Genomic DNA, 72,089 nt, shown 5'->3' on the forward strand with positions numbered 1-72,089 from the left:
CTTACTTTTTCCCATATGCTTTTCTGGATCTGTTTTTGGTTGGTTTGACTGTTGTTTGCAAGCTCTGCTCTTGGCTTGTTGAACAAAAGCAGGGCAAAGCTGCTTGAAGTCATAATCATCTGCTCCAATGGAGTGATCAATGTCAAAAACTGTCAGCATCTCATCGACCGAGTAACACTATACACAAAACATTCAATATTAAACTTTAATATTCTTTGTAAACAAGTAATTGATCATTGTTCAGGAATACATGTATTGAATTAATCTAACAAAAGCTAAGGCTGAAAGCAAGTTAAAAAGGCTGTTATATATAGATATAATAGACAAAGCACAATCTCAAAATTTATCTAAAGGTCATACAAGTACAGTGTACTAGTTTCAATTTCTTTTCAAAGAACTGGGAACTATTGCTGGTTTTTAAAGTAATAAAGGTGGGTGTCGTTTAAAATAGCAATGTTAATGGTTAATTACTGTGAGAACTTAGTAAGTATTTTATTCAGTCAAGTATACAAATGCCTCAGTAAGCATGGAAGTTCCTTTAGTGTATAACACATTAAACTCAGAAAGTTGACCTGACTGATCTCAGATAACTGATCCTGATCCAGATCATACCAATGGAATGCACCCTAAGCGTAAATAAGCTAATACACTGTATAGGGGTAAGGACGGGGCTTGATGTTAGAGTAACACCTACACTGCTACTTCCACCATTAGTGTGTGCATGAGAATCAACTGTGCGGCGATGAAGGGTGTGAGATGCAGCTGATTCCTCCTGTGATGACACAGCAGCTGGAGGAGACCTTCGGCGTCTGTGATTATGCCCATCATGGCTTTCACTTGAAGATGAGGCCATTGACTGAGAGGATTTCTTTCCAATACCAAGACTTTCAGCAATGCTTTCTAAGTCTTCTTCAGAAAGGTACTTTTTGTCATCAAAAAGTTCTTCCATGAAAAATTCTTTTGATGGTAGATCAGGTTTGGTCTTGTCGTGTCCATGACCTTCCTTGATACAGTATCCTTTAACTAGGTGCAGGATAATGCTGGCACAGGCTTTCTCAAAATCATGTTGATCAAGAACCTTTTCTTCTTCATGGTTGTGTTCACCTTCCTTGTGATCATGGCCTTCCTCCTCTCTCTCTTCTATCTCTTTAAAAATGTCTTCCGCAGAAAAACACTGGTAAAGTAAAGAAGAATGTTAGATCTTTGAAAGCATTTAGACTTTGTGATTCAGTAGTTTGCTGATTGTGAAAAATTAGACTTGGTGATTTGGTAGGCACTAATATTTCATTCCTTGCTGCTGATAGCAATGTTAAAATTATAGTATTATAAAAAAATATATGTAAGGGTGTAGAGAATACCCCATTTGTTTTGTGGTTCCTACAATGAAACAGTTAGAGTGTGACTAATCAAACAAGGGCACTTAGAAGAAGATTCTCCAATCATAACGATATCTGAAAACAAAGGATTCTCAAGTTATTTTGCAAACAGGCCAATAAAATTCAAGATTCACCTAGTATGCAACCGCTGAAAACTTTAAAACCATTTAAACTTACCTGACATCTCAGGAAACAGCCCTAAAATTCATGAATGTTATTGGTTCGTTTGCAAAAAAACTTGGAAATCTTTTGTTTTCAAAAATCATAGTATTTCAGGACAATCTTCCTCTAAGTGCCCCAGTTCAAGTAGTCGCACTGTAAGCATTTCTTTTCCGTCTACTCTATTCGCCCCTAGAACTAATTAGCTCTCCTCTGTTGCTCTCAGCCAAGCCCGTCAATTCCAATTATTTTTGACAGTTTTACCTTCAAATTTCTGAAAAATTGCCAAGCTTCTTGATGTGATAAAAAAATACCATAAGCTCAAGATAAATAAGTTCATCTTTTCCTAGCAAAAACTCATCCTCTAGCAATGAATAGTCTGTACAATGAAAAAGGGCAATGACTGGTTCCTTTGGTCTGGAGGAAAAACATTCATACCGTTTGCTTCAAGGACAACATTATTTTACAGCGGGAAAATTTAAATCATTTAATAGTTTGTTTCACTCAGTGTTTATTCAATATGTTGAGAATATGCACTGTTGGGAATTGTGTTTCTTTGCTGCAAGGTTTTTGAGAACATAAAAGTGGGATCAAGTACCCTCCTACTAGAACTTTCTTTCTAACATGCTTTCTGCATACCTTGTACGAATCGTTCACAGGGCAAATATTCACGTTGCTTGGCCTGTCTATGTTTACTGGTATTGCATGCCGATTGCAACTTTGAATCAAAACAAGCAATCTCGAAAACTCTACTTCGGCAATGCCCAAATAATGAGCACTTGTTGAATTACATCTAGGTTTTCTTCAGTTTGTTTACAAACTTGTAGCTCCACTCTCCCTATCTTAAGGCCTACAGACAATCTTTGAAACTAGATATTCATTTTTCTTAAACTTAGACACATCTCTAATGAAGACACACTTGGCTCTGTCCCTTTGGTGTCCATAAGGTTGACTGAAAATGTAGCTCAGTATATTAGGTCTATTAATAGGGAGCTTAAGCAACGACGATGGTGACGGCAACGAGAATGGCATAAAAGCAATAAAGCGACAACTTTGCATGACCATCACCTTTATTGTACATTTCCTTCCCGTTGTTGCACAGCTACGACATGAAACTTCCCATTTTTATGTTTTAAGTAGCACTTAAACTTAAGAAAAAGATTTATTTTTTTTCTAAACTAATTAACTTAGATTTTCAAAACACTAAATGACCAGCAGTAGGAAAGAGGAAAGAGGAAGCTGAAAAATGCTCTGAGTGTCACAAAACATGGTTTCATTTTCTGAGTCCAGAATATACCAAATGCTAAACTTGAGATCTATAAATCGTTAAATCTTAACATTTAAGTGGCTTGTCAGTCGCATAGTTGGTTAAACGGCTTTTTAAATGTTAAAAGCAATGCCAGAAAGAAACCTTTGCTCACAGGATAATATAAGCTTAAGGTGGCCCGAACCTATTTATATGCATGTTGGTTACGTTTTTGATTTGCACTTTTCAGAATGAAAGATTCAACCGATTTCTATGATTTTTGGCATCCTTAAATCATAAACAATAACAGAACTTTAAGAAAATGTTATTTATTTTCTTGTAGGTATAAAAACCGTTGAGATATCGGCATACATTTAAAACCGCATTTTTACGAAAAATGTAAATAACTTCAAAATCCCACGATTCAGCAAATAAGCCTTGACTCAGAGCTCTCTAGTTTTACATCTGCAAGTTTGAAGGCAATCGTGACCGTAGAACTTGCTGCACAAAATGCTGGTCAAATTTAACCTTACAATGCTACGCTAACACGTTTGTGAAAGTTGACGGACAAACAGAGGAAGATTGCCAACAGACTATCTCCTATCTGAAAGGATATTCCTACCTTAAGCTTTATTGCAAGAAACAGAGTAATCAGAAACTTACGGCAAATACAGTTAGCAATTTAAGAAGAACAATTTTAAGCCGAGTGCACGGTGATATTAAAGAACTTCTATTCATCAAACTTACTTTGTATTTGTCCCTCTCTTTTGGAAACAAATCTTAACAATGAAAGCAAAATATCACTTCTACGAAAAACTGTCAAGCGGCGCAGGTTCCTGTTTGGAAGAGAAATAAGGCTACTAACTCCAGTACTTCTAACCATCCATTTTTCAGCTGCATTGAAACCCTTGCATTTGGTAATTTATTCGCGCTTTTAAGACTTACCATCACATTCGCACGGGCAGTTGGCTGTTGGCAATAATGCGAAGAATAAGATGATTGTCAAATTTGTCTTCATCTTTATTCCCAATTCAATTCAATTCAATTTAATTCTTTATTTCACACTATATAAGATATTTACATAAGTATACGTAGGTAGGAAAATAAAGAAGTTGACAAATAATAATTAACTAAAAGACATTAAGTTCATTTGTGTACAGTGTCCAAAGAAGCAAGAGCTTTCTTGGACACCGTCATGTTGACATAATTGGCAGAAGTAAAGAGAGGAATAAAATCTCAGATAATATCAGTGATAGAACATATAAGCAAGGTAAACTTCCCGTACGAATGTGATGGCAAGTGATGAAAAAGTAGAGAGCTCTAATGCTTATTTGCTGAAGTTAGGGAAAAATCTGTCGAGAGATTTCGAAGCTATTTACATTGTTAGTAAAAATGTGGTTTAAATATATGCCGATATCTCAAAGCTTTTTTTATACCTACAAGAAAACAAATAACATTTTCTTAAAGTTCCATCATTATTTACTTGGTATGCCAAAAATCATAGAAATCGGTTGAATCTTTCACTCTGAAAAAAACACACATATATAACCAACACGCATACAAAGAGGTTCGGGCCACCTTAATAAAAAGTTTATTTTGAAAGCGAATTGATTGAGAGGGAGCCAATGGACCTTTTTTTTAAAACCCCAAGACTGCTTTTATCCTTAAATTTCACCTACCTTCTTTTCACTTAAAAAGTCCCCGATCGTCTTGTTTATTTCCTCGAGAATTTCATCGAGAGCTTCGTGAGTGATCCCGTATTCGCCATGACTGAAATTCCTCGTAAACGAGTCGAAAAGTTCGCTGTGGTTCCTGGGAGAATCGCAACGTTGTTGACCAGAATTCTTTTCACGCCCTGGCAAAAGGCAGTACACTATCGAAGGACTGATCTCTACAAACTCCGAGGAATTTAATGCTTTTGACGGTGAGGATCCATGAATATCGTGCAATTCTATAGGGCTGAAACACTAAAAGAACAAAGCGTGAAAGTGAATGCAAATGATGAAAAACCGCGTGGTCGAAGACATTGAGAAAGGGTAGCTTCGAAGATCGATCGGTCTTACGGGCTAAAAGAATTCAGTAATCCCATAATCTCATCGTAATTTGAGCTTAGTTTTACGTTTTCATTTTTCTCTTTCTTATTAAAAATCGTCGTAATTAGTTTTCAGAGATATATATTTTTCTCTAGAAACTTTTACCGTACTAAGTTAACTTTAAGACTTTTAAGTTTTAGTGTAAAATTTTCATCTTTTTGGGCCATTTGTGCCAACAATACTTATCTTACCCTTCGGTAATCCGGACTCGGTTTGCTTGCAGTGCAGTTCAAGAAATGCAGCTTGTCAAATAGCCTCTGTAGATCATCTGACTTCAGGGAATCGCCATTAACAGCGTCCTGCAATTCTTTAAACGAGTAATGCTCGTGATTTCGGCTCTGGTGTGAAAAAACAAACTCGTAAAGCGACAATTTCAAGTACAAGAAAACGCCAATTTTTAGGAAGAACATTTTAGTTTGGCTGTTAAACAGTTTTCAGCTTCAAACACACGCCACACTTTTGCATCTAAGTTCCTTGTTCCGGAGAACAGGTGGGCCGGAGCCGGAAGGGGCGGGAGGGGTACGGGAGACGGGAGACGGGAGAAGAAGTGGCGGGAAACGGGATCTCTACGATAGCGGGAAGCGGGAGTGGAAATTCAAAAGGCAAGCTTTCGTTATTTTGTTACTGCTTACATCCAGTCAAAGAAACGAAACCAACAACGTCGATTTCCATGTAACGTCCTCCGAGACTTAAAGCAAAATTTTATACGCGAGAAAAGTCAAAAAACGAAAATTCGTACTTCCTATGAAATTGGAAACCTTCCCATAAGACGCACGTACACGTGTGTCGACTGTGTCAGTCATATCAGTGTCTCGTCTGTTTCGCTAGCTGTCGAAATTCTCCGTAAGAACGACAAAGCGAGTCAGGTCAAATGTCGTCAAAGACCAGCTTCCCGCCTTCCTTTGCGCAGACATTTTCATCGAAAGACAGACGTCTGGGTACGAGGCAGGTCAAAGACCATTCTGATAGGTCTCGGTATTTTTGGATGTGGTGGGGAAAAATCCGTCCATGGAAGACCTTCCTCGGAGCTCGCTCCGTACGACTGTAGTTCACAAAACACTGAAGATTTTGCCGCGTGGTGTAAACTTATATCGAAGGAATGCCGCTTCAATGATCGCGCTGGAGAGTGCGGAGTGGTTCGATTTACAACACAATTTTTTATTTTGTACAAGGCCAAAGCACTCCCTCCCTATTAGAATACGGAGTCAAACAGCGTGATTTACATGATAACGGGAGAAACACAATAAAGGGCGGGAGTCGGGAGACAAAGGGACAAAAAAGTACGGGAGGCGGGAGAACGGGGTACGGGAAGTGAGAGATAGTGACCCCCCCCCCCCTGTCCCCCCTCACTTCCTTCGGTATTCGGACAACTCGCCCCCCCCCCAGACAATTAGCCCCCCGACAACCCCCACATTATGGACAATTAGCCCCCAACCTTATCACGCGGGATGACGTAGTCAGCCAGCGAGCGTAGTCAAAAATTGCCTTGCTTTTTAACTTTCCCGTATCCCGAGCCCGTCCCGAAAAAATTGTGTGAATTTTATTGGCTGCAACTGCGAATCACGTGCAAGTCAGGTTGGATTACACAAGCAGAAAAAAGATATTGCGTCAGCAAAGGAGAAGTAAGATCTAACGGCGCAAGAGTTGGCCTCGGACGACTGAAAATATTGTCTAGGTGGCCCAGCCGGGCGACTTGCTGGTGTTGGTTTCTTGTTTCTGTTGATTTACAGTCAAACAGCTAAGAATGTCTAGGATTTATTACTTGCGAAATCGTAGCTCGCTCGGTGGCTTCACGGCTTATTTAAAAAGAACGCTCCGCTCGCTACGAAACTCTTGAGGTCGACTTGTAAGTGGTAATAAGTAGCATGTCTATCCTAGAAGCTTTAAGAAAATGTTGTTAAATCGGGCAGCGGGCACGCGTTGTATTGATGTTCAAAGGTCGTTTCACGTGAATTCACATGTAACATAATCCTTGACTATGAACGCGACAAGCTGCACAGTTTTCGATAGTAACAGCTTTTCATAACAAGAAGAAGCCCGAAGGCGTTTACGCGGGATGTGTTGGTGTAAGAAAGAATTACCGTTATGTTGAATGGCAATGGAAAGTTGAGTAGTTTATGCAACAGATGTGTAAAGGAGAGACGGAGATGTTCTGTTTAGGACTAATACACTAGAAGATGAGTTACACATAAGGGTTCCTTTGCTTCTCAAAACAAAACTTACATCAATTTTACCACCATTAAAATTCGCATTCCTTTACTAATGTCCTCAAAAAATGCACTTCCACATTCAACAATAACATGTAATGTATCATACTTCCAATAACTACAGGGCTGCAAGGCTGTGCTCTAGGGAAGATTTCAGAGAGCCCTTCGGGTTCCCCAAGTATTTTTAGCTGGGGTGCCCGGGCCTTCAAGTTGGTCGCCCAAATTAATAAATCAATGAGCTGTTAGTTAATTATTAAAAATTAAACTAATTATTTTCTTAACAAGTCAAGGAGAATTTTGTGAATATTTTTTTCATGAAAAATCACATCCCTTTGACCTCCTGAGCGTGCGAAAAAAGTAAGTAAGTTTTCTTGCCATGAGAAAACTGGGCAACACCGCCGAATATTTCATGTTTTTTAAACGGAAAAGTAAGATTCTGGTCTGTTTATGTATTTTTTATAAAAAAGAAAATTGGGGTAAAAAATAAGGGCACTATTCTTTTTACTAATCATTTTGATTTAGGTTGAAAAGAAAATTTGGTTATTAAGATTGACTGAGATCCCGTGGAGCCTTCCAGGAAAACTGTTATGATTTCAACGAAACCGCGGTGCCCCCCGGGGGGTTACGTGGGGTAATTTTTGCTGGGTATGTGCCGCTGGCCTCTCAGAGCCCCTAGACCCCGTATTAGTCACTCTTGGGCAAATATGTAATTTTTGCGATCCCAACTGACAGTTTCTATTTATTTATCTACCTTATCAATCCTTTAAATAGCTCATCAAAAAATGAATTGACCCATTTTTTTAATAAATTGAATGAAGAACACTTTACTTTTCACCTACAGTACAAATATCCCGGTACGTTTGCCAACCGTAAATATGAACAACTCTCTTACCCCAAAAATCCGGAAATGTGCGGCCCCATTCTAGTAACTGTTTTGAAAATGCAGCCCCATTATAGTCAATCCAGTCGTGAAAATGCGACCCCATCCAGCGGCATATCTCCCCGTTAGCCTCTTATAAGGAAGTGCCCCACCCCCGGCTGCCCCAAAACTATTATCTCTTTTGAACAGATCATCTTGTTGTAAAGTCGTCGGGGAAATGTTCGGGACAAATGTGGATTCGGTTAGCTTTCGCGTATTTATTTTTAGTACGTGATACGTAATGCCTTGTCACGACACGAAAGACAATGCGGGATTTTATAGATTTATACCCCCTTTATACTCGATTCTAGAACAATCACAATAATAGTCGTCTCTTTTCTTTTTTATACATCGTATTTTACGGGAATAACAATCTTAGTTATGTTTTAGCCTCGCAGACACAGCAGTAAAAAAAGGTTAAAATATTTAACTAACAGAAAAGACCGACTCAAAGTGTTACTTTTGCTCTGACAGGCGTAAAGTACGGTCGGCGACGCAAAACAATAGTTTTGTATTTTGAAAGATCGCTGAAGTCGGTCTTTTCTGTTAGTTACATATTTTTACCTTTTTTTTAAGCCTCGCAGACACAGCAGTAAAAAAAGGTAAAAATATGTAACTAACAGAAAAGACCGACTTCAGCGATCTTTCAAAATACAAAACTATTGTTTTGCGTCGCCGACCGTACTTTACGCCTGTCAGAGCAAAAGTAACACTTTGAGTCGGTCTTTTCTGTTAGTTAAATATTTTTACCTTTTTTTACTGCTGTGTCTGCGAGGCAAAAACATAACTAAGATTGTTATTCCCGTAAAATACGATGTATAAAAAAGAAAAGAGACGACTAATATTGTGATTGTTCTAGAATCGGGTATAAAGGGGGTATAAATCTATAAAATCCCGCATTGTCTTTCGTGTCGTGACAAGGCATTACGTATCACATACTAAAAATAAATACTCGAAAGCTAACCGAATCCACATTTGTCCTGAACATTTCACCGATACTATAGAAAGAAAATAATTCCGTTTATGCGCTTAAGCGACGACTTTACAACAAGATGATCTATTCAAAAGAGATAATAGTTTTGGGGCGGCCCGGAGGGGACACTTCCTTATAAGAGGCTGATGGGGAGATAAGCAGCTGGATGGGGTCGCATTTTCACGACTGGATTGACTATAATGGGGTTGCATTTTCAAAACAGTTACTAGAATGGGGCCGCACATTTTTGGATTTTTGGGGTAAGAGAGTTGTTCATATTTACGGTTAGCAAACGTACCAGGATATTTGTACTGTAGGTGAAAAGTAAAGTGTTCTTCATTTAATTTATTAAAAAAATGGGTCAATTCATTTCTTGATGACCTATTTAAAGGATTGATAAGGTAGATAAATAAATAGAAACTGTCAGTTGGGATCGCAAAAATTACATATTTGCCCAAGAGTGACTAATATGGGGTCTAGGGGCTCTGAGAGGCCAGCGGCACATACCCAGCAAAAATTACCCCACGTAACCCCCCGGGGGGCACCGCGGTTTCGTTGAAATCATACCAGTTTTCCTGGAAAGCTCCACGGGATCTCAGTCAATCTTAATGAGCAAATTTTCTTTTCAACCTAAATCAAAATGATTAGTAAAAAGAACAGTGCCCTTATTTTTGACCCCAATTTCCTTGTGTGTAACTCATCTTCTAGTGTATTAGTCCTTAACAGAACATCTCCGTCTCTCCTGCACACATTTGTTGCATACACTACTCAGCTTTCCATTGCCATTCAACATAACGGTAATTCTTTCTTACACCAACACATCCCGCGTAAACGCCTTCGGGTGTCTTGTTGTTGTGATATTATGTGGCAGAACGTACGTTCAGTAGAAAATCGGGGGTTCTGCGAGTCATATGTTTGACTTGATGGTGTTAGATTCACTAGTGATGGAGAATTGATCTGGAAATAGTCTTCCCTACTCTATACCAGGTCCTTCCCCAGGAAATTCGGACGTTAATCTCTTTGCGCAGGATCTGACATAACAAGGTAGCCTTATGCAACGCCCAGGCATGTTTCCCGCCCTTTGCTCTTGGTCGGCTGCTTACCGCGTCTTGCTGTTCTGGATGTTCACCCTAGAAAATACCGGTGGCGGTTACTTCATCGCAGCGCAAAGGAAGTCTTGAAGATGACCTCATAAAAGGTGATCGTTGCCATCGAGGCAGGGATTGGCATTCCACTCGGGGAATCCCGAGAAACCTCGGGGTTTTCAGTGAAATTTGGCATTCTTTCTTGCACTAATGGATTTCTTGTGTCGGACATATTAGCGCGTGGAGACATTTATAAGCGATCTTTGCTTGTTTAAAGATGTTGTAACCCTTTTAGGAGCTTCCTGTCAGATGGTAAAGCTGTTTCCTAGGGTGTACTATAACTCTAGGTCTTTCAGGGGTACAGCTATCTGAAATCATGAACCATGTTCGGTGGACCCGCCGACATACTGCTTTGCCAAACTACTCTGGAGCTTCGGCTAAAGCTGGCTTCTAGCAATGTGATGGACGTTAATAGGATCAACTAAAGAGTTTTCCGTTTATTTGTTTTTCCATCGGCCGTTCACGGAAGAGACCCCAATCGGACCCAATCGCACTAATTACTTACGTAATTGAGCTGAACATTTATTCATTTATAAGCTGGACATTTAATTTAGAATATGTTTTTTTTCGTAGTTTGGGGAAAGATTTGGGGAGAATTTTGTAATGATTGGGGTGATTTCCTACGGAAATAAGATTGTTATTAGATGTTTGTGGGGCTTATGGAAGTAAAAGATGAACAGTATGGCTTGGAGGCGCTGAGCAATATTATTCCCATATCTTGTTTAAACTGAGCGTGAATCTGAGTGTTGTGGAATAGATTACTATTCAGCCTGACCTGCAAAATTGAAGGTTCTACTAGTCATTCTACTTAAGTCGCGACATCGCATGATCTCCGAGCGACTGGTACAAACCGATGTGCCGAGCGGCCCAAGGTCGAAACGACAAGAAAACATGAAGTCTTCTTCTCGCTTTGGCGTCCACAGACAACTGCAAACTGAGGTTTTATAGCCTGGAACCAGGCTTCGTAGTAGGGGAAAAGTTCGGGTGAAACAGCATAAATCGGCTAGCGAAGCCAGCCGAGAAGTGGACAAAGTTAAATGAAGTTAAAGTGAGGATGACACATTGCTTTCTATATATTAAAAAATCAATTTTATTCTCACTCTGAAAATATCACTGTTTTTATCAAACACAATGCAAATTCAAAACGTGATTAAATACTACATAAAATTTTATTTTTACGCTTAAACATGATTAATAATTGTATTAGCAATATAAGCGAGCAATTTCACATGACGAGGCCATATTAGCGCCCCACAATGACGACTAATTTTACTGTTTTCGTTTCGTTTTGGCCACTCAATCATGGGTATTAATGAAATCACTCCGTGATATCAGTTACTTATAATTAGAAAATAACTAAGTTTCTTGAATAAAACATTCTTCATAACATCTCTTAATGAAACATCTCTTGTATAAATAATAGCCAGTTTACTAACTTCTTTTAAGAACAAAAATTTTCTCAGAACTAAACTATTAAAATTTTCAGTCTAATACAAATCGCAATATAGCCATCATCTGGTGATTGAAAGAAAAATAAAATCAGTCCCTAGTTTATACAGGGTATAACAATAAAAGAAGTTATTTTCAAAAAATCGACAAAAAAAAAAATTCCGGTGACTTTCCAGGAGAAAATCGGCTGATGTAAGTGAGAAAACTAAGCCCTTATTAAATAAAAATTTGTTTACGTAGTACATGTATATCAGTCTATATGCTGGTACACTGTTGGGAAAATCGTCTTTATCTTATACAAATTCATTCCAACAAGTACCTTGGTCCCAGAGGTTTTTGTTGGAAATTTTTCTCCGCGTGATAAAGAACGAGACGGGCGAAGAGGTGAAAACAAGTTGTAAAGTGGCAAGCAAGAGAAAAACCTCTGGTTACCTTGCACTTGAATCTCACTTTCATGCAAACTACAGGGTCAGAGTGTGCCGACCATCGGACGCTGATTGGTTGATAATTTTACAAACACCAAAATCAATTTGATTGGTTCGTATAATTTGGACTAACGATGGGACGATGAGGATATCTTTAGCCGTAGTTCGTTCTTAGGTAAATTTTGTCTGTCTCTATACCAGAGAAAGAATTTATTTTTCCAAAATATTACACGTGCTGTTGTTGCGTGTTGTTGAGAGTTGTTGCCCAAAGTTTGAAACCGGTCAAACGTTTCGCTGCCAACAATACTGGGAGTCGTTGCGTCCGTTTGCAAGTAGCTTTAGAGGAAAATTTTAACTTGGTACTCGCGACTAGTCTTTATCGCTTCGCGCAGCTCGTTCTCTATCACGTGGAGAAAACTTTCAAGAAAAACCTCTGGGACAAGGGTATCCAACAGGCTACTTCTAAAACACTAAAATTAAACCAACTTCTCTTCCCCAATTATTTCGCGATCTTGCTGCTAGTTCCCTTCCCTTTTCGTCTGAACGTGCCTCCACTCACTAACACTGCACTACATATTATGTAAGTAGTGCTAGAAATTAATTGCCATTAAGTCCTCTTCATAGAGCGCAATTATCAACATAATCCCGAATCCAAGGACCAAACCGAAGTTCTGTAACAAGAACGTAGCGACAGGTTCTGCTTGAAGAGTTTCGCTGTGCATCAGGTCAGGAAGCTGTGTTCAAGAAAAAATAACATCAATTAATGTCATCGCCGAAGATGAGCTGTGAACCTGCGAACCACTGACAAGTTGCGCCATCAAAACGAAGGGATTTCAATGGAAAACTACTTACTGGCTTAAGAACAGCTTCAGGGTATGTCACGAAAAGATCTTTTGGGTGATTTCCATGACAACCACGGACGATAACCTTATTCCGGATATCACTGAGACCTCATCCAACAACAAATTTGTTTAATAGCTGAGGAACCCCATAACGTAGACTACGAGACAGTCGTTTTTTTCTCATTTTCTCAAAATTGGTTTAGCGTGGCTCAAGAGCCTCATCTGTGAGGCGTGTGATGCGAGAGAAAAGAAAAACGTATTTTTAGCGTCTCTCCCCAGTCTCGCTCTCCGTTTTCAGCCTCTCTCGACTACTCGCACGTACTTGAATACGCGAAAATACGGACTGTTTGGCAGTCTACCCATAACGTTGTTTCATCCTAAATTGTCCATTGGGAAACGGACAGCAAGCAGAGACTTTCCATAAATTAAAGTGATCTCAGTATCGATACTTCTAAAACTCTTACCATGTCCACCAATGCGACATAAAGGAACATTCCACCAGCCACAGCAAATATCCAGAAACGCACATCAGCTTCTTGACCAACGTATATACCGATTGCTAAGCCAATATAACAAGACAAGGCAGAAAGCAAGTTGGCTAATAAAGCCATCTTGACTGTCATGCCAGCTGTCAGCAAAACTGCAAAGTCCCCTGTGACACACAAGGAAAAAGGAAAAAAAAATTGAATTAAGTTTTATTAATACCATTCTGTGATAATAACACTACTTCCAGACTGTAAAAATTTAAAACACTGGTACAGCACAAATGTACTTCCTTTATCAATTTATTTAATGTCATGATCAATACCAAACCGCATGAAACCAGTGGTGTTTTCTGCGGAGCTCCACGCGCGCGTGAGCAGAGCCCCATACCTAAGAAAATTTGGTAATCTATCCTTCTAAGAAATTTTGATCATCACGTGACCGTACGTCCGTCCGTCCGTCCGCACCACAGGAAAACCAATGTGAAATGCCTGTAACCTGTATTTAACTTGATAATAGACATCCATATTATGGTCAATTGACAGCTGTCAAAACAGGGTATTCGCTGACCAGAGTCACATGACCGTATCACGGGCTCAGGTGCCAACTCATTGAGGTCACGTACCTTTTAAAGTTTTCCGCTGACCAGTTGTTAGGTTTTTATTGATAGAAAACTAAAGTTGATGTTTTTCAGTTATATGGTTCTCCCCTAAAGGTAAGCATAGATTTGTGGATTTCTTTGCAATGGTCTAAAATTCCATTGACTGAAGTAAATTTAAAATGCATAAATGGGAGCTTCGCTTTCAGCTCTGGCTAAATCTATAATTATATTAATCCTATGCAACATTCAGGTGATGTATCAGGGTGAAGAGAAAGTCAGTTTACTTATAGCTAGCATGTAATAGCCCAAAAGTCATTTCAACTGGCCTGAAAATAAATTATGACAGGCAGGACTGATTACAGTTCTTCTGTAACAAATTGAATGAACCTAAAATCTTCTCTTGCCCATCAGGCAAGTTGAGAACAGAATTCACTAGCCTGATGGACAAGTGCACTAGCCCCAGGCTATCCAAACTACTCCCCTTCCACACTGGTATCTTTAACATAAATATTAAATAAATAATTTATAAATAAATTTAAATAATAATGTTACAGATTAGTAACAACAATTCACGTCTCCTAAATACATAATTTGTTTGCTGTGAGCTCAGATGTCAGTAGAGATGCAACACTGGCAGCCACTATCAGACCAGTTTTTTAAGAACACTTTGTGGTCCAGCCGCATTTTAAATCTGGGCCTGCTCCTCATTAAACTTCATCCAGCTAAGCTTATTTGGGGCATCATGCAAAATCTGCAACCAACAGAGAGATACTTACAATGCAAATTAAAAAATCATCAAGATAATTATTTACCAAGTTCATGAGGCAGCTCGTGACAAAACACAGCAATAGAAGTACTGATTCCACCAGAAACACCCGAGCTACCACCTTCTGCGAAAGCGGCACCAATGGCCAATCCATCACTGATGTTATGGAGAGTATCTCCAATGATTATCATCCATGCCACAGTGGAAATACTTTTGAATGATCCCTTGCTTCTTTCTAATTCATCACTGAAAACGGAGTGGTGTGATAAGCTGTGTTTAAGGCTTCTCTTGCGATTATCTGCTGTATTTTGATGACCTTGGGGAACTCTGTCTTTGGGATCTTCAAAACCATCTTTGATATCCTGCTCAAGATTAAGAAATTTGCTTTCTTAGAATATCACACACTCTCAGTTCAAAATTTAGAAATTTTAAATAAAAACAAAGAAAATAGAAAAATGGCTCTTTCAGTTCTGGTAACTTTTTTGTGATTTGCAGCTGTGAATAATGTTGCCTTCTCCAAAAAACTCTGAGCTCTTTCATTTATGGAGCTAGAGAAAAGAGGCTGGTTATTGTAACACAGATGCAAATAAAAGAGAAAGTATCAAAAACTTCAACATGTGCCTTGGTGCTCCAGGTCTGTCTGGTATATTAGTAGTGGGTTGCAAATTATGAAATGAAAAAGTTACTTTAACAAAACAATTTTTTATGAGAATCTGCTGTTCAAGTGACTTATCATTACGTAATTTGACATGATACACATATTTCAAAGTCATTTTAACAATGTCTATTTCCTGCACAGATACACTTTTTAATCATTCTCCGTTGGTGTATGTTTATGAATTTCAAATAATTATTGACAATTTGCTTGTTTGCTACCATTAAGTGTTACATCTAGTATTGTAGAAACTAAAGGAAATTAATGGCTTGCTGAAAATTATTCAATTGAATATCACAGATAGACTACATTGTAATCTTTCACACAGACATGGGAGAATTAATTGTTCAGAACTGATAAGCAACTGGCCAATAAAACATGAATGACTTGAAGAAAATTGATGTTTATAAGTTACTTCTGTTGATCTTTGATTATTTCATGATCAGTTAATTGATGCTTAAATGCCAGTTACACGTTTATGATACATTTTTAATAATGACATTTAAATTAATATCAGTATTATTGTTCTTAACATTAACCTCATATTCACCATCATCAGTATCTGTACCAGATACATGTTCATAAACACAATGGGAATGTAATGTACAAGAAGAACTTGTAGTGCTGCTGCTACTAAAATTCTTTATGGAACCATCCTTTTGTGACAGAAGACCAACATTATAACATACCGGTAAACTTAAAATACAAATTTTATGTCATTGTTTGGTATCACTGCATACAACTGTAACATTTAAAAAAAACACAGACAGAACTTTAGCTATAAATTTTTTTAAATGGTACATAAATTCTTCTAATATACATGTATATCAAGCTGGATATTACAGAAATTTTAAATTAAAAATTGCTTTTAAACATGTACTTTATTAAGTAACAAGATTCAGTCAATTTAGTGTGTCACATTCTTTATATGTCTCTGTATCAAACTTTTTATGTTTAATTCAAGATCATAATTTTAAGATTATGGACCAGATTATCGGCCAAAAAAAATTATAATAAAATTATTAATCCCTTGAGCTGGAAGACTAATATTTTTCTGACTGCCCTGTGGTACTGGAACTACAAAGTTTAAAACAAATTGGCAGTTTGACTGTTTTTAATGATCCTTAATTTTCACTAAAAGCACTGGAGTATGACACCACATATACATGTAAAAAAGATAATATATAAAATTATATATACTTTCAGAAACAGGATTTGAAAAACCAAACCAAAACCCCCTTATAAAAGCCACTGTTATTGCTGAAGTAGAGATGTACAACCTTTATGATTACTTTTATTATAAAGGGTTTTTACTTATTGTTTGTCTCACAATATTCACTTTAATATTGATTGTGATGTTTTGATCAGGTACTGCAGGGTTTCATAAGACAGTAGTGTTGATTTATTGAGTGGGACTATCATTTTCTTCAGCGTGGTTGTTAGTGATTGGTGTATCATGAACCTTGATCATGGTTGGTGGATCAAATAATGTATTATTAAATTTATTATTAATATATCCTCCAATTAAATAAATGTTTGATTTGTATCTACACTTTTACACTTTTTCTTTCCCACTTCTGTCACCATGTAAAGAATCGGCTCACGTTCTTAAACCTCAACTTATTTAAATATCAGAACATAGTGAGCTCATTAGCGGCCATGACATTAAACTGTAAGAAAAGTAAGCCTGAGTTTGCACATGTAAATGCTAAAATCTGGTTGGATGCTAAGACAATGCAATATCGTCACACTCACCATGTTTGTTAAAACAATGTCACCAATTTCCATGGGAAGCTTTTCATCACTTCTACCAAGAGGATTATCTCCTTCATGATGCTCCAGCCTGGAACATTTCCTTTTATTTTTAAAGCTCATGTGCCGACTTGAAGGTCCAGGAAGCTGTACAAAAAATGGAGCTTACATTAAGCTATAACAAGTGACACCAGAAATAAATATAAAGGAAAGCAGCACTTTCTTAATTACTTAGGCATTTTGTTGTGTGTTTGAAAATAATCAAACATCCAGGCCACCATGTTGGTCTGTGATCTGTATCACTAAATGGCCATTTGTCACTTTAGAAACAAGAGGGAGACTAGGCCAAGTTCTGGAATCGTTACTGGGGATGGGGAAAAATTGGCCAACAGCTAGCCTGCCAGCAAGGTCTCTGAGGGGCAGGAAAAGGAAAGAGAGCTTGCAACTCAGTCTCTGGAATTTGAATTCCACCTCCAATTCCCCTGTGGCTCCTTGTCGACTGAGCTGTCAGATTTCCACCAATCAGCGTGATGCGTAAGTGAGCGCGAATGTAAACAAACAATGAAAAACACGTGCCAAGGGTAATGATATCATTACTAATGTCATCTCCGCCACTCAACATTTCCCATCGACTTTGTCAATGCAGATATTCAAATTCCAGAGACATAGTTGCAAGCTCTCCTTTTTTTTCCCGCCCTGCCGCCAGAGCGCCCTTAAGAGCTTGTTCACAGTCTAGCCAATAGCTGAATAGTGTGATCCTAGAGGTCTTTGCAAAAGCTAATTTGGCCCATGCCAGTCTCCTCGTTTTTTAAGTGGCGAATGGCACAATAACACTGTACCTGCACATGTATAATTAGATTAAAATGCATGGCCTGTAATCTTGGTTTCCAAAGAATGCCCGTTAATGATGTAACGGAAACGATGTTGGACTTTTTTGCAAAAGCATTAATTTTTCAGTAGTTTTAATATCAACTTTAAAGTTAAATCCAAGTTCCAAAACAAAATTCAACAAATACTTCTTTGAACTTTAGAGCTTGATTCAGTGACTATATTGAAGTTTCTCACTTGCTCAATTACTTTAGCAATTTATCTTAGCCTTGGAAGGCACAATAATTATTTTTATTTCATTTATTCATTTATCTTTGATTTTTTGGATGTAAATTTTTTTTCCATTTAATTTCCTTATTTTACATTATTGTATTGTTATCTCAGTTTTCTGTGATCAGTTTTCTGTTATTTTATCACCTTAAGTTTTGTTTTCATCATCCCTCGCTCCCATTTAGCCTTAAATTATGCTATTAGCAGTGGGAAAGTTTTTTTCAGATTTCTTATACAGGTCTATTATCAACTGAGTGTGTAATTACTGTTGTATCTAAACTATGTGGAATAAAATTGTGGTTGATGTCTGAGGATGAAATAACTAAAGAGTAAGTGATAGTTCAAATAAAAGCTGAGCGCTGAGAAGCACTTTGCTGTGGTACCGTTTACTACACTAAGCATCATAAAAGGTGGTTTGGATTTTGAGTTTGACTGTGTAATCCAATGGCTAGCTGATTACAAAGATATATTAAAACTTAGGATCATGTTACTCATGTAATTTTAGAGTTCTCAGGTTTGAAACAGTAAATTGTACTATTATTAAGTCTGACCTCAACATCAATGTGGCTATGGCCACCATGATCTCCAAATTTGCTCTTCAAACACAGATGCATCAAAGTTTCAAACAAGAAAAATCCATAAATGGAAAGCAGCACCACCAATGCTATCCAAATGAATCCCTTCTCTTCTGAATGATCAGCATGGCTGTCACCTTCAGCAGTGTCGTCATGTTGGTGGAGACCAAACGCCTGATCACAAAATGACTTATTTAATTTATCATTACAAGAAACCACTTTCAGGGTTTAAGCAAAAAGCTAACTAGAAGGGAAAAACTTAAACGTTCAGAGGGTTTTCAGAGCAGCTTTTATAACAACAAAACCTTGTTTACACAGGTCTGGACAAATTTTTGAAGGAAAAAAACTTGAAAAGATCTGGCCTTTCATTCTACATGGGACCTACGGAACCACATAAGTTTTTTAATGGCTATAAGTGTGCAAGGTTTTGATCTGATCAGGAGTAGGAAAAAACTTTTGAACAGTACAGTTCTACATTTGCACAGACTCATGTTAACACAGTCACACCTGAAACATGCAAATTGTTCTGCACAGATTATGCACTTTAATGCTTGAAGCCAATTTCGGCCCCTTTGACAAGACGGACAGTGCCAACTAACATTGAAGGTAAAAGATATTTGACCAGACCAGTGTTTATAAACAGGAACGTCAAGGCTTACATGAGGTAACAGATGAAGTAAGCTGTCTCCAGCAAGGGTTCCGACACCAAGAGCTACCAACATTGCCATGATCTTCTTGTACATCTTCTTTCCCAGAAATGGAATAGTTGCCACGCCAGCTACAGATGAAAGGCTGATTATAGTCACAGCTGCAATGCCATAACCCCAGACTGGAGATAAGAAACAAAACCAAAAAGATCATCAGTTTACCTATTGATTTGTGTTGGATTTTTAAGATACTATTAAACAGAGAACAAAATCCCAATATTAGAAGATAAGTCAGAACACCACATGTACAGTTGGTCAATGTAACATAATCTGGACAACAATACAGTTTCAAAATACTGGTGAAATACTACAATTTCCACAACCTGACTTGCGATGTCCAACTTGCAGTATCTCATTATTATTTTTTTCCTTTGTAATATTTCAACTATGAGTCAAAATAGCACTTATAATAATTAATGCGAAATCTGGGTTTCCAGCCAAAATTAAACACTTGCATCTAATTGCAACCATTCAATGCCCTTCATTGAAATCTCATCTTCCTGTGTACACGTGCACACTTACTTTTTCCCATATGCTTTTCTGGATCTGTTTTTGGTTGGTTTGACTGTTGTTTGCAAGCTCTGCTCTTGGCTTGTTGAACAAAAGCAGGGCAAAGCTGCTTGAAGTCATAATCATCTGCTCCAATGGAGTGATCAATGTCAAAAACTGTCAGCATCTCATCGACCGAGTAACACTATACACAAAACATTCAATATTAAACTTTAATATTCTTTGTAAACAAGTAATTGATCATTGTTCAGGAATACATGTATTGAATTAATCTAACAAAAGCTAAGGCTGAAAGCAAGTTAAAAAGGCTGTTATATATAGATATAATAGACAAAGCACAATCTCAAAAATTTTTATCTAAAGGTCAAACAAGTACAGTGTACTAGTTTCAATTTCTTTTCAAAGAACTGGGAACTATTGCTGGTTTTTAAAGTAATAAAGGTGGGTGTCGTTTAAAATAGCAATGTTAATGGTTAATTACTGTGAGAACTTGGTAAGTATTTTACTCGGTCAAGTATACAAATGCCTCAGTAAACATGGAAGTTCCTTTACTGTATAACACTTTGAACTCAGAAAGTTGACCTGACTGATCTCAGATAACTGATCCTGATCCAGATCATACCAATGGAATGCACCCTAAGCGTAAATAAGCTAATACACTGTATAGGGGTAAGAACGGGGCTTGATATTAGAGTAACACCTACACTGCTACTTCCACCATTAGTGTGTGCATGAGAATCAACTGTGCGGCGATGAAGGGTGTGAGATGCAGCTGATTCCTCCTGTGATGACACAGCAGCTGGAGGAGACCTTCGCCGTCTGTGATTATGCCCATCATGGCTTTCACTTGAAGATGAGGCCATTGACTGAGAGGATTTCTTTCCAATACCAAGACTTTCAGCAATGCTTTCTAAGTCTTCTTCAGAAAGGTACTTTTTGTCATCAAAAAGTTCTTCCATGAAAAATTCTTTTGATGGTAGATCAGGTTTGGTCTCGTTGTGTCCATGACCTTCCTTGATACAGTATCCTTTAACTAGGTGCAGGATAATGCTGGCACAGGCTTTCTCAAAATCATGTTGATCAAGAACCTTTTCTTCTTCATGGTTGTGTTCACCTTCCTTGTGATCATGGCCTTCCTCCTCTCCCTCTTCTATCTCTTTAAAAATGTCTTCCGCAGAAAAACACTGGTAAAGTAAAGAAGAATGTTAGATCTTTGACAGTATTTAGACTTTGTGATTCAGTAGTTTGCTGATTGTGAAAAATTAGACTTGGTGATTTGGTAGGCACTAATATTTCATTCCTTGCTGCTGATAGCAATGTTAAAATTATAGTATTTTAAAAAAATTCATGTAAGGGTGTAGAGAATACCCCATTTGATTTGTGGTTCCCACAATGAAACAGTTACAGTGTGACTAGTCAAACAAGGGCACTTAGAAGAAGATTCTCCAATCATAACGATACCTGAAAACAAAGGATTCTCAAGTTATTTTGCAAACAGGCCAATAAAATTTAAGATTCATCTAATATGCAACCGCTGAAAACATTAAAACCATTTGAACTTACCTAGACATCTCAGGAAACAGCCCTCAAATTTATGAATGTTATTGGTTCGTGTGCAAAAAAACTTGAGAATCTTTTGTTTTCAAAAATCATAGTGATTGGACAATCTTCTTCTAAGTGCCCCAGTAGTCACAATGTTAGCATCTTTTTTTTGTCTACTCTATTTGCCCCTAGAACTAATCAGCTCTCCTCTGTTGCTCTCAGCCAAGCCTGTCAATTTCAATTATTATTTTTGACAGATTTACCTTCGAATCTCCGAAAAATTGCCTGGCTTCTAGATGTGATAAAAAAATACCGTAAGCTCAAGATAAATAAGTTTATCTTTTCCGAGCAAAACATCGTCCTCTAAGAGGACATGTGCTTACTAACAATGAATAGTCTGTACAATGAAAAAGGGCAATGACTGGTTCCTATGGTCAGGAGTAAAAACATTCACACTGTTTACTTCACGGACAATTATTATTTTCCAGAGGGAAAATTTAAATTATTTAATGGTTTGTTTCACCCAGTGTTTTTTCAATTTGTTGGGAATATGCACTGTTGGGAATTGTGTTTCTTTGCTGCAAGGTTTTTGAAAACATAAGAGTGGGATCAAGTACCCTCCTACCAGAGCTTTCTTTCTAACATGCTGTCTGCATACCTTGTACGAATTCTTCGCATGGCAGATATTCACGTCACTTGGCTTGTCTATGTTCACTGGTATTGCGTGCTGATCACATCTTTGAATCAAAACAAGCAATCTCCAAAACTAATGAGTAGTTGTTGAATTAAATCTAAGTTTTCAGTTTTCTTCAGTTTGTTTACAAACTTGTAGCTCCACGCTCCCTATCTTAAGGCCTACATACAATCTTTGAAACAAGATATTCATTTTTCTTAAACTTAGACAGATCTGTAATGAAGACACACTTGGCTGTGTGCCTTTGGTGTCCATAAGGTTTGACCGGAAATGCAGATCAGTATAATTATTAGGTCTATTAATAGGGAGCTTAAGCAACGACGATGGCGACGGCAACGAGAATTGCATAGAAGCAATAGGTTTGGATCAGTAAAACAACAACTTTGCATGACCATCACCTTTAATTTATTGTACATTTCCTTCCCGTTATTGCACAGCTACGACATGAACACTTACCATGTTTTATGTAGAACATAAACTTAAGACAATGATTTTCATTTTTTTTTTTTTCTAAACTAATTAACTGAGATTTTCAAAACACTAAATGACCGGCAGTAGGAAAGAGGAAGCTGAAAAAAGTTCTGAGTGTCACAAAACATGGTTTCGTTTTCTGAGCCCAGCGTATACCAAATGCTAAACTTGAGATCTATAAATCTTTAAAATCTTATAACATTTACGAAGTCTTTCACGTAGCTTGTCAGTCACATAGTTGGTTAAACGGCTTCATAAATGTTAAAAGCCATGCCAGAAAGAAACCTTTGCTCACAGGATAATATAAGCTTAAGGTGGCCTGAACCTATTTATATGCATGTTGGTTACGTTTTTGATTTGCATTTTTCAGAATGAAAGATTCAACCGATTTCTATGATTTTTAGCATCCTTAAATCATGCATAAACATCAACGGATTTTTAAGAAAATGTTTTTCATTTTCTTGTAGGTATAAAAACCTTTAAGATATCGGCATACATTTAAAACCGCATTTTTACGAAAAATGTAGATAACTTCGAAATCCCACGACAGATTTTTCCCTAACTTCAGCAAATAAGCCTCAGAGCTCTCTAGTTTTACATCTGCAAGTTTGAAGGCAATCAAGACCGTAGAACTCGCTGCACAAAATGCTGGTCAAATTTAACCTTACAATGCTACGCTAACACATTTGTAAAAGTTGACGCACAAACAGAGGAACGAAGACTACCGACAGACTATCTCCTATCTGAAAGGATATTCCTACCTAAGCTTTATTGCAAGAAACAGAGTAATCAGAAACTTATGGCGAATACAGTTAGCACTTTAAGAAGAACAATTTTAAGCTGAGTGCACGGTGATATTAAAGAACTTCTATTCATCAAACTTACTTTGTATTTGTCCCTCTCTTTTGGAAACAAATCTTAATCATGAAAGCAAAATATTGCTTCTACGAAAAACTGTCAAGCATCGCAGGTTCCTGTTATGAAGAGAAATAAGGCTACCAACTCCAGTACTTCTAACCATCCATTTTTCAGCTGAAATGAAAACCCTTGCATTTTGTAATTTATTCGCCCTTTTAAGACTTATACCATCACATCATTCGCAAGGACAGTTGGCTGTTGGGGATAATGAGAGTCAAATTTCTCTTCATCTTTATTTCCAATTCAATTCAATTCTTTATTTCACACTATATTAGATATTTACATAAGTATACGTAGGTAGGAAAATAAAGAAGCTGACAAATAATAATTACTAAAAGACATTAAGTTCATTTGTGTACAAGTGTCCAAAGTAGCAAGAGCTTTCTTCTTGGACACCGTCATGTTGAAATATTTGGCAGCAGTAAAGAGAGGAATAAAATCTCAGATAATATCAGTGATAGAACATATAAGCAAGGTAAACTTCCCCGTGCAAATGTGATGGCAAGTGATGTAAAAGTAGAGAGCTCTAAGACTTATTTGCTGAAGTTAGGGAAAAATCTGTCGAGGGATTTCGAAGCTATTTACATTATTAGTAAAAATGTGGTTTCAATATATTCCCGATATCTCAAAGGTTCTTTTATACCTACAAGAAAACAAATAACATTTTCTTAAAGTTCCATCATCATTTATTTGGTATGCCAAAAATCATAGAAATCGGTTGAATCTTTCATTCTGAAAAACACGCATATATAACCAACACGCATACAAATAGGTTCCGGCCACCTTAAGTTTATTTTAAAAGCGAATTGATTGAAACAAAGTTTTCAAGAGGAAGCAAAGATTGTGCCGAAACGAACTTTGTTTAAAACTCCGAGACTGCTGTTATCCTTATATTTCACCTACCTTCTTTTCAGTTAAAAAGTTCCCGATCGTCTTGTTTATTTCCTTGAGAATTTCATCGAGAGCTTCGTGAGTGATCCCGTATTCGCCATGACTGAAATTCCTCGTAAACGAGTCGAAAAGTTCGCTGTGGTTCCTGGGAGAATCGCAACGTTGTTGACCAGAATTCTTTTCACGCCCTGGCAAAAGGCAGTACACAATCGAAGGGCTGACCTCTTCAAGGGAGAGTTGAAAAAACTGACCCCCACTCCGCGGACTACCCACTGACCCCACTCCGCGGACTACTCTACGGACTACTCCGCGGACTACTCTACGGACTAGTCCCCGGACTACCATGCGGACTACCCTAACTAATCAACCAAATTTACTTTCACGGAGAAAAGAGTTAGAAGAAGCGTACCTGCCTACAAGATCACACTTGATAAACAGCCGCCATCTTGATTTTCGCCATTTTACTCGACCCAGCCCTTCTTCTTCATTGCTACGTCCATTGCAGCTTCCGTTCTTGGATCGTCACGCAACGCTTCTCTCCAAACCTCGCGTGACGATCCAAATAACGACTGCGTGCCCTACGTAGGAGAATACGTCTCCAAGGGCCTTGTGGGCCAGGTGAATCCAAAAATATGGTGACTTCCAAGCACGGCTATAAGTAAGTTCTTAAAAACATTTTTAAGCTGAATATAACAAAAACTGTTACCAGCGCCAATAGTGGTCATCGATTGGCTGAACGGCGTGCTCTGACTTGTGGCCGATGAAGACTGGGGCGAGGCTAAAGGAGAGCTGGGTCGAGTAAAATGGCGAAAATCAAGATGGCGGCTGTTTATCAAGTGTGATCTTGTAGGCAGGTACGCTTCTTCTAACTCTTTTCTCCGTGAAAGTAAATTTGGTTGATTAGTTAGGGTAGTCCGCATGGTAGTCCGCGGACTAGTCCGTAGAGTAGTCCGCGGAGTAGTCCGTAGAGTAGTCCGCGGAGTGGGGTCAGTGGGTAGTCCGCGGAGTGGGGGTCAGTTTTTTCAACTCTCCCCCTCTTCAAACTCCGAGGAACTTAAGGCTTTTGACGGTGAGGATCCATGAATATCGTGCAATTCTATAGGGCTGAAACACTAAAAGAACAAAGCGTGAAAGTGAATGGAAATAATGAAAAACCGCGTGGTCGAAGACATTGAGAAAGGGCAGCTTCGAAGATCGATCGGTACGGGCTAAAAAATTCCAGTTATCTCCTCGTAATTTGAGCTTAGTTTTACTTTTTCATTTTTCTCTTTCTCATTAAAAATCGTCGTAATTAGTTTTCAGAGATATATATTTTTTCGCTAGAAACTTTTACCGTACTAAGTTAAGTTTAAGACTTCTAAGTTTTAGTGTGAAATTTTCATCTTTTTGGGCTATTTGGTCCTATTTGTGCCAACAATACTTATCTTACCTTTCGGTAATCCTGACTCGGTTTGTTTGCAGAGCAGTTCAAGAAATGCAGCTTGTCAAATAGCCTCTGTAGATCATCTGACTTCAAGGAATCGCCATTAACAGCGTCCTGCAATTCTTTGAACGAGTAATGCACGTGATTTCGGCTTTCGTGTGAAAAAACAAACTCGTAAAGAGACAATTTTAAGTATAAGAAAACGCTAATTTTTAGGAAGAACATTTTAGTTTGGCTGATAAACAGTTTTCCCCTCCAAACGTTAACACACGCTACACTTTTTCATCTAAGTTCCTTGTTCGGGGGAACAGGTGGCCGGAGCCCGGAGGGGGCGGGAAGGGTACGGGAGACGGGAGAAGAATGGGCGGGAAACGGGATCTCTACGATGGCGGGAAGCGGGAGAGAAATTCAAAAGGCAAGCTTTCGTTATTTTGTTACTGCTTACATCCAGTCAAAGAAACGAACCCAACAACGTTTGTTGACTTCTATTTAACGTCCTCCGAGGCTTAAAGAAAAATTTTATACACAAGTCAGAAAACGAAAATTCGTACTTCCTGTAACATTGGAAACCTTCCCAAGTCGCTTACATCATAAGACATGAATGAGATGGCATGACACACGTACACGTGTGTCGACTGTGTCAGTCGTGTCAGTGTCTCGTCTGTTTCGCTAGCTGTCGAAATTCTCCGTAAGAACGACAAAGCGAGTCAGGTCAAATGTCGTCAAAGACCACCTTCCCGCCTTCCTTTGCGCAGACATTTTCATCGCGAGAGACGTCTGGGTACGAGGCAGGTCAAAGACCATTCTGATCGGTCTCGGTATTTTTGGATGTGGTGGGGAAAAGTCCGTCCATGGAAGACCTTCCTCGGAGCTCGCTCCGTACGACTGTAGTTCACAAAACACTGAAGATTTTGCCGCGTGGTGTAAACTTATATCGAAGGAATGCCGCTTCAATGATCGCGCTGGAGAGTGCGGAGTGGTTCGATTTACAACACAATTTTTTATTTCGGACTGAAGGCCAAAGCATTCCCTCCCTATTAGAATACGGAGTCAAACAGCGTGATTTACATGATAACGGGAGAAACACAATAAAGGGCGGGAGTCGGGAGACAAAGGGACAAAAAAGTACGGGAGGCGGGAGAACGGGGTACGGGAAGTGGGAGATTGTGACCCCTCCCTGTCCCTCCCTCACTTCCCTCGGTATTCGGACAACTCGCCCCCCAGACAATTAGCCCCCCGACAACTAGCTCCCACATTATGGACAATTAGCCCCCAACCTTATTGATATATTATGTGGCAGAACGTACGTTCAGTAGGAGTTCGGGGGTTCTGCGAGTCATATGTTTGACTTGATGGTGTTAGATTCACTAGTGATGGAGAATTGATCTGGAAATAGTCTTCCCTACTCTATATCAGGTCGTTCCGCAGGAAATTCGGACGTCAATCTCTTTGCGCAGGATCTGACACAACACGGTAGCCTTATGCAACGCCCAGGCATATGTTTCCCGCCCTTTGCTCTTGGTCGGCTGCTTACCGCGTCTTTCTGTTCTGGATGTTCACCCTAGAAAATACCGGTGGCGGTTACTGCATCGCAGCGCCAAAGTAAGTCTTGAAGATGACCTCACAAAAGGTGATCGTTGCCATCGAGGCAGGGATTGGCTTTTCACTCGGGGAATCCCGGGAAACCTCGGGGTTTTCTGGGTTGAAATTTGGCATTCTTTCTTGCACTAATGGATTTCTTGTGTCGGACCTATTAGCGCGTGGAGACATTTATAGGCGATCTTTGCTTGTTAGAAAGATGTTGTAACCCTTTTAGGAGCTTCCTGTCAGGTGGTAAAACTGTTTCCTAGGGTGTACTATAGCTCTAAGTGTTTCAGGGGTACAACTGTCTGAAATCATGAACCATGTTCGGTAGACTCGCCGACATACTGCTTTGCCAAACTACTCTGGAGCTTCGGCTAAAGCTGGCTTCTAGCAATGTGATGGACGTTAATAGGATCAACTAAAGCGTTGCGTTTATTTGTTCTTCCATCAGCCGTTCATGGAAGAGACCCCCATCGAATTTTGCAAGGATTGGGGTGATTTCCTACGGAAATAAGATTGTTATAAGATGTTTGTGGGGCTTATGAAAGTAAAAGATGAACAGTATGGCTTGGGGGCGCTGAGCAATATTATTCCCATATCTTGTTTAAACTGAGCATGAATCTGAGTGTTGTGGAATAGATTACTATTCAGCCTGACCTGCAAAATTGAAGGTTCTACTAGTCATTCTACTTAAAATCCAACATTAAAGGAGTCGCGACATCGCATGATCTCCGAGCAACTGGTACAAACCGATGTGCCGGGCTGCCCAAGGTCAAAACGAAAAGAAAATGAAGTCTTCTTCTCGCTTTGGGGTTCACAGACAACTACAAACTGATGTTTTAAAGCCTGGAACCAGGCTTCGTGGTGGGGCAAAAGCTTGGGGTGAAACAGCATAAATCGGCTAGCGAAGCGAGCCGAGAAGTGGACCAAGTTAAATGAAGTTAAAGTGAGGATGACACATTGCTTTCTATATATTAAAAAATCAATTTTATTCTCACTGTGAAAATATCACTGTTTTTATCAAACACAATGCAAATTCAAAACGTGATTAAATACTACATAACATTTTATTTTTTTCCCTTAAACATGATTAATAATTATATTAGCAGTATAAGCGAGCAATTTCACATAACCAATGACGAGGCCATATTAGCGCCCCGCAATGACGACTAATTTTACTGTTTTCGTTTCGTTTTGGCCACTCAGTCATGGGCATTAATGGAATCACTCCGTGATATCAGTTACTTAATATAATTAGAAAATAACTAAGTTTCTTGAATAAAACATTCTTGATAATATCTTTCTAATGAAACATCTCTTGTATAAATAATAGCCAGTTTAGTAACTTCTTTTAAGAACAAAAATTTTCTCAGAACTAAACTATTAAAAATTTCAGTCTAATACAAATCGCAATATAGCCATCATCTGATGATTGAAACAAAAATAAAATTACACCTTAGTTTATACAGGGTATAAAAATAAAAGAAATTATTTTCAAAAAATCGACAACAAAAAAATTTTCCGGTGACTTTCCAGGAGTAGTAAGAAAACTAAGCCCTTATTAAAGAAATATGTTTACGTAGTACATGTATATTATCTATATGCTGGTAGACTGATGGGGAAATCGTCTTTATCTTATACATATTCTTTCAACAGGTACCTTGGTCCCAGAGGTTTTTGTTGGAAATTTTTCTCCGCGGGATAGAGAACGAGACACGCGAAGAGGTGAAAACAAGTTGTAAAGGGGCAAGCAAGGGAAAAAACCTCTGGTTACTTTGGACTTGCATCTCACTTTCATGCAAACTACAGGGTCAGAGTGTGCTGTGCCGACCTTAGGACGCTGATTGGTTGATAATTTTCCAAACACGAAAATCAATTTGATTGGTTCGCATAATTTGAACTAACGATGGGACGATGAGGATATCTTTAGCCGTAGTTCGTTCTTAGGTAAATTTTGTCTGTCTCTATACCAGAGAAATAATTTATTTTTCCAAAATATTACACGTGCTGTTGTTGCGTGTTGTTGGGAGTTGTTGCCCAAAGATTGAAACCAGTCAAACGTTTCGCTGCCCAACAATACTGGGAGTCGTTGCGTCCGTTTGCAAGTAGCTTTAGAGGAAAATTTTAACTTGCTACTCGCGACTAGTCTTTGTCGCTTCGCGCAGATCGTTCTCTTTCACGTGGAGAAAACCTTCAAGAAAAACCTGTGGGACCAGGGTATCCAACAGGCTACTTCTAAAACACTAAAATTAAACCAACTTATCTTCCCCAATTATTTCGCGATCTTGCTGCTAGTTCCCTTCTTTTTTCGTCTGAGCGTGCCTCCATTCACTCACACAACACTACATATTATGTAAGTTGTGCTAGAAATTAATTGCCATTAAGTCCTCTTCATAAAGCGCAATTATCAACATAATGGCGAATCCAAGGACCAAACCGAAGTTCTGTAACAAGAACGTAGCAACAGGTTCTGCTTGAAGAGTTTCGCTGTGCATCAGGTCAGGAAGCTGTGTTCAAGAAAAAAAAAACATAAAAATCATCAATTAATGTCATCGCCGAAGATGAGCTGTGAACCTGCGAACCACTGACAAGTTGCGCCCTCAAAACGAAGAGATTTCAATGTAAAACTACTTACTGGCTTAAGAACAGCTACAGGGTATGTCACGAAAAGATCTTTTGGGTGACTTCCATGACAACCACGGGCGATAACCTTATTCCGGATATCACTGAGACCTCATCCAACAACAAATTTGTTTAATAGCTGAGGAACCCCATAACGTAGACTGCAAAACAGTCTTTTTTTTTCTCACTTTCTCAAAATTGGTTTAGCGTGGCTCAAGAGCCTCACCTGTGAGGCGTGTGATGCGAGAGAAAAGAAAAACGTATTTTTAGCGTCTCTCCCCAGTCTCGCTCGCCGTTTTCAGCCTCTCTCGACTACTCGCACGTACTTGAATACGCGAAAATACGGACTGTTTGGCAGTCTACCCATAACGTTGTTTCATCCTAAATTGTCCATTGGGAAACGGACAGCAAGAAGAGACTTTCCATAAATTAAAGTGATCTCATTATCGACACTCCTAAAACTCTTACCATGTCCACCAATGCGACATAAAGGAACATTCCACCAGCCACAGCAAATATCCAGAAACGCACATCAGCTTCTTGACCAACGTATATACCAATTGCTAAGCCAATATAACAAGACAAGGCAGAAAGCAAGTTGGCTAATAAAGCCATCTTGACTGTCATGCCAGCTGTCAGCAAAACTGCAAAGTCCCCTGTGACACAAGGAAAAAGAAAAGAAAATTGACTTAAGTTTTATTAAAACCATTGTGTGATAATAACACTACTTCCAGGCTGTAAAAATTTAAAATACTGGTACAGCACAAATGTCTTCCCTTATCAATTTATTTAACGTCATGATTAATACAAAAACCAGTGGTCTTTTCTGCGGAGCTCCACGCGCGCGTGAGCAGAGCCCCATACGTAAGAAAATTTGGTAATCTATCCAGCTAAGAAATTTTGGTCATCACGTGACCGAACGTCCGTCCGTCCGCGCCACAGGAAAACCAATGTGAAATGCCTCTAACCGGTATTTAACTTGATAATAGACAGTCATCCATATTATGCTCAATTGACCGCTGTCAAAAGAAGGTATCCGCTGACCAGAGTCACATGACCGTATCACGGGCTCAGGTGCCAACTCATTGAGGCCACGTGCCTTTTTGAAGTTTCCGCTGACCAGTTGTTAGCTTTTAATTGATAGTAGACTAAAGTTTATGTTTTTCAGTCACATGGTTCTCCCCTAAAGCTAAGTATAGATTTGTGGATTTCTTTGCAATGGTCTAAAATTCCATTGCCTGAAGTAAATTTAAAATGCATAAATGGGAGCTTCGCCTTCAGCTCTGGCCAATTCTATAATAATCCTATGCAACATTCAGGTGATGTATCAGGGTGCAAAGAAAGTCAGTTTACTTATAGCTAGCATGCAATAACCCAAAAGTCATTTCAACTGGCCTGGACAGGAAGGATTGATTACAGTTCTTCTGTAACAACTTGAATTTTACAATAATCTTCTCTTGCCCATCAGGCAAGTTAACAACTGAATTTACTAGCCCAATGGAAAAATACACTAGCCCCACGCTATCCAAACTACTCCCTTTGCACACAGTGTATCTTTAACATAAATATTACATAAGTAAATAATAAATGTTACAGATTAGTAACCAACAATAGATGTCTGCTAAATACATCATTTGTTTGTAGTGATCTCAGATGTCAGTAGAGATGCAATACTGGCTGCCAATATCAGACCAGTTTTTAATTAAGAACCCTTTGTGGTCCTGAGCTTATTTGGGGCATCATGTAACATCTGTAACCAATACAGGGATACTTACAATGTAAATTTAAAAATCATCAAGATAATTATTTACCAAGTTCATGAGGCAGCTCATGACAAAACACAGCAATAGAAGTACTGATTCCACCGGAAACACCCGAGTTACCACCTTCTGCGAAAGCGGCACCAATGGCCAATCCATCACTGATGTTATGGAGAGTATCTCCAATGATTATCATCCATGCCACAGTGGAAATAGTTTTGAATGATGGCTTTTCTTTTTCTAATTCATCCCTGAAAACGGAGCGGCGTGATAAGCTGCGTTGAAGGCTTTTCTTGCGATTATTTGTTGTATTTTGATGACCTTGGGGAACTCTGTCTTTGGGTTGTTCAAAACCATCTTTGATATCCTGTTCAAGATTAAGAAATTTGCTTTCTTAGAATATTACAAACTCTCAGTTCAGATTTTAGAAATTTTCAATAAAAACAAAGAAAATAAAAAAAGGACTCTTTCAGTTCTGGTCACTTTTTTGTGATTTGCAGCTGTGAATAATGTTGCCTGCTCCAAAAACCTTTGAGCTCTTTCATATATGGAGCTAGAGATATGAGACTGGTTATTGTAACACAGACGCAAAAAGAACAAAAAGTATCAAAAACTTCAACATGTCCCTTGGTGCTCCAGGTCTGTCTGGTGTATTAGTAGTGGGTTGCAAATTATGGAATGAAAAAGTTACTTAAACAAAAAAAAATTATGAGAATCTGCTGTTCAAGTGGCTCATCGTTACATAAATTCACATGATACATATGTTTCAAAGTCATTAACAATGTCTGTTTCCTGCACAGATACACTCTTTAATCATTCTTTGTTGGTGTTTCTGAATTTCAAATAATTACTGACAATTTGCTTGTTTGCTACAATTTAGTGTTACATCTAGTATTGCAGAAACTAAAGGAAATTAATGGTTCACTGAAATTATTTATTTGAATATCACAGATAGACTACATTGTAATCTTTCACACAGACATGGGAGAATTAATTGTTCAGAACTGATAAGCAACTGGCCAATAAAACATGAATGACTTGAAGAAAATTGATGTTTATAAGTTACTTCTGTTGATCTTTGATTATTTCAGTTTATTGATGCTTAAATGCCAGTTACACGTTTATGCCACCTTTTTAATAATGACATTTAAATTAATATCAGTATTATTGTTCTTAACATTAATTACCTCATATTCACCATCATCAGTATCTGTACCAGATACATGTTCATAAACACAGTGGGAATGTAATGTACAAGAAGGACTTGTAGTGCTGCTGCTACTAAAATTCTTTACGGAACCATCCTTTTGTGACAGAAGACCAACGTTATAACATTAACTTAAATTACCAATTTTATGTCATTGATTGATATCATTGCATATAACTGTAACATTTAAAAAAACACGGACAGAACTTTAGCTATAAATTTTTTTTAATGGTAAATAAATTATTCTAATATCAAGCTGGATATTACAGAAACTTTAAATTAAAAATTGCTTTTAAACATGTACTTTATTAAGTCAAAACATTCAGTCAATTTAGAATGTCAGACTCCTTATGTCACTGCATCAGACTTCTTTATATTTAATTCAGGATCATAAATTTCAAGATTATGGACCAGATTATTGACCAAAAAAAATCATAACAATATTATTAATCCCTTCAGCTGAAAGATTAATATTTTTCTGATTGCCCTGTGGTACTGGAACCAAAGTTTAAAACAAATTGGCAATTTGACTTTTTTAATGATCCTTAATTTTCACCAGAAGCACTGGAGTATGACACCACATATACATGTAAAAAAGATAATATACAACACCTTATAAAAGTGTTATTTCTGAAGTACAGAGGTATATCCTTTACGATTACTTTTATTATAAAGGGTTTTTACTTATTGTTTGTCTTATAATAGTCACTTAGACATTGCTCGTGACATTTTGATCAAGTACAGGGTTTCATCAATCAATAGTGTTGATTTACTGAGTGGGACTATGATTTTGTTCATCGTGGTTGTTAGTGATTGGTGTACCATGAACCTTGATCATGGTTGGTGGATCAGTATATTATTAAATTTATTATTAATATATGACCTCCAATTAAATCAACATTTGATTTGTATTCTACACTTCTACACTTTTTGTATCCAACTTCTGATACCATGTAAAAAATTCGCTCACGTTCTTAAACATCAACTTGAATAAAAATAAGAACATAGTGAGCTCATGAGCGGCCATGACATTAAACTGTAACAAAAGTAAGCCTGAGTTTGCACGTGTAAATGCTAAAATCTAGATGGATGCTAAACAATGCAATATCGTCACACTCACCATGTTTGTTAGAACAATGTCACCATTTTCCATGGGAGGCTTTTCATCACTGTTACCAAGCGGATGATCTCCTTCATGATGCTCCAGCCTGGAACATCTCCTTTGCTTTTTAAAGCTCATGTGCCGACTTGAAGGTCCAGGAAGCTGTACAAAAAATGGAGCTTACATTAAGCCAAAAGGAAAGCATCACTCCTTAAATTCCTTATGCAAATATGGTCATGTGATGTTTGAAAATAATCAAACAACCAGGCCACCAAGTTATCTGTGATCAGTAAATGGCCATTTTCCAGTTTAGAAATGAGAGGCAAACCAGGCCCAGTTAACTACTGCAAAGACTTCTGGAACTGTTACTGGGGACAGGGAAACAACTTGGCCAATAGCTCAATAGTGTGTCCCCAGTAACGATATCCCAGAAGTCTTTAGGAAAGCTAAGCTCACCAAGTTTCCTTCTTGTTTCAGAAGTCGGGAAATGGCACAGTAAGACTGTTCATGCACATTGTATATAATTAGATCAGAATGCGTGGCCTACTCAACAAATCCACTCTTACAGCACTCGCTCCTCCTCTTCTGGAAATTATTACATTAGCCACTCTAGAGTAAATCAGAAAAATGATTCGTTTTCTATTATGGGAGCAAAAAATTTGGAATAGTATACCTGAAAATTTACGAAATTCTTCAAAATCTCTCTTTAAGGAAAAAGTTCATACAATTCTGTTGAAAATATTTGAAGTTCAGGATAGATATGCTGACCTAAACACGATAATCTCCGATTTTAAAAAATATTAGCCCCCGCTTATCTAAATAGCTGCCTCGATTTTCTTATCTCAATTTCTCTCGTGACTGACCTTTTTTATTATAAATATGGTACTTTTTCACTTCAACTATTTGTAATAAATCTTAAGCCGTCTACACACCACCTGCCTCGATTAGCCTTGCTATTTGCAGGTGGTGTGATATTTGTATATTTAATGTAAGAAATAAAGATGTTGTTGTTGTTGTAATCTTGGTTTCCAAAGAATGGCTAATGATATATAACAGAAACAATGTTGGGATCATTATACGTCTCTGCGAAACTGCTCACCTACCCCTCCCCTAAGCCAACATGAACACTTACTTCTCACTTTGGGCAAAATGTTGGCTTAGGGGAGGGGAAGGTGGGCAGTTTCCCAGAAACGTATAATAATCCCAATGTTGGACTCGTTTGCTGTTTGCAAAAGCATATTCAGTATTTTTAAAAATTGTTAACTTTAAAGCCTAAGGATGAAATAACTTAAGTGTCAGTGATGGTTCAAAATTAATGAAAGCCACTTTGCCGTGGTACTGTTTATTACACAAAGCATCATATACATTGTTAAGCTGGTTTGGATTTTGAGTTTGACTGTTTAATCCAATGGCATGATCATTCAAATGAAACCTCTTTGTTTGCAGCACTTACATGTACATGTACCTAAGGAAAAATAATATTCTTTTTGTTTACACTGATTAAAAAAGATATTTCAAAACTTACGATCATTTTACTTTAGGAGTTTTCAGGTCTAAAACAGTACAGTAAATATTGTATTATTACTGACCTCAACATCAATGTGGCTGTGGCCACCATGATCTCCAACTTTGCTCTTTAAACAAAGATGCATCAAAGTTTCAAACAAGAAAAATCCATAAATGGAAAGCAGCACCACCAGGGCTTTCCAAACGAATCCCTTCTCTTCTGAATGATCAGCATGGCTGTCACCTTCAGCTGTATCTTCATGTTGGTGGAGACCAAATGCCTGGTAGCAAAATGATTTATTTAAATAATAATTATTTTATAATTACAAGAAACCACTTTCAGGATTTTAGCAAAAAGAGGTTTTCAGAACAGCTGTGTTATAACAATAAGACCTTTTATAAAACAACTAAGATAGAACCCACATTCTGACTGGTTAAAAACCTATGGTTTATTGTGCCGGTAAACTCACAGAAAACTTTTAAGTTATTTCATAAACAAGGCTGTGCTCTAAGGAAAATTTCAAGGAGCCCTTCGGGCTCCCAAGCATTTTAGTTAAGGTGCCCAGACCTCAAAGTTGGTCGCCCGAATAAAAATTTTGGGGAGCCCTTCGGGCTCCCAAGCATTCCAGCTGGGGTGCCCAGGCCTCTCAAGTTGGTCGCCCGAGTACATCTGATGAGGAAGTTTTGTACGCACATGAATCTTACTGGCCTGCTGATCACCAAAGTCGGCAATTTTAGCTTTTGGGTTCGACAAAAACCCGCATGTTGTCTTATGAAACCCATCAAAGTTTTCGTGCCATTCAGATTTAAAACCAGAAACGTGAGCAATGCCGCCGAATTGTAAAAAAAATTCAGCAGGTGTACGTAAACTTCATTAAGATCTTTCGGTCAAACATAGGAAACTGTCCTTTTTACCAGTAATACTAAACTTGAAAATAAATTTTCAAAGGGTGAATCAATGCAGCATGAAACATACGCGGCAGATCGAACTCAAGTTCCCGTGAAACTTTCCGTGTGACCGCCGCGGCCCAAATCTATTGTTTTAATAAAAAATAAGTCATCTTTAATTTTCTTTTCTATATTATCAGTGAATCTTTTAGGGTAATTGAGCTTTTCGTGGATACGGTCGAAGCGTAAACCAGCTCTTCTTTCCGTGTTTTTATTTTTTTTTGGCCACTAAATTTAGCCTATATATGCATGCATTCGAATTTAGTTTTCGATACGAAAAATGCCAAGACAACCTGGAACTGCCCTGTTTCTAAAACAACAATAAAAACGATCAGAACGATCATATCTGTTCTTTTTATATTTCGTTATCTTATGTAAAGGGAAGAAAACAATCATAAGTTATGTTTTAGCCGAGCAGACAAAGCAGCCAAAAGCCGTAAAAACATTACATTTGCATACTGGTCAATACAGCAACTTCCGTTTTATACAAAAATAAATTATTCCGCGTCGCCAGCCGCGCTCTATGTCTGTCAGAAAAGTATTGACAGTTTCTCCAAAAAACTGTACATAATGAACCATTCTATCTGAAAGAAAAAATTTTAAAACTGTTTTAAGAAGCGGTAGAAATCGAAATCCGTGCCGCTTGTCACGTTCAAAGTGATGGATTATGTTACATGTGAAATCATGCAGAACGACCTTTAAACATTGACGCGTGCCCGTTTCTTTCGTACAACATTCGTAAAAACATTTTCTGTACGGTTTAGTAAACTCTAACTCAATAAGCCAACACTAGGATGTTAAATTTTTCTGCTCGCTTGACTGAACACTGCACCAGAAGCAAGAGTGCCCGGCCGGGCGACCGGGAACTTTTTTTCAGTCGCCCGAAGCTAAATGTTAGTTGCCTCAGGCGACCGGGCGCCGTTAGACCACAGCCTTGATAAAAGCAATAGACCACACTTTCTGTGGGTTTACCAGCGTGATAACCCACTTGGGATGTTGGCAGAATGCTCGAAAAGCTTGTAAATCACTGTCCTTTGCAGGGTGCGAAGAAAGTCAGTTTTACAGCTTGCCATTCGGGCAAGTTTTAGCTAACATGTACTGCCCGAAAGTCATTTCAACTAGCCCGAAAAAAATTTGATGAGCAGGATTGATTACAGTTCTTCTGTTATTCGAATTCCTAAAAAAATATCACTTGCCCGTCGGGCAAGTTAAAAACAGAATTTACTAGCCCGATAGCAGAATCCACTAGCCCCGGGCTATCGGACACTACTTTCTTTGCACGCTGCTTTGGCTCCTGATTTACAAGCTTTTCTTGTGTTCTCCCAACATCCCACGTGGGTTATCACGCCGGTAAACCCATAGAAAGTGCGGTCTACAGCTTAAGTTTACACAGGTCCGGACATTTTTTTGAAGGGCCAAAAACTTGCATAGATCAGCTGCCTTTCGTTTACCACGTAAGTTCTTGAATTGCAAAGTGTGCAAAGTTTTGATCTACTGGTATTTAGAAGTACATATAGGTAAAAAGGTTTTGACTAGTACGGTTCCACTTTTATATATGCTGACTCCTGTAACATGAAGGTGCAAATTTTTCCAAATTTTTTAGTGCTAAAAGCCTGGAGTCTAGTTGTGTGGCTTACATAAGTCTGACTCCTGTGAACAATTAAAGCAATCTGTAATGGAATGCGCACATTTCTGCATAAACAGGTTGCACAAACATAAATTTGTCTGGACCTGTTTAAACAGGGTCTATGGGCAACTTACATGAGGTAAGAGATGAAGTAAGCTGTCTCCAGCAAGAGTTCCCACAGCAAGAGCCACCAACATCGCCAAGATCTTCCTGTACATTTTCTTTCCCAGAAATGGAATAGTAGCCACGCCCATTAAAGATGTAAGGCTGATGATAGTCACAGCGGCAAAGCCATAACCCCAGACTGGAGATAAGAAACAAAACCAAAAAGATCAACAAGTTTAACATGTACAACGCTTGCTATCAGAACTCTCAAAATTAATGAAGGCATTCCTATTATATTTTAAACAAAATATCACAAAGAAAAAGGTTCCCTAGAAAAATTAATACAGATACAGTGGAACTTCGATTTAACAAACCTCTATATTATGAAGTCCTTGGTACTAAGAACAATTTTCTTCAGCCCGGCCAAAATTACAGTAAAATGTAATGTATAGAACAGAGCCTCGATTTAACAAACCTCAATAAACGAAATCCTCCCTATAGCAAACACAATCCAGAAGGCGCAATCGTAAAATATACCCCATAACATGACCTATAACATGCACACTTACTTTTTCCCATATGCTTTTCTGGATCTGTTTTTGTTTGGTTTGACTGGTTAGACTGGTTAGACTGTTGCTTGCAAGCTCCACTCTTTGCTTGTTGAATAAAAGCAGGGCAAAGCTGTTTGAAGTCATAATCATCTGCTCCAATGGAGTGATCAATGTCAAAAACTGTCAGCATCTCATCGACTGAGTAACACTAAAAAACATGAACATTCTTTGTAAACAAGTAATTGATCATTGTTCAGGAATACATATTATATTGCGTAAATCTAAGATACAGTTTAAGTTGAAAAGTCTGTTATATATACAGTACAATAGACACAATCTAAGAAGTTATAAGTTATATAAGGTCATACAAGTAAAGTGTACTAATTTCAACTTCTTTCCAAAGAACTGGGAATTCTTGCTGGTTTTTAAGGTTAAAGGGTTAATTACTGTGAGAACTTAGTAAGGTTTGCTCAGCCAAGTATACAAATGCCTCAAAAAAGACGGAAGTTCCTTTACTGTACAATACATGGAACCCAGAAAGATTTGAGTGACTCAAAGACAATAAGGGGGAGGGGGACTTTGTCTCAAGGATGACAATCAAGCTTTATTAAACTCAATTTATAAAGGTACCTTAAAAGTTTAAAAGGATTCATTAAGTTTAATAAGATTGTTTTGGAATGATCTGGATCAAGATCAAAAGAACCAATGAATCCTTTTCCAGGGTGGATTTGTGGGTTCCTTTGATGGGCAATGATCTGACTGACCTCAAATCACTGATCCTGGTCCGGATCATACCAATGGAAAGCACCCTAAATGTAGGATAGGTGAGTATAGGCAGGGCTTCTGATATTTCGTGCCATCGCAGAGCAGCGAAATTCAGGTAAATCCACAAAATCCAGCGAAATTCGGTAGAAATCTTACTAAATACATGTCTGTACAGCAATTTTGAAACTTGTCTCAGCTACTGGGGATATTTACATGCCGTAAACTTGCAAATTTATGCCAAAATTTTGTCACCAAAACGTGCAAACAATGTTCTGAAACTCCCAAGCATAGATTATGTTGCGAAAAACTGGGCACTAGCCATGATGTTAAAGGCTTTGCCATTCGTTCATTTGTGGAGCGTATTGTTGTTGAAAGAGCAAATGATGACCTCTGTTAGAAAAACATTAAAAATGCTGGTCTGATTGGTGCAAAACTGATCGATTTCTAGCAGAATTTGCCCTGAAAATAACCACAAAATCCGCCGTCTTTTTTACCGATTGCTTTCCCGCTAAGTTTGCCCCAAAAATTCCTGTGAAATCGGCCGTTTTTTCCGCGATTTTGTCCCTAAAAATCCCGCGAAATTTGACTTTTTTTCTGCGACCTACATGTATCAGAAGCCCTGTAAAGGGGTAAGGAGGAGGCTTGACGTTTGAGTAGCACCTACACTGCCACTTCCACCACTACTGTGAGTGTGAGAATCAACTGCACGGCGATGAAGGTTGTGAGATGCTGCAGATTCCTCTTGTGATGACACAGCAGATGCAGCAGACCTTCGGTGTCTGTGGTTATGGCCATCATGGCTGTCACTTGAAGATGAGGCTGTTGACTCAGAAGATATCTTTCCAATACCAAGACTTTCAGCGATGCTTTCTAAGTCTTCTTCAGAAAGGTGCTCTTTGCCATTAAAAAGTTCTTTAATGAAGAATTCTTTTAATGGTAGATTAGATTTGGTCTCGTTGTGTCCGTGACCTTCCTTGATACAGTATCCTTTAACCAGATGCAGGATAATGCTGGCACAGGCTTTCTCAAAATCATGTTGATCAAGAACCTTTTCTTCTTCATGACTGTGTTCATGTTCCCCGTGATGGTGGCCTTCCTCTTCTATCTCTTTAAAAATGTCTTCCCCTGAAAAACACTGGTAATATAAAGAAGAATATTAGATCTTTGATAGCATTTAGACTTGGTAATTCAGTAGTTTGCTTAGGGGGGTTTCAATGAGCACCGACAACCAGTGAAAAGTGTCGGCTACATGTTCATTGCTCAGAGAAGTTGGCTACTTTTTCCCCCCAAAGAAGCAGCAACTAGTTCAAATAATGTCATGGACAAAACTAGAATTTGTTCACGCAAAAATGTACGTAACTTAGTAAATTATCATTTGTCCAATCACAACGATATCTGAAAACAAAGGATTCTCAAGTTATTTTGCAAACAGGCCAATAAAAGTCAAGATTTAACTATGCAACCGCTGAAAATTTTCCAGTGCAACTACTCAAACTGGGGCACTTGGAAGCAGACTATCCCACCATGTTGTTCTTTGAAAACAAAGATTCTCAAGTTGTTTTACAAACGGACCAATAAAACTCAAGGTTCAACTACGCAACCATTGAAATACCGTTTGAACTTACCTGACCTCTCAGGTAAGAGCCCTCAGATTCATGAATGTTATTGGTTCGTTTGCAAAAAAACTAGGGAATCTTCTGTTTTCAGAAATCATAGTGATTGGACAATTTTCTTCTAAGTGCCATGCTTCCAGTAATCGCACTGTATAAGGCATGTTTTTCTTGTCTACTCTATTTCCCACTAGCACTAATCAGCTCTCCTCTGCAAGATGTGTGTATTTATACTAGGAAATTTTCCTCTGTTACTTTTAAATGCAAGCTGCCAATATTATTTTCAAAATTCTTTTAATGACAGATCTAAAAGAAATCACAAGATGCTGATCAATCACAGTCTCTTCACAATTCAATAAATTTCACTAAGAACTGACACACCCGAACAGGAATTATTTTGAAGATCACGTTTTTCAAATTCAAATCAACTGTATTAATCTACAAAAGAATCTTTTTGTAACTTAGAACAAAAAAGTTGCAGTCTACTGGTACTTCATACACTGTAATCAGCAGTAATACTGTGTGTTTTCTTTTACCTTGTCACTGCGCGACCATTTTGTTCAGCTGCATTGTACCAAAGGCAAATTTTTACTGGATGTTCATTTCCAAACATTTTAGTTATACGTGTTTTTAAAGGTTAACTAATGTTTAACAACGTCACTAATTCCTTGGTGGCACGGGCTGAAGTTGAATGTGGTATGCTTTTAAAAACTGTGAAAGATCAGTGACATAAGCTTTTACGTGGGTAGTTCCTGCCGTCGATACTTCCTGTGTTTATTTACCAAACTTTATTTGTCAGACCTGGCCCTGCAGTTAAGAAAAATGAGTACCTGTTGAAGTAATATCTAAGTTTTTAGTTTTCTTCCGTTTTTTTACGAACTTGTAGCTCCACTCTTGCTATATATCTTAAGGGCTACATGTACATATACAATCTTTGAAACAAGATATTCAGTTTTCTTAAACTTAGGCAAATCTGTAATGAAGACACACTTGGCTCTGTCACTTTGCTGTCCATGAGGTTTGACTAAAAATGTAGATCAGCATCTAGGTCTATTAATAAGTTCTTTAGGAATGTGGTTAATAGTTCATGGAATGAGACAATTAGTGTTGGGCAATTAATTTTAATTTGGGCAATTAGCAAAACAATTAAGTCCTGTGCCACATTAATTTTGTGAAAGAAAAATTATGAACAGTGAAATAGCAAAAAAGATCTGCTAAGAAAGTAAAGGAAAATTCATGCACACATCAGCCATAAAAATTCAAGCCACGAAATTTGTCCAGCCTCACTTCAAAAGTTACTGTTTGATCATAGGTCCAATATATTTAATCTTTTAGGTAAATATGTTGCACATACAGGTAAGATTGAATTTAGAAAAAAACATTGAATGCACACAGCAAAGTGTCCACACAAAAACAAACTGACTACCACTACCCTATCTTCTAAATTAATATCAACTAGCCGTAGCCGTTGGCTAGGAAATGAGGGTGAAGATGTGATTGATGAAAGCCGCTTTCATAATTGTGTACGCCCTTATTTCCAGTGTCAACAAAAGGATATCACCTGATCACGAAAACTAGCTTGGATTGAACAACACATTAAACACATATTTAATTCAAGATTTTATTCACATTTGCCTGGATACAATTAGCCTGCAAATGGTGAGGAGCGTGGAGATTTATCGGCAAAGATACACGTACATGTGCATAGAAATAGCAATGCATGACACTAGTAATGCATGTTTAAGGTCATGACTGCATGAAATCTTATTGAAATTCAATCAAATATTCAATCTGTGTCCAATGGCCATAGGCCGTTGATATGCCATACTATGAAACAGCTTAAATTACCACTTGAGTTTAAAGCTTAGAAGCTTTCGCTCAGGTGACAAGCGACATAACATGCTTGGAAACGTACAAAACTAATTATAAAAACCATGCACTGTAGCAAAACCTGAATAAACTTTGATTTCTAGACTTTGGTAACACTCGTATCTAACCAAAAACGTCTGCTGCACTAAGGTGAGATCAGGCTCTACTTTCAGTTTCCTGGGTAAATAAATACCACGCTGGCAAACAAGCTATGCAATACCCTTAGGCAAATTGATTAACATGCTTTGAATACTCAACATCATCAATCGTGAAAACAATGAGAGAAATGGAGAACAAGTGTTTAACTTTGAGGATTTATATAAGCTTAAACTGAAATCAATTGTGGCATGTATTAAGCTCAACTCACTCTCCCCGAACACTCACTTTTCTTCTTGCACGTCTTCTTTCTTGAACTTCTATGCATGCAGCGATACGCAGCATTAGTACAGTGAAAAACCCTGCCCTTGCAGCATTGTGAAAACAGCTGACCATTCACATACCAAGCCTAGCCATACAGTTAATAAAGTGCTGCTGACCAAGTCAAGATGAGGCTGTGGACTGATCTTCTTGCCGGCATTTACTTAGTAATTACCTCCCGAAAAATTAATATTAACAAAGCACTGGAGGTGTGCTGTGAAAATACAACTATCAAGATCAAGTAAAATATAAGCTTATGGCTGACAAGTCTTGCCAATGAAAGCTAACATGTTACAACAAATCATAAGAGAGATATTCTTGATTTTAAACAAAAGTTCTTCAGCCTCCACATTTCTTGACAAACTTAATAATCCGTTACTTCCATAACTTACTTCGTCATAGACGGACAGAATATGCGACGAATCGAAAATGTACAAGGCTATGCGAAAAACGTTTTAAGGCTGCACAGTACACTCAGCTACATTTTGTATGAATAAACTTTCCGCTAACATTTAACTTTATAATGAGCGTATAATTGATACCCCGCGATCAGAGGTTTCTAATTTCTGACACGGCTTTTAATATTTACGAAGACTTTCGTGTAGCTTGTCAGTCGCGGCTGCGTAAATGTTTACAGCCATGCCAGAAAGAATCCTTTGCTCGCAGGGTAATATAAGCTTTAGCTTTTTATAAGCTTCTTGAAACAAAGTTTTCAAGAGGGAGCAAAGATCGTGCCGAAACTACCCTTTTTTAAAACCACTTATACCGCTTTTTAACCTTAAATTTTACCCACCTTCTTTTCAGTTAAAAAGTCCCCGATCGTCTTGTTTATCGCCTCGAGAATTCCATCAAGAGCTTCGTGAGTGATCCCGTGTTCCCCATGACTAAAATTCCTCGTAAACGAATCGAAAAGTTCGCTGTGGTTCCTGGGAGAATCGCAACGTTGTTGACCAGAATTCTTTTCAAGCGCTGGCAAAAGGCAGTAAACAATCGAAGGGCTGAGCTCTTCAAACTCCGAGGAATTTAAGGGTTTTGACGGTGACGATCCAGAAATATTGAGCAATTCTATAGGGCTGGAACACTAAAAGAACAAAGCATGAAAGTGAATGCATGTAATGAAAAACCGCGTGGTCGAAGACGAAAGACACACAGCTTCGAAGATCGGTCGGTCTTAACCCAGTTATCTCATCGTAATTTGAGCTCAGTTTTACTTTTTCATTTCACTGTTTCTTATTAAAAATCGTTGTAATTAGTTTTCAGAGATACATATTTTTCGCTAGAAACTTTTACGTTACCAAGTTAAGTTTAAGACGTCCAAGTTTTTCATCTTTTGGGCTATTTCCGCCGACAACACTCATCTTACCCTTCGGTAATCCGGACTCGGTTTGTTTGCAGAGCAGTTCAAGAAATGCAGCTTGTCAAATAGCCTCTGTAGATCATCTGACTTCAGTGAATCACCATTAACAGCGTCCTGCAATTCTTTAAACGAGTAATGCTCGTGATTTCGGCTTTCGTGTGAAAAAACAAACTCGTAAAGCGACAGTTTCAAGTACAAGAAAACGACAATTTTTAGGAAGAACATTTTAGTTTGGGTGTAAAACAGTTTTCACTCCAAAACTACGCCACGCGTTTTCATCTAAAGGTCCCTCGAGCTTTGATAACCTGGCACATGGCCCTTATATAAAAGTAGTCGATATGCATTCGAGCATAACAATATAAGGCGACAGCTGATTGGTTGGTATTTACCGGCTTTGTTTGATCTATTTGACGTTCTCTAAAATTAACTAAATTAGGACAGTAAAAGTAAATGTTGAGCTTTTGTTTACTCAGATTAACCCTTCATTCCTTTGTTTCTTTGCTCTTCATTTTTTCTTCTGTGCTGACAAAAAAGGAAAGTGTGGAATGGACTTTGGATTCACTAGGGACTGATAAGCGACTACAAAAAACAAAGCAAACGATGACTTAATTAAAAGATTATGGTGTATCTGGAATGTGTATATACAAGCACAGCGTTGCAATGACACATATAAACTCTGGCATTGCGAAGTCTTTTTATTACCAATTTTTTTATTGTTTTGTACTTCGTTGAACAATGTCTTTTGTACTGAATGACGCTCGCGTTTGAAAAGATCAGAAGAATGATAAATATTTGACTTGGCGCAAGGGGGACTGTCTAGTCTACTGCACAACAACTTTCTCTAAGCCATTTTGTGCAGAGGTTCTATAGGCGCCATGGAAGCTTTTCGTCTGAAATAACAGAATGGCCTTTCAACATAACCATGCTATAGTGCTCATGCAATATTACTGCGCTGCAGATTTTTATGGCAGACATTGCTTAGTAACGAGTTGAATACTAGTTATGAATATATATTTACTTTTATATTCTTTTATTGATTTTCGTTCTCTTACTTGGAATTCCGATCAACGTTTCTGGGTTGACCCGATAAATTGGCCTCTCGCACCAAGAAGAATCTGACGTTAAGCTCATGAATACTTCGTGTGATGCAATTTGTACGCAAAGTGTTAGTTCTTGTCACTATAAAGGCCGATACACACGAGGGGTTTTGCTCCCGGAGCATGCTCCAGGGGCACGCTCCGGGAGCAAAGCTCCTCCGTGTGTACCAACGATTTCATGGGTATACTTCATCCTCGGGAGCAGAATTTCCACCCCGCAAAATGCTCCATGATATTTAACCGGTTAAATACTTGGGAGCAAGCTCCCGGGGCAAATAACGCTCCCTCGTGTGTACTGATACGTGCAAAATGATCCTGGAGCATGCTCCGGGAGCAAAACCCCTCGTGTGTATCGGCCTTTTTAAGTGCCTCTTTTTGTCAACTGTTCGAAATATCAGCTTTTGAAAATCTTTCCGTTAGCTAATCTACCTAACCTCGATTGTATATAAAGATTAAAAATTTATTGTTTAATTGATATTGAAAAGATGAATCGTCAGAAGCGATAAATAACGTTATCTCTGTTTTATTTGGGATTGTTTGATAAAAACAATACCCGGGCAAAAACAAAACTGCCCCAGCTAACCTAGTGGGGAGGCATTGTTCAGGGGCACCCAACGTCAATGTTCGGAAAATTTAGGGAGCTTAAGCAACGACTACGGGGACGTCAGCGAGAACGGCAAAACAGGAATAGGTTTAGATTGGCCAAACAACAGCTCTGCACGTCCATCACGCTTTTTTGTACATTTCTTTGCCGTCACTGCACGACTACGACGTGAAAATGCCTAATGTCACGTTTTGTGGAGGAATTGCCGGCATTTGACGAATTGAACAAGATGGAATTTGCGCGATGAAGTTTGAAGCAGCGCGTCAAAGCGCGACTTTACTTTGTAGGTGACGTTTTCGTAGCCGTTGCGGTCGTTGTTGCTGAAGCTCCAGGGAGCTTAAGAAGCAACAAAGTAAAGTCGCGCTGATTCAAACTTCATCGCGCTAATTCCATCTCGTTCAGAACGTCAAATGCTGGCAATTTTTTCTGGAGTTAAATTCTGAAAGAGGGTAACGAAGTTCAGGAAAAGAAAAACAAAGTCGTGGTTTGTGTTCACGTCCTCCACAAAACGTGAAATTAGGCATTTTCACGTCGTAGTCGTGCAGTGACGTCAAAGAAATGTACAAAAAAGCGTGATGCACGTGCAGAGCTATTTTTTTGCCAATCTAAACCTATTCCTGTTTTGCCTTTTCGCTGACGTCCCCGTAGTGCTCCCTAATATCTGTTCGAGCCCATGAGCTCCTGATTAATTTGTAAATATGTCCTTAGTTCCTCCTGCTTCGATTAGTTCATATAAAGCTATTTGCGGGTGGGAAAGTAATGTAAGTAGTTATACATTTAATTTCAATAAAATTTGTTGTTGTTGTTGTTGTTGGTTAGATGTACGTGCCTGCTCATACGTAGTACTTTGCGTGGGGGTAGGTGATTATTAGAGCATTGCATTTTTTAAGTCGAAACTCTTTTAGGATACGTAGCTCGAGTCATGTACTTTGTATCGCACAAAAATGTCTTGAAATAGAGAAGCAAAAAAATTACACAAAATTGAAAAAAGTAGTCTGGTAAAATAACAATGTAAAGAAACAACTAAAAAGTTTATCAGTTGTAATAAACTGATTGAGGTATAAAAATACTTTTAGAATGGGGAAGTTAACATGGATTACAAACACCAAACTTTAAAAATTTGGGCTCAAGTGTTCATTGATACAGAACCAGGGACTATAGTTTCCGCAGTCCTGATCAATAATAACGGCTAGTTTGCTTTATGTCCCAAGTGGAATGAGAACAAGAACCAACATTCATGACCGCCCTGTGGCATGTTCTTTCGATCGTTTGCTTTGAAACTTTTTGCTAACTGAAACATGGCTCTCGAAAAGGGTGCCTCTTTTGAACAAGAGGACGGAAACTATTTGCGAAAGGGGGCGAAATCGAAATTCGAAATTGCGATCATTGTGAAATTGCGATCATTGTGGGGGCGAAATCGCTAATCGAAAATGCGATCATTGTAAAAATTAGTTAGACTGTGACGTAAGACCTCACGTAACCGTGATGAACGATGAGTCATCAAAACTCGTCAAAAGTGATAGAATAATTGGAATAACCTGCATGAATAATTTTATCATTTTTGTACCTTACGTATTCGAAAAAAATTGCTTTTTATAATTTATACTACAAGGTCCATATATAATATATTACTATCGTTAGTAAACATAAGCGCCAATTACATTACAAATTACAAATAGCAATCTCATGATTTATATGATAAAATAACGCTGTTTTTATATCTCATGGCAACCGTATTTATATCACAAGTCAGGGTCTTCAAGAATTTGGATTTTGTTGTATACACATACAGATATGCTCATTGCAAACCACTCAAGGTTAATAACGTGAATAATTAAAAATTATAGGTTTCAAGCCTTGATATGTTCAAGTTCATTTGCATTAGAGCTTATGACAATTGATCTCTCTTTTCCACCTCGAGATCAAGAAATTCAAGAAAAACTATACTGAAAATGTCAGTTGAAGTTTATTGCGAAGTACCTTATAATGCAGGCAAGACAGCTGCAATTGGCAACTGCTGCCACCAAGGTAAGAAATAGGATTTCCATCATTCTCTTTCCAAAAGATCGTCAAAAATAAAGTTACAAAGAATGAGAGTATATTTTTTGCCTCAACGGTGGAGAACAACCACTGATATCGACAACTGGGTACTGATTTTATTTGCTTTTTTTCAAAGCTTAATTATCGTTAGGTAAAAGACCATAGAAGCTTATTTTTGAAAAGTGAGAATGTTGTAGTTGCCACTAAGTTGAATAAATAATGTCAGATAATATTGATTCAGTTTGGATCAACAAAAGGGATAACAGAAAAGTGAAATATTAAGAAATATTGCTCAATTACTTTCACAGACGACCTTATATCTGATATACGCAGTTAATGCAATAAGAGCGTTTTATTATTTTCATTTGTTTTCATTTTATATAAGTGCCTTGACATCCTACAAGACAAAAGAATATTTGCTAGGGGGCCACCCCACGCAATTCATTATTATAAAATTGCAAAATATATTTTAGTTGATATTTTGTAATCATCTGCCAATATTTCGACATGGAACAATTTCTTGGGATGGGAGGTTCGTCGCCGTGTATACATTCTGAGGACGGTTGATCTGCTGGCTAGCTGAAACAATGTGTACTCAATTTAATATGTACTCAGCTTTTTTTCAGCTTTTCTTGAAAGCTCGCCGGTCTTTCACATGTAATTTACATCCGAAGATGTTGTTAGAATCCTTAAGTGTGACTACTCAAAATATTAGCCTTCGAATTTCAAGAAATACCTACCAAGCTGCTCCTAAACAGTTCCTAACGTTTTGAGTCTGAGTTTTGAGTCGCCCGCTTTTTCCCAGACTTCGCGCGGACAACGGGATACGGGAGAGAACGCCTAAGGACTAGGCTGCTTATAAGCGCAAACCTTCAACGCCGCTGTTAGAGTGATATCGATATGGGCATTCCCATTCCCAAACCCCTAGTAAATGGACATTCCCTTCTCTTATTACCTTGGCGATTTGGGTTAGGGTTAGGGTTAGGGTTGAGGTTACTAGGGATGCCCATATCACTTGGGTTTTAAGAATGGGGATGCCCAAAACGCGGGGATGCCTGTATCACTGTGACACCGCCACTTTAGAAACGAGAAGGGGACTGGAGCCAAAATGCGTTCCGCAGTTGTTTCTGGGATAGTTCCTGGGGTTGCACAGGTCAGCTATTTTCTCCTGACCTTATTTTTAATCGCACGGAGGCTTAGTTTCCTCCTCCTTTTTAAAAAAGTGACGAATACAAGGTCCCTTTTTAATTTAGCCAGTGTGACCATTCAAACTTTGATACTTTCTTGTGAAGTAGCTTTTATATCGATTGATTTCTTTGGAAGGGTAGTGTATAGAGCTTTTCACAGATGAACGTAAAACAATTGGCTATTTCCGAGTTCCCCCGGGCCTCTGTTTCAAAGCGAGGGTAGGTGCTCAGCCTTTGATATGGAAATCATTTTTCATTCTCATGCAAATAAAACTCATTTTCACAAGAAAGGTTGTGCACTTGGCCTCATTTTGAAAGTGACGGTTTTTGGAACTCGGAAGTGGCCTATTGTTCCGAATTGTGGAAAAAAAAATGTAAATTCCTTTTTTACCCACGAAGCACTTAAGAGTTCATATGAACTCGTTTAAACGTGTCCGTGCGTTCCAGATCGAATTGGAATTTGAAAGTGTTTGTTTTTGAGGAGAGGGGAAAACCGGAGTACCCGGAGAAAAACCTCTTAAAGAAAGGGAGAGAACCAACAACAAACTCAACCCACATATGCCGAAATCAAGTTACGATGCGAATAGACCTTTCCACGGTTTGTTTTGACTTTTAAAATAGACAAGTTACGGAAAATCCGTCGACGCCACAAGAAAGAGCGAACTAATAAAACTGCCAAATTTGAAAGTGATACGTCTTTAGAGTGATCCCTTGTTCGCCATGACTGAAATTCCTCGCAAACGAGACGAAAAGATCGCTGTGGTTCCTGGGAGAATCGCAACGTTGTTGACCAGAATTCTTTTCAAGCGCTGGCAAAAGGCAGTAAACAATCGAAGGACTGATCTTTTCAAACTCCGAGGAATTTAATGGTTTTGACGGTGAGGATCCAGAAACATTGAGCAATTATATAGGGCTGAAACACTAAAAGAACAAAGCATGAAAGTGAATGCCTTTAATGAAAAACCGCGTGATCGAAGACGAAAGACACACAGCTTCGAAGATCGATCGGTCTTAACCCAGTTATCTCAAAGTAACTTGAGCTCAGTTTTACTTTTTCATTTTACTCTTTCTTATTAAAAATCGTTGTAATTAGTTTTTCGCTAGAAACTTTTACCTTACCAAGTTAAGTTTAAGACTTCTAAGTTTTAGTGTAAAATTTTCATCTTTTGGGCTATTTGCGCCAACAACACTCATCTTACCCTTCGGTAATCCGGACTTGATTTGTTTGCGGAGCAGTTCAAGAAATGCAGCTTGTCAAATAGCCTCTGTAGATCATCCGACTTCAGGGAATCGCCATTAACAGCGTCCTGTAATTCCTTGAACGAGTAATGCTGGTGATCTCGGCTTTCGTGTGAAAAACCAAACTCATAAAGCGACAGTTTCAAGTACAAGAAAACGACAATTTTTAGGAAGAACATTTTATTTTGGGTGTAAAATAGTTTTCAATCCAAAACTACGCCACGCGTTTGCATCTAAGGTCCCTCGAGCTTTGAGATTAACCGTGCATATGGTCCTTATATAAAAGTAGTCAGTGTGTATTCGGGCATGACAATATAAGGCGACAGCTGATTGGTTGGTATTTACTGGCTTTGTTTGATCTTTGACGTTCTCTAAAATTAACTAAATCGGAACAACAAAAATAAATGTTGAGCTTGGTTTTACTCAGAATAAAATGTCGAAGTTAACCCTTCATTCCTTTGTTTCTTTGCTCTTCTTCTTTTCTTCAGTGCTGACGAAAAGGGAAAGTGTGGAATGGACTTTGGATTCCCTTAGGAACCGATGAGCGACTACAAAAAACAAAGCAAACGATCACTTAATTAAAAAATTATGGTGGAATGTGTATATACAAGTACAGCATTGCAATGACACATATAAACTCTGGTAATGGGAAGTCTTTTTATTACTAAATTTTCTTGTTTTGTAGTACTTCGTTGAACAATTTCTTTAGTAACATTTAAGCTGAATGACATTTGAAAGAAGAGTGATAAATATTTGACTTGGCGCAAGTACTGTCTAGTCTACTGCACAACAACTTTCTCAAAGCCATTTTGTGCAGAGGTTCTATAGGCGCCATGGAAGCTTTTCGTCTGAAATAACAGAATAGTTGTTCATCATAAACATGCTATAGTGCTCATGCAATATTGCCGCACCGCAGATTGAGATTTTTACCGCAGACATTGCTTAGTAACGAGTTGAGTACTGGTTATGAATATCTATTTACTCTTATATTCTTCTATTGATTTTTGTTCTGTTACTTGGAATTCCGATCAACGTTTCTGGGTTGACCAGATAAATTGGCCCTCTAGCACCAAGAACTGAATCTGACATTAAGCTCATGAATACTTGGTGTGTTGCAATATCAGCTTTTGAATATCTTTCCGTTAGCTAATCTACCTAAACTCGATTGTATACAAAGATTAAAAATTTATTGTTTATAATTGATAAAGAAAAGATGAATCGTCGGAAGAGATAAATAACGTTATCTCTGTTTTATTTGGGATTGTTTGATGAAAACAGTACGCGGGCAAAAACAAAACTGCCCCAACTAACCTATTGGGGAGGCATTGTTGACTGATTTCACGGTTATTTTTTTTCCTGCATGATACCCGGCATGCTGTATTTTTAGTACCTCTGGGTCAATATGTCAAGAAAATATCTCACATGCTACTCAGAGATAGCGCTATAAAATAACGTGTGCCGGGGTCCGAAATCCATGGTCATGTTTTTGTTAATTAGACTATTTCGAGTACGAAAGACATGGTCTATATTGAATTCAGGCTCGGAAGGTTTCGTGAACTTATCCCTTTATCGAACGAGCAATTTACTTTGTAAATTCTTAATTACTATTGCGACGCCCAGAGGCGGTTTTCTTATCATAAGCACCTGGAACTGCGGGCGGTCTGTGACATATACCGTGGACAGTTCTACTCCTTCTTTGATGAAGAAGCATGCAATGCTTAAGTCTAAATCAAACGCGACGTTAGACCCTTAAGAGTGTGCACTTAACAGTCTTAAAGGACGATGGATGTTATCATTATCATCATCATCATCATCATCATCATCATCATCATCATTGTCATCGTAACAAAATAGCAATGAAAAGAAACAGCCAAAAACTGATTGTGATATAGAAATGCTTTTAGAATGGGGAAGTTAACATGGATTACAAACAACAAAATTTAAAAATTTGGGCTCAAGTGTTCATTGATACAGAACCAGGGACTATAGTTTCCGCAGTCCTGATCAATAATAACGGCTAGTTTGCTTTATGTCCCAAGTGGAATGAGAACAAGAACCAACATTCATGACCGCCCTGTGGCATGTTCTTTCGATCGTTTGCTTTGAAACTTTTTGCTAACTGAAACATGGCTCTCGAAAAAGGTGCCTCTTTTGAACCAGGTTCATAAAACTACACCGATAGCACGGACGGAAACCATTTGCGAACGGGGGCGAAATCGAAATTCGAAATTGCGATCATTGTAGGGGCGAAATCGCTAATCGAAAATGCGATCATTGTGAAATTAGTTAGAATGATGACGTAAGACCTCAGGTAACCGTGACGAACGATGAGTCATCAAAACTCGTCAAAAGTGATAGAATAATTGGAATAACCTGCATGAATAATTTTATCATTTTTGTACCTTAAGTATTCGAAAAAAATTGCTTTTTATAATTTATACTACAAGGTCCATATATAATATATTACTATCGTTAGTAAACATAAGCGCCAATTACATTACAATTATAAATAGCAATCACATGATTTATATGATAAAATACATGGCAACCGTATTTATCTCACAAGTCTTGAACCAGTTTATTATAATTGTCAATGCTCCTCTAAGAGTTGAGCACACCCTGAAATACATTCAAATCACGTTCAAGGTCTTCAAGAATTTGGACTTTGTTGTATACTCATACAGATATACTCATTGCAAACCACTCAAGGTTAATACCGTGAATAAATTACAGGTTTCAAGCCTTGATATGTTCAAGTACATTTGCATTAAAGCTTATGACAATTGATCTCGCTTTTCCACTACAAGATCAAGAAATTGAAGAAAAATTCTAGTTATGAAAATGTCAGTTGAAGTTTATTGCGAAGTACCTTATAATGCAGGCAAGACAGCTGCAATTGGCAACTGCTGCCACCAAGGTAAGAAATAGGATTTCGGTCATTCTTTTTCCAAAAGATCGACAAAAATAAAGTTACAAAGAATGAGAGTATATTTTTTGCCTCAACGGTGGAGAACAACCACTGATATCGACAACCGGGTACTGGTTTTATTTGCATTTTTTCAAAGCTTAATTATCGTTAGATAAAAGACCATAGAAGCTTATTTTGAAAAGTGAGAATGTTGTAGTTGGAACATTGTATAAATAATGTCAGATAATATTGATTCAGTTTGGATCAACAAAAGTGATAACCAAAAAGTGAAATATTAAGGAATATTGCTCAATTACTTTCACAGATGACCTTATATCTGACATACGCAGTTAATGCAATAAGAGCATTTTTATTGTTTTCATTTGTTTTCATTTTATATACGTGACTTTATAACATTCTAAATGGATGACAAAAGAATATTTGCAAGGAGGACGCCCTACGCAATTTATTATGATAAAATTGCAAAATATATTTTAGTTGATATGTTGTAACCATCTGCCAATATTTCGACAAAGAACAATTTCTTGGGATGGGAGGTTCGTCGACGTGTGTACATTCTGAGGACGCTTGATCTGCTGGCCAGCTGAAACAATGTGTACTCAATTTAATATGTACTCAGCTTTTTTTCAGCTTTTCTTGAAAGCTCGCCAGTCTTTCACATGTAATTTACATCCGAAGATGTTGCTAGAATCCTTAAGTGTGACTACTCAAAATATTAGCCTTCGAATTTCAAGAAATACCTACCAAGCTGCTCCTAAACAGTTCCTAACGTTTTGAGTCTGAGTTTTGAGTCGCCGGCTTTTTCCCAGACTTCGCACGGGCAACGGGATACCGGAGAGAACGCCTAGGGACTAGGCTGCTTCTAAGCGTCAACCTTCAACGCCGCTGTTACAGTGATATGGGGATCCCCATCCCCAAACCCCTAGTAAAATGGACATTCCCTTCTCTTATTACCTTGGCGATTTGGGTTAGGGTTAGGGTTAGGGTTAGGGTTACAGGGGATGCCTTTTAAGAATGGGGATGCCCAAAACTTCAGAAACGAGAACGGGAATGGAGCGGAAAAGCGTTCCGCAATTGTTTCTGGGATAGTTCCTGGGGACGCGCCGGTCAGCTTTTTTCCCCTGACGTTTTTTTTAATCGCAGAGGCTTAGTTTCCTCCTCCTTGTTAAAAAAGTGACGAATACAAGGTCCCTTTCTAATTTAGCCAGTGTGACTACTCAAACTTTGATACTTTCTTGTGAAGTAGCTTTTATATCGATTGATTTCTTTGGAAGGGCGGTGTATAGACCTTTCCATAGATGAACGTAAACCAATTGTTCCGAAATCAAGTTACTATCCGAATAGAACTCTTCACTGTTTTTTTCAACTTTTGACATGGACAAATTAGGAAAAATCCTTCGTCACCACTGGAAAGAACTCCCTAACATTAGTGAATAAAAAAACCCCAATTTGAAAGTGATTCGTCTTAAGCGAGCGAAGATTTAGCCTTCCGTAAAGTTGCGAAAATTTACAGACGTTTTTGTGGTGGGAGGCAAGTTTGAGCCCCCCCCCCATCATACAAACGGCTGTAAAATTTGGCGACTTTGAGAAGCTGTATCTTCATTAGTTTTCAACAAATCACTTTCAAACTAAGCTATTTTACTAATCATAAAATGCTTTTTTCAGTGGTGTCGACGGATTTTCCCTAACTTGTCCATGTCAAGAGTTGGCAAAAAAAAATCGTGAAAAGTTCTTTTCGTATAGTAACTTGAATTAAGCAACTCGTCTGAGAGTAAAGAAGCTTACTATACACATATGATAGTGTTAGGGTACATTTTTGCTCAGTCTGCTTTATTGTATGCGCTTCCCTTAGTAATAATTAATATTATTCAGCTACTCTATTTATTTCGGTGTTGGGCATTTAAACTTTATTCAGGGATATATATTATATCAATAAATTTGTTTTTAGGTCGTTTCGGAAATCAAAAGTTCCACCATATATCAAATATCAATCAAATATCTTTTGTTAAGGGACAAAGGATGGTGTTTACAAGCTTTCAGAACAGCTGGACACACTTTAGATTTTACTAGCAAACCTTTGCTGGTCAGTTAAGTTCTTTTCTAAAAGATTTTTGCACTGACCTCTTTGGTGTTGAGATGAACCAAAAATAGAAGTTGGACGCACGGTAATTGCAGGAAACATAATAAGTGTAGTTTCAGTCTTGTACAACTAAAGGTTTAAATGAGGTTAAGAAACACCTCTTCAAGCTTATTTAAGAAACACAGAAACAAGTTCAAAAGATAGAAATAGGTAGATGTATTCAGCTGCGGAATGGGAAAACAAGCGTTTCCTGTTAACGAAGTTCGTTTACTTAAACCTGGAGTTGGTTCTCACTTTCGCTTCCAAACTTGAATCATAATCAGATTTCCTTATCTCATTAAAATCTAACCTAAGGACACGCGTCCTAACACCTTTCGAGTTCTTTGTTCTCTGTTTAACCAGTTTTAGCCAAATTCCACTTACTTTTCTGACCTCAAACTAGAATTTCTTTAGACACAATCTTAGGACAATTTAGTTTCTTTCAAACTATCGTTTTGGTTCCGTGTAAAGGAATTTGGGTATAGAGATATTTCTAGTGTCGCAAATTTCGTCCACGCGTAGCGGGAATCAACTAAATTTCAGTTCCTTTTGTTTTCTAAACTCTGACACTTACTAACACCTTTTCCTTGCATATGAATACCATGTAAAACAGTAAAAAATCAATTAACTTAATTGTTCGATATCATGATAGAACCTCTTGTGAGTAGCTTCACAGTTACGCCTTGAGATCTGAGATAGCTAAGAGGAGTTTGTAACTTCAACGGAAAGATTAAAACCATCGTCAACTGCCAAACTCTGGTTGTGTCACCTCTCTTCACGTAATCCTAAAGTCTGTAGAAGTCCCCCACTACAGAAGTGTCAAGGCATGTTCAAAGGAAAACGCCTTGTGCAGGTCTGTTTTACGTTCATCGCCCAAAAGCACGATCAATCAGATCAATCAAAAACTTAATTTGACTTCGAATTTGTTGACAGCAAAATTGTTAATATCTCCGAAGAAAAATAAACCCACTAAATTATTAGAAACACATCAATACGTATATATAGGTAAATGGATACATTAAAAATCCAAGAAAATAAATATGAATACCGTGGAATAAAATAAAACATGCATGTATGTACATATAATTCCGAGACCCCCCAAAAGAAAAGGATTCATTATCCAGTTAAACAGTTTTCAGGTACTTCTTTGAAACACACACAAACGACAGATTATGCAAAGCTACCAGCCTGATAAGGCTTGATATTTGCTATATGGTTTCCGGTAACTGCAACTTATACATGATTGATAGAGGCTTAGCCTAGAAATATAAACACCGGGATGCCAATATTAGCTCGTAACTCGATCAAGTCGCTTTCAATTTACGCTCTGTCAGGGCTATATGGCCGGTAACCGGTCAAGGTTTTCAAAACACTCAATGACCGGCATTCCGGTATTTTCAATACATTTGACTTATCTAAGAATCGCAACATATCAAAACTATTATATGTCGATTAAGAAAAGTCAAGCGATCCTGAAAAGCTTTATATAGATCTCAAGTCAAGCGTTTGGTTTACGCTGAGCTCGGAAAATGAAACCATGTTTTGTGACACTTAGAACTTATTTCAGGTCGACCTCCGGTCAAGGTTTTTAAAACACTAAATGATCGGCAGTCCTATATTCTCAATAAATTTGACAAATCGAAAAAATCCATCTAATCTAAACTATCATATGCATGTCGGTTAAGAAAAGTCAAGCGATCCTCAAATAGATCTCAAGTTTGGCGTTTGGTTTACGCTGGGCTCAGAAAACGAAATTCAGCTTCCTCTTTCCTCTTTCCTCTTTCTGCTTTCCTCTTTCCTTTTTCCTCTTTCCGCTTTCCTCTTTCCTCTTTCCTCCTTCCTCTTTCCTCTTTCCCCTTTGCCAACTTATCTAGGAAAGATCGAGGCGACCGTGCTAGCAGGGTAGATTACCGATCATTTAGTGTTTTAAAAACCTTGACCAGCAGTCGACCTGAAATAAGTCCTAGTAAGTGTCACAAAACATGTTTTCGTTTTCTGAGCCCGGCGTAAACCAAACGCTAGACTTGAGATCTATAAAGCATTTCAGGATCGCTTGACTTTTCTTAATCGACATATGATAGTTTGGATTGGTTGGGATTCTTAGATAAGTCAGATTTATTGAAAATACCGGACTGCCGGTAATTTATTGTTTTGAAAACCCAGAAAACCTTGACCTGTTTCCGGCCATATAGCCACGGCAGCGTTCAATTTAGCTTCACCGAGAGCCCGACCGAGAGTTGGAATGGATGCGCCCACTCGATGCGCCATGGCCGCTGCTGTTAAGCTGTGTATCGATGTGTACATGTTAATTCATCCCAGTTTAGTAAACTGCGCAAAGCTGACCCGCTTTTCTCGATTTACTATATTGCTACAACTCAAGCAATTTAATCTCTGAATGAACCCTCTGTGTTTATCGATATATTATATCGTATTTTCAAATGCTACAGTGAACACTTAGTGAAGTTTACAAGGGAAGCTTAGGAATTTAACACCTCCTCATTGAAATGAAAGTGGCTAGTGATTAAGAATTATCTTTTTTGGTGGGAGAGAAATTCAAATTCGTGTACATTGTATGCTAGTGACCTCGACACTATAATGAAAAGTTCTTACTAACTTACTTACTTCCTACTTACTTACTTACTTACTTACATGCCTAGCTCGACGTTTGTTTCTAAAGCAACGTCAGTCTGTCTTGGTGGGTATATGTTCAGTGCAATTGCCCTCTTGCCAGACAAGGCAAAATGTATAATCTAAGATCTTTGCATCTTTCGTTTGAGAATCTAAAATGCGAGACTCAACTTTTTAAAACGAATGACTGTAAAAGTTCGTAACGTTTTCAGTCAAATGTTCACTTGTTTCAATAAATGCTTAATTATCTTAAACCATTTCGAAAAGATGATACTCGTCTTGCGAAAGCCAAGAGAGTATCACCATTCTCACTTATTTTATCATGACTTCTAAACTGCAAAGCTTCCAAGACGGAAAGCTTGAGAATTAACAGTTTCTGGATCTTGGGTGTCCTGTGGGAAGCGATCCAATATGGTGGGTGGGCAAAAAAGACGAAAATAGAGAATGAGAGGACGAAAAAACCGCGGTATTTTTTTCTTTATATTTCTCTCAGTTATTTCTATTGTCTTTAAAACATAGCTTACTTTATGGTTGCTGGTTGCAAAGAACAAGATGTACTAAGGCATTTAAAGGATTATTATTCATTCAAAATATTTCCGCAATTCTGATTGGCTAAAAGCACACGCATAATTCACCATAACCAGTTATTGATGACCAAATTTGGAAGAATTTTGTGTTTAACGAGGAAATGACGTCAAAAATGCAGCCCGCTACAGGTTAAGGCACCGTTACTGAGAAGACCTGAGGACGAGGTTGAGTTGTTTTGGTTGTTAAAAAAAATGGCGGACATTTCACTCGTTTCAAGAGTAAGAACTACAGCTGGAACTAGGCGAAATAATATCCCAAAACATGGCAAAAACAGCAAGAAGACAACTCGGAGGGCGACATCTGCTATCTGGAGAATATTTGCAGAGGTGGACAAACCTAAACGTACACTATCGAAGATGAACTTAACATCGATGCAGGAATTATTTTGAATGAATAATAAAGCAATTAATGAATTCGACTTTTGTAGATCTCGGAGAGTGTTTAGCCGAGGTGGATAACACCCTCCGAGATCTGCTTAATTCTTCATATCCTACTCAGCCTCATTCATTAATTGCTAAATAATTTTGTGCGGATTAAAAAAAGAGACAAAAAAATGAGATATAAAATTTAATCATTGTCGCTCTATAAAGGTTCCGTTTCTTGACTTATTTTGCCTATTATCCTGCAACTTTCTTTCATTTTTTTTTAAAAAGAAGTCTTTTTTTAAAATACGAGCCATAACAACTGAATGTTCTAGGCTTTGAAGTTTTCGCTTGATGTTTTGGTTTTATTCCATCCAACCTGTTGCAGTTTTTGAAATTTCACCAGTCAACGAAGCTTTCTTAGCTAAACTTATTTTGTGTAGTAAAAACATTTCCGAGGCGTAATAAACGAAATGCCTTCGCGATAAGCAAATCTACAACTACAAACTACTCAGAGTTAAACTGTCAAACTCTACTAAAATCTTGCGGGCAAAATGGATTTGAAATTGTGTTTTGCTTTGTTAATTCTTTGCTCCTCCCTTCTATACAGAGGACACGGTAGATCCTTCAAAGGTAAGGTAATTTCGCGTGATTTTTTTGTTCCTCCTAAAAAACTCGACATGTTTGTATGTGATCTAATCTAAAACAAGGCCGGGCTTGGTGACAGAACTGATTTGTAGAGAGCTTTTATGGATCCAGAAAGGTTCACAAAAACTCTTTTCAAATGTGTTAATTCGATGCCGTTTAATTTTTTATTATGAACACCTCTTTATTTCTTTACTAAGGAAAGTTTTGTAAAACAAAGTAAGCTTGAATGATATTTATTGTCAATGTTGATATAATTGATCACAGATATCACTGTAGTTTAAAAAGTAAGTTATCTAAGATGACATTCGCATCAAATTTAGGACAACCACTGCAAACTGGAAATCATAAATTGTTGAGTACTCAGGCAGGTCGCCATGATAGAGCCGCTTGTATGTTTTGTTGCCCGAACGTAATTCATGCATGTGACGACATTTAGAAGACTGGATCTTTTGCATTGTTGGAGATTAAGAGCTAAAGCACATGTGCGAGCGTAAATATGTCTAATTTTGAAAGAGAATAATCCCTTGACAGTAGTCATATGGATCTATACTGGTGCGAGAGGGAAAAAAATCAAAGTTTCCATGCTAATTAGGGAGCTTAAGCAACGACTACGGCGACGGCAACAAGAACGGCAAAAAAGTAATAGGTTTAGCCGAGCAAAACAACAACAACTTTCCTTTTCTTTTCCTGGACTTGTTTGATACAGTCTTTTAGCATTCAACTCCAGAAAAATTTTGGCAACATTTGACGAACTGAACGAGATGGATCCGGAGTAACTGCGATAAAGTTTTAAAAAGCCGCGCGAACTCACTTTTTAAGCGACGATTTCGAAACCGTCGCCTACGTTGTTGCTGTTATTGCCCTCCCGCTCTCTGACTCTATTGTGACGGAAACTTTCTCCCCGTGGTGCGGTGGAGAAAATGGCACTGTCAAACCCTGATCTTCCTCATGGCACTGAATCAAAAGGAGTACCTTCCCAGGGGAGTTTCGACCAATATTTGAGTATAGGAGAGCCGCTGAAGGTTTGAAAGCCTGACCCTGTTTAGGACAAAAAACTGATCCTAAAATACAAACCCTGTTTAGGACAACACCCTCAATTTTACTTCCCTGTTTAGGACAAAGGACAAATTGCACGCTGTCTCGTGTTAAAGCCGTTTATTGGCCATTGCAATAGAGCAAATTCAGGTTATAGTCATTGCTTTTGTATACTTCCAGTGCAAACAAAATTCATCTGGCAAATCTAATCAATCCAGCAGGCAATACCCTTTTCAAAGACTCATACGAAATTAAATACCCTGTTTAGGACAAAGAGGTCAAACTTACCCTGTCAGCAGCGGCACATCCCCGTATAGGCCATATAAGGGAGTACCCGGGAGTACTTTTTTCATGCTTCGGGTATATGAAAGGGTAGGGATTTCACCAGTTGAAGTAAATGAAAGAGGAGGGAAATCTGTCTTTTCGGTCTGTAAAAAGGCCCAGATGGCTAACAGATGAATTTTATTGTTGTGAAAAAGTCGACAATAAGTTCTGGTTTTGTGATTTAGTTATGTTTTAAAGACAATGCATTTACAGCAGTTTAAAGGGATGCGAAGTACCAAACTAGGTATGCGTGATAGGGGTACCGTTTGTCAGCAGGAGGTATACGAAAGGGGTACCTTTTCTGTCAAAAATGGTCTCGCCTCGTCTCGGGACGGGGCCTCCCAGTATGAAACTTTGCTGAGTATCCTCCCGGATCTCGTACTTCAGTTAAGTCCTCTGTTTTCGACTGAGTATAATTTATTGATTTATTGACATTGTTATATGCATGATTGCCAAACATGGTCACACGCACTGCATTTATAGGACGTCGGAAAACGAAAAGCCAGTGAGGGAACCACGTTACACGATCATGAACGTAGCTAGTAAGAAGCTAGATTTTTTACACCCTATCCCCAACTGGAAACTTTCAGTGAGAGAAAAAAAACATAGAAAAATGCCAGGTGAAAAGGACAAAAACAAAGCGTTTCAGAGCCTCTACATTTCAAACCTTTCTGGGAGGGCATTTCCTCAGCCCTCCGCCGGTATTCCAATAGGTTCTCGCCTTCGACAATCGTAGATTTTGTGTCGCTTAGGCCAGGAGTCTGGCTACTGCCCCAAAATTGAGTAGAATATGCATTGATCCTTTTAACTAACCAGAATAAATGATTTAATTTATTATGTTTTAAATTTACTTAAGTTTTTTGCCAATAATTATACAATTGAAGAAACTAATCGTGCAGAAAGTTTAAAGGATATGGTCTGCCAGGGTTTTGGGGTAGACAAAGCATAAATTGTTCCTATATTTTCTTACAGATAATAAACTTAAACCTAATGCCGTAGATCTAAAGACAAAGCTTCGCCAAAAGATTTTTCACCATCACCATCATCGTTACCATTATCGTCATCATCACAAACATTATCCGCACCATCATCGTCGCCATCATGACAACCAAAAAAAACCTCACTATCACCATCATCATCACCCTTATCATGACCATCATCGTGACCATCATCACCACCATCATCGTTACCATCATGGTCATCATCACCAACATTATCCGCACCATCATCGTCGCCACCATGACAAACTAAACAAATCTCATTGGCACCACCATCAACACCCTTATCATGACCATCATCATCACCACCATCATCACCAACATTACCACAACCCAATCAAACATTATATTCATCATTCACACCTCAACCTTCATAAGCATCATCATCATCCACGTTATCATCCTCACAAACATCACCTCCGGGTACACCACAAGAAAACCCTGCTACATAAGCCCATTCAGAGAAATCATCAGGACCAGCCAAGAAGCCACATAAGCCAACCTCCTGGAAACGCAGCTCCCAACTCGCTCAAGGTACATGTGAAGATAAACAATGATCAAGCAGTGAAACGACAATCTCTTCCTGAATTGCTCTCAAATCTCGGACAGAATTTAATGACGCTGGGAAAGAACATGACGATCAAAACACCGGCAGCCTCTGCATCGTCCAGTGGTAATAAAATAGTTTATAGGAACTGACCACCTACCTCTCCCCTAAGTCAACATTAACACGTTCTTCTCACTTACGGCAAAATTGTGACTTAGGGGAAGAGTAGGTGGTCAGATACTCAGAAACCTCAATTGATCGTAGTTTATTATGCTTAAAGGGGCTATCTCAGTGGGATATTTCGTTGTTTTATATTCAGCTTAAAAGACCTTTTCACGGCTTTTTTCAACTTTTGACATGGATAAGTTCGGGAAAATCCGTCACCACCACTGAAAAGAGTGCCTTAAGATTAATAAAATTGGCTACTCTGAAAGTGATTTGTTAAAAAACTAACGAACATATATCTCCTCAAATTCACAATATTTTCAGACAAGTGTATGGTGGGGGTACAAACTTGCCCCTCACCATATAAACGTCTGTAAATTTTCGCACCTTTGCAGAGCTATATCTTCGCTTGCTTTAGACAAATCGCTTTCAAATTTGGCACTTTTACTAATATTAAGGCGCTCTTTTTTTAATTTCTTTTTTATTTCGGACACACAAACAATTACAGTACATTACATTTACAATTCATTACAATTAATTCTAATTATCGTCGTAAATTTTACCTTTCATTGAAACAGGCAACTGTTATCGTTTACAGAAGGGAAAACGCACGCCAGCTCATACCGCGAAAATGTAGCCTCTGCTCGCAGGGTAGGAAAAAAATGAAATAAAAAGAAAAAGAAAGACAAAGTCCACAGAAATACTATAGTTTATATAACTTTTTATTAACAATCAAGCGAAGGCTGCCTGCCTTTTAGTCCTCGATCCCCCATCTGCCTGTTTGTCACTTGCACTTTTATTAACTATGTAGATCAAATTATTTTTTTTGAGGGGCATTGTTTGAAAGTAGGCCATTAATGCGCTCTTTCCAGTGGTGTCGAAGGATTTTTCCTGACTTGTCCATGTCAAAAGTTCCTATACTGTTATACCCTGGTTCCAGAGGTCCGCTCTCGAAATACGTAAGATGAAATAACCTTTGGAACCCAGGGTAATAGTAGAAGATATAAAACAAATTTATCATAGAGAGCACTAACCATAACATTTGGGTGATTTTTGCATGCATAGTATTAAAACCGTTGAAAACGTTTGCCCAAGCTTTCAAGTTTCAATCCGTGTTCAACCTTGCCATCTGTAGCAACATACATCAGGAAACAGTGTAATTATACTCTTGAATAAGCAAATTGTACCATCATTTTTGAAATTCAATAATTGTGAATTTTTTTTTTAGCTTTTTATAAAGATATGATCGTGACAGAGCCTCTTCAAGTTTCTTGTGAAGTAGCAGGAACAAGTCATGCCATATTTAGCATTCTACGGTGACTGCACCATCAGGAACTGGCCTCGTAACTGAGTGAAATATAAAAGTAACGAAATAAAACAGCGAGAAAGGGACATTTAAATGACACAGTATATGTGAGAAGGAGAAAAAAAACGTCCAGTAATGCTTAGCCCCCCATAAAAACTCACATTCAGACATTCAGTGTTTTGACATATTTTTTTTCTGTGTTATTTATAACTTTTATATATCAAAACGAGTAACTGAGTGGACTAACTGCAGTGACACAGTCGGTTTTTTTCCTTCTTCAGCCATGGCAGTTAATTCCGGCAAAAAAGGAGATATAACACATGGAATTCCTATGCCACAGTCTTCTTTTGATGCTGAAGGTTTATCGTCCACGGCTGCTGTAATTCCAACACATTCGCGCGCAAAGAATGTCACAGCTACCGACCTTGAGGCGCTTTTACATAAAGCTCTCGATAGAGCTAGTGGGGATGACATAAGAGGCGGAACTGCCTCTGGTGGTGGAGAAGATATGGTAGGTATATGACAGAATAAAATACAATGCAACATAATACAACTGATAAAATATACAATCCAATACCATACAATACAATACAATACAATACAATGCAATATAAAAAATACATTGCAATGCTATATAATGCAATGCAAAACAATACAAAGCAATACAGTAAAATGCAATGCAATGCTATGTAATATAATGCAATACAATACAATGCAAATGCAATGCAATGCAATATAATACAATACAACACAAAACAATACAATACGTTACAATGCAATGCAATAAAACGCAACACAATGCAATGAAATGCTTTACAATACAATGCATTGCAATGTAAGGCACTTCAACGTCATGCAATACGATACCAAGTTTACTTTAATACATATACTAAGCTACCATGCATCACCTACCAAATCCAACTTAAACACTCAGAGAGGGATTACGCGCCAGTTACTTTTTCTATAGCCTACGTGTAGTGGCACCCTCCCCCCGACAAACGAAAAACGTTTTCCATTTGTCGCGGGGAGGGTGTGGCTACTCGTAAGCTACTTTTCCTAACGAGTCAATTTATGAAACAAAGGACCATTCGTTACTCTGACAGATTTATCAAGATTAACTTTCTGTCTCTCTTAGCTAATACAAACTAGTAATTACTGCACGTTCAAAAATACCCTATACGATGTACGAAAAAATGAAAACCTCACTCACTCCCTCAATCACTGACTTGATCCTCTACTACGCGTCTTCTTGCGCTTAATGCCACACAAGGATATTCACATAACTTTTTTCGAATGCCTAATGCGAAGTTTCTTACAGTAGCCTATGGTTTTTTCCCCTGATAAATATAAGTAACTCGTTCTTTAATTAGACTAACAATTCTTATTTAGAAGTGTTCCTTCTTTATTATCGCTTTCCCTTCAGGAAGATGAAGATGGAGAAAAAGAGGACACTAATACGTCTTTCCCACCGAATGCCAGTGAGTCCCCCCAACATCAGCATCTTTCTTTTCATGAAAGCGCGGACAAGAGAAACGAGACATTTGTAGATTATCGTAAGATACGTAGGCTTCCGGAAAGCAGTGAACACGTTGAATCAGAAAGACAGAGCGCAAATGACGATCGCGATGATTTTACCAAAGAATTCATGCAAAGAGAAAGAAGTGCTGATAAGAATGATGTAGAAAAGAAAAGCGAACCTTTTCATGGAAACCTTTTAGAGGGTGCTGACCCTAAGAAGTCGAACTTAACAGATAGCGATGATGCTTATATGGCCAACGAAACATTTGCTGAAAATATCCGTGATAATGATTTCCAAGGCGAATCTAACAAAATCAAGGCAAATCAATTGCTGTTTGATGGACCACGATCACCAGACATGAATTCAAAGTTTGAAGACACTGAAGTCAAGAATGGCGGAGAAACAGCCAACCCTGTTGTGGAAAGCTCAAAAATGACAGTTACAGGGGAAAACAAATCTAGAGAAAGAAAAAAAGAACCAGCCGAAGCACTGGGAAGCGGGGATAAGCTAGATGAGGAAACCCGATTTAGAGGAGATACGCGTAAGGATAAATCATCGGACGTTTCTGTCCTTGATGAAGATGATGGTTCGGGGGAGAACAGCGGTCAACATGTCAATGAAAATGCTCAAAGTCCTGAAAATGACCAAGAAAGATACCATAACAAAATGACAAAACAAGATGATATTATCCAGGAATCGGCAAATGCGGTATCAGGAGATAAAATCGATGGAAAAACAATTGTGAATAACGCGGGGAGTTACAAGGAGGCAAGACTAAATGAAGCGCCTTTCGAAAAAGATAGGAAGGATTCATTGCAATCAGGTGAGGCAGTTGACGCTAATGCACCAAAAAGCAAGCTTGCGAACAAGGCTGACATCGATACTCCTGGAATCAACGGGGAACATTTGAACCAGGGTTATACAGCCGAACACCTCAATGAAGACTCTAGGGAAGACGTTCCCCCATCGAGGACACAGTCTGTCTCAAACGATCCTGAATCTACCATTTCAGAGAAAGACGTTGGAAAAAATTACAACGTACCGGACGAGCAGCCTAATTTTCAGGATTTCCAAAGAAACCAACTAGGCAATCCGGGACAACCTGTTATTAATGCGACAGATGAAAATTCAGGTGAAAATACCATTGTCCAAGAAACAATGGGAGAAAGTTCTAGGGCACAAGAACAAGGTCCACTGAGTGACAACACAAGTTTTATAGACGCGCCCTCTTCAACTCATAACACGAATTCAGTAGGGATGGATACAGAGGGTACACATTTGTCAGATCTCTACGGGTTGTCCTCTCGAGAAAACACCACTGTAGATGATGATTCCGATGAGATTCCAGTGTACATGTTATCGTCACCATCAAATAGCAAGGATTCGTTCAACGGAGAGGAAAGCACTGGGTCACCCATCTTTACAGCTCCGACGTCGTCCGTGTCGACTTCATCTTCATTCTCATATTCTGAACCGTCGACACTCCCACTGGTGGATGGCTCATTTTCTTCAATAGACGATCCCTCCGAGGGAGATCAATCCACTTTTCCGAGAGAAAGAAGTAAGTGGTAGAGAAAAAAAAAGGAAAAAAGGTTAACACACAATTTAGACCTTTGCCTGCGTGCAGACGTCTCCTGTTTCCTTTGTTGCACGCGGGCGGGAAAGGGTGCAACAAAGGGAATAGGAGACGTCTGCACGCAGGCAATCTAGAGCTAAGTGTGTCCTTTTTGCTATTGACACAGGAATGGTACCTGAGTCGAGCCAGGCGATTTCTTGTGTATTTTCTTACTTTTTTAAGTGACAGCTTCTATAAGTGTTTTACATTTCCACGCCTATCTGTAAACCAAACTTCTAATTGTCCCAAGACAACACCCCTAAAACAATTTAATATTACGGGCTTAAACCACCTTATGCTGATCTCGTTGTCTAAGAATGCAATTGGTAACATTTCCATTGGAGCCACGCAGTCCCTAGCCTGAATTTCAAACGTCCCTCATATACTCCCGAAAGACTAGGCGACTTGAAGGGATGTCTGAAATTCAGGCTACGCGGGAGTTGTCGTTTCGGTAAATATTTCAGAGAAAGTATCAAATTGAACACCTTTCCCTTACACTTGCCCAGACTTTCATGCAAGTATTTCACATTCATTTTATTTGTCCTCTATAGCTGGATTTCAAAAAGACATGCTTGACGACCCGGTAGAGGAGTCCTTAGACGCCGCTGTTGACACTAGAAGATCCAACGTGGCTGTTGATCATGAGACTGTTGCTGACAGTTAGATAAAAACTCGTCTCCAGAGGCTTCGTTACCCTTGTTAAGCGGAAAGGGCTGCGGAAGGCAAGTGATCCTTGGTATTGACCAATCGCAGCTCTATCTGGGAACGAGGTTGTGGCTGTGTCTACACTGTACCGGATAGTAAACTGCGCTATCCATGAAAAAAGAGCGCCTTATCGAAGGGTAACCGGATAGCCGTAGCGCCGTCACGGAAACCAAATCGGATAGGGCTTCTATTGACACATGAAAACGGTGATTTTGGTACGGTTCGTGAAATGAGCGGAGCTGCGTCGCTCCGATTTTGAATGTCGATCGCTTCACGTATTGGGTAGGTGGTAATCTTTGCCACTCTCTGGCGCCGTGTGAATAGATGTTCATGTTTCATGTTGACATCTAAAGTTATCCCGTATAGTGTAGACTAACCAGAGTTAGATACGACCTCCGGGAGGGGGAGGGGGGTAATTAGGAATTTTTGGGTGGGGATGTGCCGCTGGGACCCTGGAACCCTTAGCCTATACCAGAGCTAGTTCAGTTGAATTTTGCTACCCTATACTACACTAAACTCCCCAAATCCTCCCTATCCTAGTGTAGCTTTTAGGCTGAGTTGCGTGAATTTAAACTTGCCGATTGGATTTTTTAAACGTTTTTGAGTGGAAATTCCCGGTTTCCCTAGTCTATACTGAGATCTTCAACCAACAGATCAGTTTTCTTGGAAAATGACGCCCTATTCACGACCTATATAGCCCATATGTGACAGTACCCCTCCCCCCTCGGGGATACGGTATGATATCATATTTTTTTTCTTATCCAAAAAAACTCATTTTCATGTCAAAAGTTTGTAGTTAGCCTCAGTTTGGAATAGCGAGCGATTTTGTTAGTTTTCACCATCGACCAGACCCAAAACCGCCTTTCTTTTTCGCGGCTGGACTCGAAGGTTAATGGGGAATTTGTAATCTGATTAAAGGACAATATACAATGGAACAAAACGACCACAACTATCTTAAGTAGCAAGCCAAAGAAAATTCATTGTTTATTAATCAAATTTGAGCGTAAAAATAAAACTTTTTCAGTGCGCAAAGCCGTTCAATTATTTACATTAAGAGGTCCTTTTTGCGTATGGAATGCACGTGAGGGAGTATTACAATAAGAATTTTAAATCCCGATGTTTACTATATTAAAGTTTTGAAACCGTAAATAGAAGTCGATCAAGACCTCCATGTGTGGGGCTGTCCAGACTTGGTGCCCGGGACCCAGTGCCTGGGTACTGGCACAAAATAGTGTTGTGTTCACACTTTAAGTGCCCGATATGTAACTGTGTACATAATTACTCCATTTCGCCCGGTCAGATGCCATTTTGAAACACGAGGTTAGGAGAGAGTACAAAGCAGTGGACTTCCCAAGAACTAACAAAAAATGGGGTGCACAGGGTCCTGGTAACCACTTTTGCACCCTAATTTACAAGGTCTCGGGCAGCGGCACTGTGTCCGAATTCTAGCGTGGGTACTTGAAAAAAAGGGTGTGTTCACACTGATGCGCAGCGAGTACCACACTTGGTCCGTGCACCGGTAGCAAGCGTGAACACTGCCATACGGAAAGCATCCCTGTTTTTTTTTTTTTTCCCGTTTCATCTATTAAGAAGTACCGTAGAATTCCGAAAATAAGTCCGGGGCTTATATTTCTCAAAGGCCCTTTTTGAGGGGCTTATATTCAGAGAGGTTTATATACGGAAGGAAATTTTCGTTTCAAAATCGGCTAGGCTTATAATGGGAGGGCAATATGCGTCTTAAAATCCATTAGGCTAGCTTATAGTTATAGTTACTGTACAGTTTTTTCTTTGATTTATGTTGAGTTTGAGGGAAAAATTACGAGCCCTCGAAGGCTTGTTTTTGGAGGGGCGATATATCGGAGGGTTTTTTGCGTTACTAGCTTGGGAGGCTTATACTTGGAGGAACTTATACATGGAGGGGCTTATTTTTGGAATTTTACGGTACTTTCGGACTCATACTTATCAGTGTTTGTCATCTTAAGTGTTTATATTTAGCCTGAGAAAACAGCAGACATTTCGTAACCCCACCACTGGTTTCCCTGTGAAATGACGTCTGAGAAACGAGCGCAGAAGTTTCATACTGATGATGCGTCAATACCCAAATTTGGGTAGTGCTTCTGATTGGCTGAAAGTTTGCTTCAACCAATCAGAAGCACCATACCCATCCAAATGTGGGTAGTGAAACGTCATCAGTATGGCATTTCTGTGCCCGTTTCTCAGACGTGATTTCGCAGGGAAACCAGTAATGGCGTCGCAGAATGTCGTCTGTTTTCTCAGACTAAGTGTTATTCCCCGCGATTGATTTTCGAAAGAAAACGGCAAATCCTCCTCAGTTTTCAAGGAAAAGAAATCCAGATTATCTATAGTTGGTACCAGCCAGATTAAGGAAGATTATTTCTCTCGGTAAACTCGAACCAGTAACATCAAACAGTACTAAAAAGAAGTAACCAATAAATAAGTATACTTCCATGGGAAAAGATGGAGGATGAGAGCATTGTCTTAAAGAACCTCTAAATTAAGTTCACTAGTAGATATCTTTATACATGTATCATAAATAGACGCAATAAAGCTTGTGAGCAAAATATATTATAAATTAAAATTTGCCTAGGTACTGAGATTTCGTACTATAACCTCTAATAACTTTAGAGAAGGGTTAGAAAATTGGGATAACTGACTTGAGAATCATTAAATTTTGGTTAGGTGATTTGACAGTTATAAAATACACCCATCTCACTTTAACATTGCAGTATTTTTTGGAATATATATTTTTTTTCAGAGTCATGCAAGTGAACATGACAACTAATTGAAAATGAATTAAAATTCATGACGCGCGAAGAAAACTGCGGATTATCCTTTGAAGCGTTGAAGTACTATAAATGTTGGTTTGCGAACCGCAAGGTGGAACTCCATAATGCCTTTTTCAAATGCAGTGAATGTTGTATAAACTCTTAACAAATTAGATCGAGAAAGTCTACTTACAGAACCAATGGCATTGTCGAACGAAATCTCAGTACCTACTTCCCCATTACGTTTAGTTTGGGGGATATTTATAGAAAGCACTTTTATACGGTTCCTCAGTTAGATTCCCCTTGCAACATCCCTGGCAAGGAGCCAGCTGGATGCGGCCAGTATCGTAACCACATGGTGCCTGGTACACGAAGGGCATATATGCCTTTGCAGCGGCCAGCCTTTGATTCAACCTGTGAGATGAACCACATGAGCCTTCCTTTGCCTCTCTGCGCCATTTGAAACGTCGATTCTTGAACCAAGACTTAAAGAAAAAAGAGAAACCAAACAAAAAATCCCCTAACAATTGCAATCCGGAATACAAGTTCCACTGAAAAAAAATCCAAGACTGTCTTGGATTCCTTTACATGGGCTGAATATGATCATATATCGTGTCCAATGACATTAAAAGTTATAATTAGTGGAATATGATCCTCCAGGTGAGTGCATTGAAGTCCTGAATCGGACTGTTGTCGAC

The 72,089-nt window shown here is 38.4% G+C and overlaps 3 protein-coding genes across 4 annotated transcripts in view; all 3 read right to left on the minus strand.

The window, feature by feature from the left end:
• The window catches only part of LOC140930379 (metal cation symporter ZIP14-like), a 13,969-nt gene extending 8,677 nt beyond the window's left edge, over window positions 1-5,292 (minus strand). Inside the window, exons 1-4 of the mRNA XM_073380060.1 lie at window positions 5,066-5,292; window positions 4,461-4,748; window positions 695-1,174; window positions 6-177 (exon numbers count right to left, since the gene is read on the minus strand). Of these exons, the coding sequence (XP_073236161.1) occupies window positions 6-177; window positions 695-1,174; window positions 4,461-4,748; window positions 5,066-5,284 (1,159 nt within the window). The 5' untranslated portion in view covers window positions 5,285-5,292. The remainder of the gene's footprint in view (window positions 1-5; window positions 178-694; window positions 1,175-4,460; window positions 4,749-5,065) is intronic.
• Window positions 5,293-11,197: 5,905 nt separating this feature from the next.
• LOC140931524 (zinc transporter ZIP10-like) lies at window positions 11,198-26,145 on the minus strand. Its single transcript, XM_073381332.1, has 12 exons — window positions 25,927-26,145; window positions 25,525-25,609; window positions 24,510-24,721; window positions 20,686-21,165; window positions 19,994-20,165; window positions 19,424-19,593; window positions 18,741-18,938; window positions 17,095-17,238; window positions 15,879-15,995; window positions 14,731-15,046; window positions 13,299-13,486; window positions 11,198-12,726 (listed from the first exon to the last, which is right to left on the minus strand). The coding sequence occupies exons 1-12, from the start codon at window positions 26,143-26,145 to the stop codon at window positions 12,583-12,585; spliced, it is 2,445 nt and encodes an 814-aa protein (XP_073237433.1). The 3' UTR covers window positions 11,198-12,582.
• Window positions 26,146-28,470: 2,325 nt separating this feature from the next.
• Window positions 28,471-45,256, minus strand: LOC140930380 (metal cation symporter ZIP14-like). Of its 2 annotated transcripts, XM_073380061.1 has the most exons (11): window positions 44,957-45,256; window positions 44,387-44,674; window positions 40,362-40,832; window positions 38,951-39,140; window positions 38,411-38,580; window positions 35,785-35,982; window positions 34,214-34,357; window positions 33,074-33,190; window positions 31,938-32,253; window positions 30,595-30,782; window positions 28,471-30,011 (listed from the first exon to the last, which is right to left on the minus strand). In XM_073380061.1, exons 1-11 carry the CDS (start codon window positions 45,173-45,175, stop codon window positions 29,868-29,870), a joined length of 2,445 nt encoding a protein of 814 aa, XP_073236162.1. In that variant the 5' UTR covers window positions 45,176-45,256; the 3' UTR covers window positions 28,471-29,867. The 2 variants fall into 2 exon arrangements, with proteins under 2 accessions (XP_073236162.1, XP_073236163.1); XM_073380062.1 differs by lacking the exon at window positions 33,074-33,190.
• Between the last annotated feature and the right edge of the window lie 26,833 nt (window positions 45,257-72,089).

This window comes from Porites lutea, chromosome 3 (assembly GCF_958299795.1).
Source record: "Porites lutea chromosome 3, jaPorLute2.1, whole genome shotgun sequence".
NCBI classification, from domain to species: Eukaryota; Metazoa; Cnidaria; class Anthozoa; order Scleractinia; family Poritidae; genus Porites; species Porites lutea.

Bases quoted from the DNA above. Each gene is read 5' to 3' on its own strand.
- LOC140931524 (XM_073381332.1), bottom strand. From the start codon at position 26,145: ATGTTCTTCCTAAAAATTAGCGTTTTCTTATACTTAAAATTGTCTCTT. The intron at 24,722-25,524 runs GTTGAAAAAACT...TCTCCCTTGAAG, and splicing joins GGAGTTTGAAGAGGGGGAGA to AGGTCAGCCCTTCGATTGTG. The intron at 15,047-15,878 runs GTTAATGTTAAG...AATCTTGAGCAG, and splicing joins CTGATGATGGTGAATATGAG to GATATCAAAGATGGTTTTGA.
- LOC140930380 (XM_073380061.1), bottom strand. From the start codon at position 45,175: ATGTTCTTCCTAAAAATTGTCGTTTTCTTGTACTTGAAACTGTCGCTT. The intron at 35,983-38,410 runs GTAAGTTGCCCA...TTTTGCTACCAG, and splicing joins TACTTCATCTCTTACCTCAT to GCATTTGGTCTCCACCAACA. The intron at 30,012-30,594 runs GTAAGAGTTTTA...TCTTGAACACAG, and splicing joins ATGTCGCATTGGTGGACATG to CTTCCTGACCTGATGCACAG.